General features: G+C 45.8%; 3 protein-coding genes and 1 long non-coding RNA gene across 12 annotated transcripts in view; 2 read left to right on the forward strand and 2 right to left on the reverse strand.

Moving 5' to 3' along the window:
- Positions 1–24,379: 24,379 nt before the first annotated feature.
- cbll1 (Cbl proto-oncogene-like 1, E3 ubiquitin protein ligase) lies at positions 24,380–39,791 on the reverse strand. 3 transcript variants are annotated; one of them, XM_035914676.2, is made up of 7 exons: positions 39,591–39,791; positions 31,605–31,769; positions 29,396–29,428; positions 29,092–29,198; positions 28,847–28,930; positions 28,693–28,766; positions 24,380–25,812 (listed from the first exon to the last, which is right to left on the reverse strand). In XM_035914676.2, the coding sequence occupies exons 3-7, from the start codon at positions 29,421–29,423 to the stop codon at positions 24,804–24,806; spliced, it is 1,302 nt and encodes a 433-aa protein (XP_035770569.2). In that variant the 5' UTR covers positions 29,424–29,428; positions 31,605–31,769; positions 39,591–39,791; the 3' UTR covers positions 24,380–24,803. The 3 variants fall into 3 exon arrangements, with proteins under 3 accessions (XP_035770569.2, XP_006806583.2, XP_087687026.1); XM_006806520.2 differs by lacking the exon at positions 39,591–39,791 and adding an exon at positions 33,258–33,419; XM_087830900.1 differs by lacking the exon at positions 39,591–39,791 and adding an exon at positions 32,167–33,245.
- On the forward strand, positions 34,926–36,614 carry LOC148098035 (uncharacterized). Its single transcript, XR_015716653.1, has 3 exons — positions 34,926–35,272; positions 35,436–35,616; positions 35,990–36,614. It is a non-coding gene; the product is annotated as an uncharacterized LOC148098035 (long non-coding RNA).
- Positions 38,970–55,095, forward strand: ppp6r2a (protein phosphatase 6, regulatory subunit 2a). Of its 4 annotated transcripts, none has more exons than XM_087830896.1 (24): positions 38,970–39,409; positions 42,718–42,887; positions 43,444–43,698; positions 44,270–44,456; positions 44,775–44,912; positions 44,993–45,058; positions 45,166–45,278; positions 45,634–45,747; positions 45,930–46,056; positions 46,702–46,854; positions 47,149–47,373; positions 47,467–47,531; positions 47,618–47,733; positions 47,813–47,898; positions 49,593–49,673; positions 49,774–49,871; positions 50,158–50,215; positions 50,382–50,509; positions 50,609–50,733; positions 50,814–50,958; positions 51,055–51,143; positions 51,274–51,448; positions 52,481–52,588; positions 53,727–55,095. In XM_087830896.1, exons 3-24 carry the CDS (start codon positions 43,472–43,474, stop codon positions 53,773–53,775), a joined length of 2,673 nt encoding a protein of 890 aa, XP_087687022.1. In that variant the 5' UTR covers positions 38,970–39,409; positions 42,718–42,887; positions 43,444–43,471; the 3' UTR covers positions 53,776–55,095. The 4 variants fall into 4 exon arrangements, with proteins under 4 accessions (XP_087687022.1, XP_087687025.1, XP_087687024.1 ...); XM_087830899.1 differs by having other exon boundaries at positions 51,277–51,448; XM_087830897.1 differs by lacking the exon at positions 38,970–39,409 and adding an exon at positions 39,694–39,932.
- Positions 55,096–59,987: 4,892 nt separating this feature from the next.
- sbf1 (SET binding factor 1) overlaps positions 59,988–69,547 on the reverse strand; it is a 54,656-nt gene continuing 45,096 nt past the window's right edge. For 3 of the 4 annotated variants that reach the window (XM_087830967.1, XM_087830966.1, XM_087830964.1), the window contains 18 exons: positions 69,546–69,547; positions 67,368–67,504; positions 67,011–67,218; positions 66,733–66,929; positions 66,405–66,542; positions 66,227–66,322; positions 65,923–65,997; positions 65,362–65,534; positions 64,823–64,999; positions 64,657–64,758; positions 64,391–64,576; positions 64,123–64,249; positions 63,925–64,055; positions 63,454–63,798; positions 62,929–63,134; positions 62,719–62,806; positions 62,514–62,645; positions 59,988–62,109 (listed from right to left, as the gene is read on the reverse strand). The exon at positions 69,546–69,547 is cut by the window's right edge and continues 174 nt beyond it. In XM_087830967.1, the coding sequence (XP_087687093.1) occupies positions 62,011–62,109; positions 62,514–62,645; positions 62,719–62,806; positions 62,929–63,134; positions 63,454–63,798; positions 63,925–64,055; positions 64,123–64,249; positions 64,391–64,576; positions 64,657–64,758; positions 64,823–64,999; positions 65,362–65,534; positions 65,923–65,997; positions 66,227–66,322; positions 66,405–66,542; positions 66,733–66,929; positions 67,011–67,218; positions 67,368–67,504; positions 69,546–69,547 (2,619 nt within the window). In that variant the 3' untranslated portion in view covers positions 59,988–62,010. The remainder of the gene's footprint in view (positions 62,110–62,513; positions 62,646–62,718; positions 62,807–62,928; positions 63,135–63,453; positions 63,799–63,924; positions 64,056–64,122; positions 64,250–64,390; positions 64,577–64,656; positions 64,759–64,822; positions 65,000–65,361; positions 65,535–65,922; positions 65,998–66,226; positions 66,323–66,404; positions 66,543–66,732; positions 66,930–67,010; positions 67,219–67,367; positions 67,505–69,545) is intronic. The other variant, XM_087830965.1, reaches the window with a different exon arrangement.

Here is a 69,547-nt window from a genome sequence, read left to right on the forward strand (position 1 = left end):
GTTTCTTCCTGTTTAAAGGGAGTTTTTCCTTCCCACGGTCGTCAAGGCACTTGTTCATGCGGTGTGGGTCATATGATTATTGGGCTTTCTCTGTTTGCTTTGTATTATTGTACGGCAATTGTGATTTGCAAGCAAGCAGGCAATTTATTTATATAGCACTTTCAGAACAACTCTCAGCTGAACACAAAGTGCTGTACATACTGTAGGATTATGATATTATTTTATACCATGTTAGACCCCTAATTAAAGATTGTGAATTATTATGTAGTTTTAGTTTGCATTATTCTCCTGAATTAGAAGAAGGTGATAACTATTACATTTGGTAAACTGATTTGCATTACATCAGACTGCTGATTTATTGTGAATGAATGATATTGTTTTATGATGCATTATACTGTGAGTTATAAGAAATACTGTTTGCAGAAAGTCATCGCCTTATTTGTCTGGTTAGAAGAGAACAGAGCATACTGCCCCATCTCAGCAGGAGCAGATAAACAGGGAGCCAAGGTCGTAGCTTAGGCGCTGTGTGAGAGAAAGAATGTGAATGTTTAGGCTTTTATGATTAGGTGGGGGCCACTAGAGGCTATAAGAGTTTGATCAAGGCTCCACCATTTTGAGATCTGATGCTGTCTGCTGTATGGTGTCCATCTCCCACGCGTGTGTTCATTAAATCATCGTTTGACTTGACCCGGCCGGACCAGTGTGGTTATTTTTGGTTTTCCTCTTGTATCCATCCCCAAGATTTGAATCCGTAACAATACATACATTAAATAAGTTAAAATAGATAAATAAATAAAATAAAGATAAAAATAAAAATAAATAAGATGCTAATTAAAATGACATTTAAAATAATAAATTAGCACAAATAGCAAAAAATAAAATAGTATAAAATGATAATTAGAATTACATTAAAAACAATAAAATCAGCACATTACATTAAAACATTAAAATGAGGGTCATACTGTGTCAAGGAGTAAAAATGGGTTTTTAAGACATGTTTTAAAAGTGGACAGTGAGGGGGCCTCTCTAATGTACTGGGGCAGAGAAGGCCCCGCCACCTCTGAGCTTCCTCTTGGACCTGGGTACCTCCAGGAGCAGCTTGTCAGCTGACCTGAGAAACCTGGGGGGTAGTAAGGATGCAGAAGCTCAGAGAGGTAAGGTGGGGCAAGGCCGTTTAAACATTTAAAAACAAAAACTAGAGTTTTAAAATGAACTTTTACGAGTTCTGGTTAAAAGTCGTGCAGCACTGGGGTCAGACTAAAATAAATTAATTCTCCTTAGATAATTTTTTTCCAAAGATTCTTTCTTTTGTTTTCAATAGTTCTCATCACGCTGATTGATGTTCAAGGGGTCTCCTTTCCCATAAGTTTGATTCTAATTCCTACCGCGGTGATGTTAAATTGGGGTGAAACGTCGTCATAAGAGCTTTGACTGACAGCTGCAGTCACGGAGAAACTTGCGTATCTCTGTTCGGGAATAGCAGATAGAGCGTAGGCTCTGAGAGGACGCCCAGCGTTTACGCTACAAAAACACGACCGATTTTAACCTGACAGCCTGAGGTGTTCTTCAGTAAACTGGACTACCCGACAGAAGGACCCGAGGCCCCGCTGCATTTTTTCGGTAAGTTAAACGTGTTTGTAAGCTAATCCGTAACTACCGTCCTTAGCTAGCTCCTGAGACCTAGCTAGCTAAAATGAGCAGTCGGCTGTCAGGGTTCGTTTAGCTGTGCAGGTGAATGAATTTACTAAAGAAATCAAGAGAAACGCTCCGGGCTGCTCAGTCACTAATTACTGTTACTGTACTTTTATTACAAGTATTATACTGTAAAAGCAACAGGCTGCACCCTGCTGCAGCTCCTGTGCAGAGCTGAATATTAAAGATGTGCAAACAGCATGTTTTCAGTCTCTTGCCACATCTGTAAAGACAGTAACAATTTTTTTAAAAGCTTGTACTTCAGTAACTCCTCATTAATCAGGAACTATGGATTAAAGTACTGTAGTGTACTGTAATACTGAAAAAATGTAAGAGAAGAACTTCAGATCCTGAGTGTGTGAGGACAGAAGAATCAGCTTTATTTCAATGTTGAGGGATAAAATTTATATCTGAGTTTGATGGTTCTGTTGTCTTTGTGATTACAGCTGAGCTGCCCTCAGATTCAGACCTCAGCACCACCCAGTGACAGCAGACAGATCATCCAACATGTTCACATGTTAATGTGGCACCCCTGTGAGGGAATGACCACATTAATTTTATTTTGTGTAAAACACCCATATAACGGGACATTTTCATTACTATATGTATTTATTTTCAGTTTCTTTAAAAGTCCATGTAACAGAGATTCATTTTATGTTCGAAAACAGTGAGGGCGGAACTTTGGTGGTTGCTCCGGAGTTTCGGGGTGCAGTAAGTGGAGCCCACCTTCCGCTGCTTCCTCAGACACGTTCTGGAGGAAAGCAGAGACGCATCGTGTCTTCCTTACTCCGCTCTTCACCTGCTTTTACAGGTCGGTAAATGGTGCTCGCACCAAAAATGTTGTTTATTGTTACCATGGTTACTCACGTTAATGTGAATGAGGGAGTTAAGGCGGTCCGCCCGAGTTATTTATATGTAAACACGGGAGAAACCGGAGGGGTATCCCGCGCGACCGCACCGCGAGCCCACTCGTTAGGTGGGGCGCTCGTGAAGCAGAGTCAGTGCACTCCTATGCTCTGTGTAAACGTGTTGTAATGCTCCAATCAAATCAGTTCTGTGAGATGTGAATGTTAATAGTTATGCTAAAGTGACTGAGTAGATTAGCTAGTGTAACACAAGCACTCTGAGCAACTCTGTGTAGCTAACAGAGGCATTCACGGGTTAATTAAACAAGCTGTGTTTCATGATTATGAATCATGAATTTCACTATCATGAATAGTGATTTTGCCAGTAAATTACTGAAGGCAACAAATGTGATGTATTTACCAATGCTGTTATTGAATATAACTGTTTAACCAGTAAGACACTGCAGAAGACAATGTGATGTGTTTATTGATATGATAAAGGAATGTAAATGCTATGGAAAGAAGTGTGAATTTGAGAAACTGAACCAGTTAAAGAGAGTATATTTCGCTGAGGTTGTGAAATAAGTAAATTGATTGATAAGTAATTGATGTAAAGGAGGAACCAGCTAACCAGTATATTGAAAGCTCATGTTTAGTGTTTATATAGCATTTATTTGTGTGAAATAAATCAGACTCAGACACGTTCTGGAGGAAAGCAGAGACGCATCGTGTCTTCCTTACTCCGCTCTTCACCTGCTTTTACAGGTAACATATTTGTCATCGTGGTCTTCATCCTTGGGACCCGTAACAAATCTTGGGGGCTCGTCCGGGATCGGCGCCACCTTGTGGTCGGGGCTGATCCATAAATGACATCTGGGACCAGGACGCGAGCTGATGCCGTCTGAGCGAGCTGAGAGTTGGAGCCGAGACTGATCCATTGTCGTGCTGAGTGGCCCATTGAGAGAGACAGCAAGGAGTTGCAGCCATGGCCGAGGGCGGGAGGAAGAGCCTAGTGTGGGACATTAGGAGAAGCCTACTCACCCTGTCCGCGGGAGAACTCTACAAGGTCGCTAAGAAGGTGGGTCCAGCGGGCCCGGGTCAGCCAGAGCTCGACGCGACAGACCAGGAGGACTGCTTTGACCACATCAGTTCTTTCATGCACAGTAAGCCATTGCTTGAGGCAGAAGATGGTGGGATGGTGGACTTGCTAATGTTAAAAGACTTCATTGATGAGGTGATTGAAAATCGACAAGTATGTGATGATAGTGAGGACGTAGATTCACCTGTTACACAGACATTTACACAAACTCTGCAACCAGCTCACCCCTCAAGTAGCATGGGTGATAGTCCTACACAGCCTGTTCCGGTGACCACAATAGCTAACATGGTTAACCGGCTCTCAGTTGCAGGTACAACTAGCCCGACTGGCCTAGCCAGCTCTATCCCTGATATCACTAACGCCGAGCTGCAGGAGATGTTAAATAGCTATGAGGAGCTTGGTAAAAGACTAAGACAAAGTGTAATGGTCCCCACTGAACAGTCACCTCGACAACGGGTTTGCTAGTTCAAGCTAACCTAACACAGAGCAACCCACTTCAACCCAACCCACCCGGGCAGCCAAGGGCCCAGCCCACTCATGAGGGGATGATCTCTCTGAGAGACCCCTCTTATCTCCAGAGAAGAGAATTTAGAGTACAAGGGGGTCAAGTTGGTGACCATTCATCAGACATTAGCTACAACAACATCTGCAAACAGATGGATGAGGGGATTAGAGAAGGCTTCCCTGACGCAGAGATAGTTCGTGGAGTGCTCAGGATAATAAAGCCTGGAACTTTTAAAGATATGCTAATCAATAAAGACGATTTGACTGTACTTGAACTGAAGGGGTTCCTCCAGGCCCACCTGAGAGAGAAAAATAGTACAGAACTCTTTCAGGAATTAATGTGTGCCAGACAAGATGAGAGTGAGACACCACAGCAGTTTCTCTACCGGGTGATAGGGTTGAAGCAGCGGGTCCTCTTCACATCCAAAATGTCTGATGCGGGCATAAAGTACAGTCCAGCTACTGTTCAGGATGTTTTCTTGCACTCGGTCTACCAGGGGCTTGGGTATAAGCACAGTGACATTAGGCGAGAGTTAAAACCTCTGTTGTCAAGCGGAGAGGTGAGTGATGAAACAATCTTGCGCCATATAATGAGAATCACTAGCGAAGAAAGTGAGAGGCAAAAGAGAATAGGTTCGTCCCGTCGACAGAACACAACTAGCGCACATAGTGCCCAGTCTGAGCTCAACACCATCCAGGAATGTAGTAAGCAACACCGACCAGTTGACACGACCAAGACTGACCCGATTAAAGAACTCACAGCTAAAGTTAATGAGCTCGCTGGGCTGGTGGAGGCGATGAGACAACAGACTCTAGCACGAGCCTCAGACCTAGCGAACCCATACTCACAAAACAGGTCAAGAAATAGAAAAGACAAAACCTTTGGGTGTCCAAACTGTGTCGAACAGAACCGTCCAGATTGTTGCCATTGCTTCATCTGTGGGGAAGAGGGTCACAGGGCGGTTGGCTGCTTAAAAAAATCTAAGAACCAGGGAAACGTGAACTGGTCTCTGCAGATGGGCGCCCAGTGACCGAGTCCAAAAGAGAGCCCCACAGTGAGCGCTTAAGGGAGGTGAGGACCCAACCTAGCCTTAACCATAGCAAACCCAGTTTCCCCTCACCAGTCACATCAGAAGTAGTTAACTGGCAGCAGGGTGAGGCACTCGCTACGTCTGGTGTTATGGCACCCCACACTAAACGTGGGGCAGTTGCTAAGCTAATCGGTAAGAAAGCTCTCATACAGTGTAATTTGAATGGCTTAGCAGTGAAAGCACTACTTGACACAGGTGCCCAAGTTAGCATCATAAGTCGAGATTGGAAAGACAGATACTTGCCTGACTTAGTCATGCGACCTTTGTCAGAGATCATCGAGGAAATTGATGAGTTGAAAGTGTGCGCAGTCAATGGGGAAACCATACCATTTGATGGCTGGGTACCCATCATGATCAACTTACCGGGGGGTGAAGACCCCAGCCTCTCCGTCAGTACTCCAGTCCTCGTCAGTACCTTGCCAATGGATAAACCATTGATCGGTTTCAATGTCTTGGAACAGATCATTGAGGGGCAACCAGAGCGGTTGATACCTACTCTTGTTACCTTGCTGTGTAATGCCATCTGCCTTCCCCCTGAGAAAGCTGAGGTGGTCGTAAGCTTCATCCAGACAGTAGAACCAAACATGACGCAAGGGCGCTTGAGAACAGGTGAAAGGGATGTGATTATCCCTGCTGGACAGGTCACCTGGGTAAAGTGCCGGGTTCCATCAACCATGAATCCACCTGATTGTTTGGTGCTGTTTGAGGCTGATGGGGGTAACCAGGCCCTAGAGCAGTTGGATGTCTGGACGGGGTTAGTTGAAATACAGAATCCAGCTAAGCCGTACGTCGCCATTGCTCTGAGTAACGACACCAAACATGATATCACCTTGACGAGGAAGACGGCCCTGGGCACCTTACAGCCGGTTGAACGTATTGTGGAGGCTGAGGCCCCAAACGAGTCCCCACCTACCGTAACAGTTCGAGAGGTAACGGTGGAGCCGGCTGAACCTCTCCCAACGTCATGGCATCCGCCAGTGAACCTTGAACATTTGGAGGAGGAACAAAAAGAGATTGTTGAGAGAATGTTGTTCGATGAGTGCAGGGCCTTTGCGAGGGATGGGAATGATATTGGTTGTAATCCTGATCTGAAAATGGTGATAAACCTAAAGGATGACATACCAGTGCAGAGAGCATATACTCCCATACCTAAGCCGCTGCTACGGGAGGTTAAAGAGTACGTGCAAGACCTCCTGGTGAAGGGATGGATAGTAAGATCCAAGTCCTCTTATGCTGCTCCCATCGTGTGTGTACGGAAGAAAGACGGTTCACTCCGTCTTTGCATAGACTACCGTCTATTGAACCAGAAAATGGTTCCGGACCGACACCCACTACCTCGGATACGCGACCTGCTTGACACCTTAGGGGGATACTCCTGGTTCAGCATCCTTGATCAAGGCAAGGCTTACCACCAGGGGTTTGTGGATGAAGGCTCCCACCATCTCACCGCCTTCACCACACCCTGGGGTCTATACGAATGGGTGAGAATCCCGTTTGGGCTCACTAATGCACCCGCCGCCTTCCAGAGAAGTATGGAAGAGATCTTGGGTTCGCTGAGGGATGACTGTTGCGTACCATACCTTGATGACATCCTCTGTTACTCACAGTCTTTTGAAGCCCATGTTGAGGTGGTCCGCAAAGTGCTTCAGGTCCTACAGGTCCACGGTGTGAAGCTGCGGCCTGAGAAGTGTGAGCTTTTTAAAGCAGAAGTTCGTTATGTGGGGCGCTTAGTTAGCGCTGAGGGCATCAGGATTGACCCAAAGGATCTGGAGGCTGTCTTGGCTCTGAAAACCAAGTCACCACAGACAGTAGGTGATCTTAGGCGGGTCCTGGGCTTCCTTAGCTACTATCGCTCTTTCATACAGAACTTTTCGAGGATAGCTCAGCCACTGTACAAGCTACTCCAGAGCAAGTCTTCAGAACGGCCCACTCATGGCCGTCAGAGTAAAACCAAAGGGCCCCAAATACCATCAAGGGCGCCCATAGACTGGACTCCTGAGCATCAGAGGGTACTGGAACAACTGGTCGACATGCTAGTCCATCCTCCAGTGCTAGCATATCCAGACTTTGACCAACCCTTTGTTTTGCACACTGACGCATCCGAGCAGGGACTGGGCGCTGTGCTCTACCAACAGCAGGGCGGGAAGTTGCGCGTCATTGGCTATGGGTCACGAACCCTGTCGCCTGCCGAACGGAACTACCACCTGCACAGTGGCAAGTTGGAGTTCCTGGCTCTTAAATGGGCAGTGTGCGAAAAGTTCAGAGATTATCTGTTCTACACACCACACTTCACCATTTACACAGACAATAACCCGCTTACGTATATCATGAGCACAGCTAAGCTGAACGCAGTTGGTCATCGATGGGTCGGGGAATTGTCAGATTTCCAATTTAGCATCAAATACAGGCCAGGAAAAACAAACATAGATGCCGACACGCTGTCCCGCGTTCCTCTGGATGTGAACAACCTTGCGTCAGTGTGTACCGAAGAGTTGTCACAGGAGGTGGTAAGAGCGGCTTGGGAGGGAGCAAGAGTAGCCCAGCAGAAAGAAGTTGCGTGGGCGGCTGTCCTTTTGGCTTCCTCTCAGGACGTCATACTGCAGCCAGGCGCGGCTCTCCAGGAAGTCAAACCTGATGACCTGATGCAGGCACAAAGGGATGACCCCACAATGAAGGAGGTCATCAGGCTTAAAGAGTCTAATGTCAGACTCAGTGAGAGTATCAGGAGGTCGTTAGAAGGGTCTGCTTGTAAACTCCTCCGCGAGTGGGACCGATTACACCTCGAAAATGGAATCTTGTACAGACGAACACCCGAACGGAAACAACTAGTCCTACCTCTCCTGTACCAGCCTATGGTATTGAAACATCTTCCTAACCAGATGGGTCATGTCGGTACTGAGAGGGTCCTTCATCTTGCACGAGAGAGGTTCTATTGGCCTCACATGAAGAGGTGCATAGAGGACTACGTCACTAAGAAATGCTGTTGCATTAAACAAAAGAAACCCACAGTTCATGTGCGTGCACCCATGGGCAACCTGAAGTCCAACTCACCATTTGAACTTGTCTGTATAGACTACCTACATCTTGAGAAAAGCAAAGGCGGGTATGAATACATTTTGGTGGTGGTCGACCACTTTACACGGTTCCCTCAGGCCTACCCGACCAAGAACAAATCCGGGCGGACTGCAGCCGAGCGGATCTACAAAGATTTTATACCTCGCTTCGGGTTCCCCAACAAACTCCATCACGATCAGGGACGAGAGTTCGAAAATGAGCTCTTCCGAACTCTTGGGCAGCTCTCAGGGGTTGGTCATTCTCGGACATCCCCATACCACCCCCAGGGTAATCCCGCAGAACGATTCAACCGCACCTTGCTGCAGATGTTGCGTACCCTGATAGACAAAGAAAAGGAAACATGGAAAGATCATCTCCCACAGGTTGTACATGCATATAACTGTACTCGTCATGAGTCCACTGGTTATTCCCCACATTTCTTGCTTTTTGGCTGTCACCCCCGCCTTCCGGTGGATCTTTTGTTCGGCCTGGTGGAGAAAACTGAACCAGTGTCGCACAGGGGGTATGCTGAAAAGTGGCGTAAGAGAATGACAGAGGCCTATCAGGTTGCCACCAAAAATAGCCTCTCGGCTAGTGCTAAGGGGAAGTCGTACTATGATCAGAAGGTGAGGGGAGTGGTACTGAAATCAGGGGACAGAGTGTTGGTGAGGAACTTAGGCGAGCGTGGTGGACCCGGCAAATTACGCTCCTACTGGGAGAACAGGATATATGTGGTCAAGGAACAGGTTTCGGATAACCCAGTGTATGTCGTCCATCCCGAGGGTAATGACCAGGGAAGAACTCGGACCCTGCACCGGAACTTGCTCCTATTGGTCAATGATTTGCCAGTAGAGTTCCCACCACAACCAACTAAACTAACCTTAAGATCGACACACAAACAGACCAATGCTCGAGTGAGAGGTAAAGACAGGGAAGGACGGATAGAAAATGCTGAGACCTCTGATTCAGATGATGACCCGGGTAGTGGCTACTGGCTGAGGGTACCACCAGTCCAGGCTGAGTTCAGAACAACTGTTCCTTCTGAGAAACAGGCTGTCAGCCAGGACAGATTGGAACCGGGGAGGCAGACGCAGGCTCATTTTGAAGGAGGATCTGTTCTCAGCCCGAGGGATCTTGAAGAGCCAGGACGAAGGACACCTGTGACGGATGCCGAGGATATTGTTGAGAATCTGTCAGAGATGGCTGGAGCCCACGAAGGAGGTCGATTAGGAAGAGAGAGTCCCATGACACCTGAGGATGGAGATGAAGTTGAGACTCACCAGTGTGACCGCGAGGGGAGTAACGGTTCGGCAGCCCTTAGCTTGCCTCAGTCAGAGGTAGAACCCGAGTCACCTCGACATGAGTGCTGTGATGAGCAGGTAGGAGACTCTCAGTCTAACTCACCTGCCCCACTGAGGTGATCCACCTGACAGAGGCGTCCAGGCCAAATTCTCACCTATTCATCTCTAGGTCATCCAACATACCAGTCACAGCCCACTGTAAACATGGTAGATACTTACCTCGTGCCTTCGGCCGCCCTGTGGCCCCCACAATCAAGCCTATCTTCATTCCAAGGCCCACCGGTCTTCCAGTTCCCATATATCTCTCTTCTCTACCCCATATGTAGTTATTAGGAAGGAGCCCTAAACTATGGTGGTTACCTAATCCTAGAGAATCAGACATTCCTAAGTGCTTGAAGTTTTAATTTAAGGGTTTTGATTATTCACTGTCTGAGATTTGATAAGAATACAGAGACTGTAAGTGCAAATTTGTTTCAAGTGTCAGGAGCCACTTTTGTTGTAGGGGAGTGTGTGGCACCCCTGTGAGGGAATGACCACATTAATATTATTTTGTGTAAAACACCCATGTAACGGGACATTTTCATTACTATATGTATTTATTTTCAGTTTCTTTAAAAGTCCATGTAACAGAGATTCATTTTATGTTCGAAAACAGTGAGGGCGGAACTTTGGTGGTTGCTCTGGAGTTTTGGGGTGCAGTAAGTGGAGCCCACCTTCCGCTGCTTCCTCAGACACGTTCTGGAGGAAAGCAGAGACGCATCGTGTCTTCCTTACTCCGCTCTTCACCTGCTTTTACAGGTCGGTAAATGGTGCTCGCACCGAAAATGTTGTTTATTGTTACCATGGTTACTCACGTTAATGTGAATGAGGGAGTTAAGGCGGTCCGCCCAAGTTATTTATATGTAAACACGGGAGAAACCGGAGGGGTATCCCACGCGACCGCACCGCGAGCCCGCTCGTTAGGTGGGGCGCTCATGAAGCAGAGTCAGTGCGCTCCTATGCTCTGTGTAAACGTGTTGTAATGCTCCAATCAAATCAGTTCTGTGAGATGTGAATGTTAATAGTTATGCTAAAGTGACTGAGTAGATTAGCTAGTGTAACACAAGCACTCTGAGCAACTCTGTGTAGCTAACAGAGGCATTCACGGGTTAATTAAACAAGCTGTGTTTCATGATGCACTAAATAGTGATTTTGCCAGTAAATTACTGAAGGCAACAAATGTGATGTATTTACCAATGCTGTTATTAAATATAACTGTTTAACCAGTAAGACACTGCAGAAGACAATGTGATGTGTTTATTGATATGATAAAGGAATGTAAATGCTATGGAAAGAAGTGTGAATTTGAGAAACTGAACCAGTTAAAGAGAGTATATTTCGCTGAGGTTGTGAAATAAGTAAATTGATTGATAAGTAATTGATGTAAAGGAGGAACCAGCTGAACAGTATATTGAAAGCTCATGTTTAGTGTTTATATAGCATTTATTTGTGTGAAATAAATCAGACTCAGACACGTTCTGGAGGAAAGCAGAGACGCATCGTGTCTTCCTTACTCCGCTCTTCACCTGCTTTTACAGGTAACATATTTGTCATCGTGGTCTTCATCCTTGGGACCCGTAACATTAACTGTAAAATGAACTGATGAAAACAGTACAAAGGTTAAAGTACCACATGTGCTGTAGTGAAAGCTGCAGCTGTTTTATTGATAAAGTTAAAGACAAAAACCAAAAGGATAAATCACTCATGTAACTGTGTCACTATATATCAGCATTAACGGGACCTCAGTTTGGTGTTTCACAAAGCTGCTGATCTCAGACCTGCACAGCTTCCGTTTTAAACACTTGATGTACTCAGCTGCATGAAGAGCATATGAGATTTTCTCTAACACAACTAAATAAAACCTGATGAAGGTCAAAGGTCGTCACTTGTATGTTGAACTACAAACTTGTCATCTGGAATTCTTTCACAGTTTTTTGCAGATAGTGTTATTTACCATAAAGTGATTCAGAGTTATTCATACCAGAGTAACCAGAGAGGATCACATATTTTTAAATATATAACTTTCTACAGGACTGAATATAATATCTTTATGTAAAAGTCCGGAGCCTCTGGGAGTATCCGAGTATTTATAACATTACACAAACCAAAGGTCTCATCACAGTGTTGATGAAATGCTGGGTTTATCCATCTCCTGGGGCGGGCCTACGGAGGAGCTGAAGATTTCCCTGTGAGGGAGCTGCTGGTGAAGATCATGAGTCCTGCTTGATCAATGCCATGAGCTTCAGTCTTCCTGGTGTTTCTTAAATGATGCTTCTTACAGCGGGTTAACAGAACTTATGGCACAGGACAGCTGTGATGAAAGAAAGGGAAGAAGTTTCTCCAAACCTCTGGACCCAGGAAACCCAGCTTGGTCCTGATGGTCTCCCTCACTAGTTTCTCTCCAGGGTGAATGTAGCTGTTGATATAATATGGACTCTATTATTAAATGAAAAGAACAAATTAGACTACACTACTGAAACCTGCTGATGTTTTTAAAGTCTCCATGTTACCAGGCTGTAGAGATTTAAACAGTTTTAGATCCATTACACTCAGTCTTATGTTAAAATCTCAAAGGACAGCATTATATTTTTGATATTAACAGTAACTCTGGGCCTCTGTGGAGTGTGCAGCTGATCTCATCGCTGTCTAAAAATGGATAAAAAAAACATAAGTGTTGAAGAGTATTAAGAGTAGCAGGTGTGTAGCATCGCTAACTAGCTAGCAACAAGCCTTCAACACAATGCGTATGCTAGCGGCTAAGCTAACTAACGAGTTAACAACAGAGTGATTTTAGAACTATAAGATGATGAGCTGTGTGTCTTTTTTATAACAGTGACATGGTTGTATTTACCTTAATTAAACGAGTCGTCAGTCACGGTAAACCAGCAAAAAAACTCGAGCAGCCGGGCTACGTAAAAAGTGTAGAGGGGCGTGTTTGCGGTCACGTCCAGCGGGTGTGTGGGCGGGAGCGTTACACAGTCGCTCCACCTCAAGTCACTACTGCGCAGACTCTGGCTCCAAATTTGCAAGATGGCAGGCTCCACAAGCGGGGTATTTTGGCTTCATTTTTGCACAATGGTAGGAGGCGGGATCACGTCGTCCATGTTTTCTACAGTCAATGGTCTGGACAGGTTCAGAGGGGGGAAAGGGGATGTACTGGGGAAAGAGTGTTGAACGTGGAATTGCCAGGAAGGAGGAAACAGTGCTTAACAAGTGTATTAGAGTACCACCTAATGCAGTGTCATTACTTCTGCTCCTCTAGTGTTGGACAGACCGGTGGTGGCTACACTGACTTGCTACGCCATCTTGTGGTACAACATTGTGGCACTTACTCAGTAGTTTGGCCCAGCTCTCATTTAACTAACTTCATCTCGTCATCACACTTTTTTACAGTTTATTTTAAAGATTTAGTTATGAGTCGGATTAATAATGCAAACTGTAATTTATTAAATAATATTCAAAAGTTACCCAACAGCACATAGAACATAGTTCAGTAAAGTTCAGTATTCTTGGAAAAGTGGTTGCAGGAGGTGAGCTGGCTTCAAACAAATGACGAACGCACAGAGATGTGGTGCAGAATATGCTGTTTGCCATTTGTTTGACTCCAGCTCACCTCCTGCAACCACTTTTCTGAGAATATGCACTTCTTTTGTGGTTCGGACTCCTCCTGACATTTCTTTGGAGGTGGAGGAACACCAAAGTAAAGGAGCTTCAGAAAATCTTATGTATACAAACGCGCGTTACAACTTCTTATCTGGTGCGCGTCTTTTATTTTGACAGCGAATGCGCACCTGCGGACCACTTATGTGCACCCCTGGCTCTCACACATAAAGCAGTATAAAGCAGCTGTTGTCTTTCTACACGTCTCCATCTACACATCTCCGTGATTCGGAAAACTCTCATCTTATATCCCGATGGGCAGGGCAGCATTTTCATTCCACTTTTCAGGCTAAGGCCAGAGGTGTTTCTATTCTAATTGACCAAAATGTTCCCTTTGAGAAACATAATGTAATTTCTGATACGAGTGGCCGGTATGTTTTTGTTTTGGGTAAACTTTATAATTTAAAAGTCGTGTTGGCCAACATATATGCCCCAATATTGATAATGTAGATTTCTTCCAGCGTGCTTTCTCATTGCTGCCTGATCTGAGCTCATACTCTCATACTTGGTGGTGACCTCAACTGCTGGCTGGACCCTGTGTTCGACCGATCCTCCCTGAATCCCTGCACTGTCAGTAAATCTGCTCGTTTCATTCGATCCTTTTTATCTAACTGTGGTGTCTCTGATGTTTGGCGCTGCTTACACCCCCACCGAAGAGAGCACTCTATTCCAGGATTGATTATTTTCTCGTTGATAATCAGCTGACTCCATGGGTCCAATCGTGTGAATATCAGACCATAGTAATATCAGACCAAAGCCCTGTTGTGCTATCAATGAGTTTCCCAGACGTCCCTTAATCCAGACGACACGGGTGTTTTAATTTGACTCTCCTGGCAGATGTAAACTTCCTTGAATTCATGAAAGAACAAATAACCTTGTTTCTTAAAACAAATACCACAGGAAAAAGTTCTAGCTTAATAATTTGGGTTTACACTGAAATTCTATACACTGTATTTATATGTTCTATTTCTATTGTATATATTAATCGGCATCGCAGCAGCCTGGAAAATCCCCTGGTCCTGACGGCTTTCCCATAGAATTTTTCAAAGCATTTTCCCCCTTGCTTTTATCTCAATTACATTTAACCCTCTCCCACTCATGGAAGCGTGGTAAACTCCCGCCATCCTTTTACGGGGCAAGTATCGCTCTTGTCCGAAAGAAAGGTAAGGATCCAGTGGAATGCTCATCCTACAGGCCAATCTCTCTATTAACCTCCTAGGACCTTGCGTCCACATATGTGGACAACACATTTTGGGATGTCTAGACCAAAATAGTTAATTTTTCTCTACAAGTGCCTGATATCCACTTACAAGGACATTATGCTGCCACTGTTCTATCAAAATTGAAAACGAATGTCCTCATATGTGGATCTCATTTTTCTCAGAAACAAAAATTTGGTAAAAACAAAACAAATTCATCAGGTCCCAATCAGCCCAAATAGCAAAGAAAAATTCAAAATGCGTGCCATGAAAGAGTTTGGGTCTTAGTTAAATGTCAATGCTAAAATTTTGGCCTCAAAGTTTTGGCATGCAGACTGGAAAATATTTTGCCCTCAATTATATCCGAAGATCAAACAGGCTTCATTAAGAATCGTTACTCTTATTCCAATATCCACCGACTATTGGATATATTATACACCCGTTCCGGCCAGAGTCCTGAGTGCATTCTCTCCTTAGACGCGGAGAAGGCGTTCAATCGGGTCGAGTGGAAATACTTATTCACAATTCTAGATAAATTCAATTTTGGATCGAAATTTATTTCATGGATAAGGTTATTATATACGTGTATATACGCTGTGCAGCTCGGCTGCGAAGTATGTAAACACAGAGGGACACGGCTTCAGCGTTCAAGCATACGCTGTCACCTTGGCACTGTGCAGCTCGGCTGCTAAGTGTGTTAACACAGCGGGGATACGGCTTCAGTGTTCCAGGCGTTCGCTGTTGGCCTGCTTAACACTGTGGGGAATAAACAGTGGGGAATTATGCTACGGTTCGTGCCAGCTAATCGTTAGCCGGCCTGCGAGTAGCATTCCAGCTGGTTGGCGTGTCTGGCGTGTCGCCCACAGCTTGCGGATTAACGCGACCAGCAGGGCTCCGCTCGTAGCTCGGCTACATTGGGGAAATGTGTTCCAAGCATATGCTTTTACCTGTCAGAATAAAATGTGAAGGGGAATTCAGGTTGCGGCTAGCGCCGGCTACCTGTTAGCCCTTCCTGGTTAGCGTGTGCCCACGCCCCCTTGCTTGGTAGCAGAAGTATGGCAGCCCACATGTCCCAAACATGTCTGTGTATGGCATTTTTGCCTTTTTACGATAGGCACGAGCAGTGTGGCTGTGCCTGGGTGAGAAAGGAAAGATATATGACTACATAAAAGCAGCCTAGAGCAGGCTGTGCTGGCTAAAGTAGCTGATGCTTGCATGCACTGCTTTGTTGCCAGCACGGACTAGGCAGAGTCTGCCTAGTCCGTGTCCAGTCCCTAGTTGGGGGACCCCCCCACCCCCGGTCCCTAGTTGCCTCTTCGGGCCTTCCTTTTGCAGGGCCTGACAGGGGCGTGAGGGTTACTTATGCCCTGCATGTGGCCATTTCGTCACTCCCTCTATGGATGGAGCTTGACACGACAGCTGCAGGCGGGCTGGGCATCGAGAGCCCACCCCAATCCTGTGCCTCTCAGGCTAAATGAGGATGATGGCTGCAGCGTTCCCTCCCAGGGCCCCGCCTCTGTGAGGCCCGGGCCGGTGGATGTTGCTTATCGTGCGGTGGATGTTGAAGAACTTCCATCCCCTCTGGCTACCACTGGAGTGGGGCCCGGACGGGTGAACCCAGGTCTGGGTCGCCTGATTCCGGGCCCCTCCCACAGCGTTCCCTCCCATGGCCCCGCCTCCTTGAGGCCTGGGCTGGTGGAGGTTTGATTGTCAGGAGGTTGATGTTTATGACGATTGGCTCCGGTCAGACGACCAGGGTTGCCTGATGGAACTGCCTGTCTACCCTGTGGCCACCTCGCTATGGAGGAGCTGAGGGGTCTATGCCAGCGTGCGGAGACGGCCGTGTTCAGTTGAGGTGGGGAGGACTCGGAGCCTAGGCTCAGCTGTCCTCCAGCCGCCCTCCTTCCTCCTGACACTCTTGAGTTGGGCCCGGTGGCCAGCTCTGCTGCAGGCTGTGTTCCCCTGGCCTGTTGCCCGCACTTCGCCGGTTTCATACGCCAGTCGGACCTCGCTGCATCTGACCGCTCGGTCAGCGGTTGACAGTTCTCCGGCCTGCGGCGTTGGCTCTCTGTCTGGCACATTGCCCAAATGTTGCGGGTGGCCGGCTGCTGCTGCTACTGCTGCAGCTGCAGGCTGTGTTCCCCTGGCGTATTGCCCGCGTTTCGCCGGTTTACACACCAGCTGGACCTCGCTGTGTCTGATGCTCAGCCAGCGAGTGAGTGTTCTCCAGCCTGCAGCACCAGGCTCCCTGCAGGTGGTTCACCCATTACATGTTAGCCGGGCCTCGCTGTGTCTGATAAGCCAGCCAGCGAGTGTGTTGTGCCGCTTGGCCCTGGGACGACCTGCGGGTCGCATCCCTGGCTTGGAGCTCCTCCCCAGCGGCTTCACTACAGCTGCTTGCTGTGTTCCCCTGGCGTGTTGCCCGCATTCGCCGGCTTACACGCCAGTCGGTCCTCGCTGTGTCTGATGCCTCAACCAGCGAGCAAGTTTTCCCCAGCCTGCGGCGATGGGTCCCTGTCTGGCGTTGCCCGCTTCTTGCAGACAACAAGTAAGGTCTCCTCTCAGCGGCTCAGTGAGGTACACTTCCTCTCCTCTCTCTGTTCCTGGGATTTCAGGTTTGGGTCCTGGGCACCGGAGGCTCCAGCTGGAGATCCTTGGGGAGCGTACGCACGGGCTCGTCCTAGCCGACCGCCGTGCTTCTGGCATTCCGTTGCTCCAACCGCATGCCGCGGGTTGAGCTTATCAGACCTTGCTGTGTCTGACATTTCGGCCAATGAATGAGAGGTCCCCAGCCTGCGATGCTGGCTCGCTGTTGGTGCTTTGCCTGTGTGTCACAGGCTTACACGGCCAGTAGCCGGGACCTTGTGTCTGACCTCGAGTGCCTTGTTGCGAGTTCACTCTTGAGGCTCCTCTGTCTACAGACAGGCACGTGATAACAGTGCTGGGGGTGGACCTTCGGGTCATCGCCTTGCTCTGCCCTCCACTTACGCAGGCAAGGCTGCCACCCCAAACCCCCTTCTTCCTGTCTGTCAACAGCTCGGGGCGGCTTCGGCTTTGAGGATGGACCGGTCACCTCCCTAGCTTGACCTGCGGTTGCTGGCTGTGTTCCCCTGGCGTTCTGCCCGCTTTGCCGGCTTACACGCCAGTCGGACCTCGCTGTGGCAAGTGAGAGTTCTCCAGCCTGTAGCGCCGACTCTCTGTCTGGCATTGCCCGCATGTCGTGGGCCTATGCGACCAGCGGGATGCTGCTTGGCAGCTCGGTGTGCTGCGTTCCCTGGCGGTCTGCCTCGCGGTTCCCGGGCTGACCTTGAGCGGCCGATCACTTGCGGTCCTGTGTCCTGCACGACCGGGTTAGGACAGTCTGGCATCTGCAGACTGCTGCCTCCACCTCCTGGCTCGGCCTTCGTATTGCGAAGCCCTGACCAGGGTGGTGTCTCTATTGGTGGGTTGTCACTGACTCCCGGCACCTTCACTCTCGGCGGTGCACTGTCTCCTCGCGGGGTGTCTTACAGAGTTACCCCGTACATATGGAATATGTAACGGTGTGGAGAGATGGTCTCGATATGCTAGAGAACGTACGGTTACGGTGTAACCTTGGTTCTCTTCAGAGGTGGGTAGTAACGAGTTACATTTACTCTGTTACATTTACTTGAGTAAGTTTTTGAAAGAAATGTACTTTTAAAGTACCTTTTTTGCACGATACTTTTTACTTTTACTTGAGTACATTTGTGAAGAAGAAACGGTACTTTTACTCTGCTACATTTGCAAAATTTGACTCATTACTTTTTAAAAAATAATTAGTTTAACACATTAGATAACATGCCGCCAGTGGAGTTTCCGGTAACTTTTTTACCAATCAGATGTGGCCATGCAGTCACATGACCAGTTTGAAACTGTGGCGGGCAGAGCAGCCCAAGCGTTTCAAAGTAGCGACACACGGAAAGAAGAAACATTAAAAACATGGCAGAGTGTACGTTAGAGCTGAAGAGGATGAACACCATTGGCCTTACATACAAAGGATGCTTCGCTTAAAAGCAGCACAAAAGAACTGCTATGTCTTCAGTGTCTGTGTCTTCAGTGAGAGCCAAAACAACAACTTTTCAGCGTGAAAAAACTCAGCTGTGTAACCTGAGGAAACGGTAAGTTTTCTGTAAATATCTTTTAGCTGTGGTTAGCTGGATGTCAGTCTGATGTTACAGCAGCTTTGTCGAGCTCGAGCTGCGAGTCATAATTTTGGCGCTACGTTGTAGTGAGATAAGTTTGTGGGTGTTTTGTGCAGCTTCGGCTGTCCTGTTAACTGCTTGCTGGTTAGCCTATAAGCTAACAGCTAGCATGGTTAATGACGCTAGAGTTCCACGCACATGCAAACAGCTCGTCTCTACTGCTTTAACTTAAAACAGAAGCAATACTGCGGCTGACAGGGTTTATTATGTGAAACAGCAGCTTGTTTAGTTTAAACAGTCTGCATTAAGCTGGGCAAACACTGTGCGATTTTTTTCAGTCGCGTTATTCAGCTCCTGCTCAAACTGTACAATTAAATCGCAGAGGTTAGAAGTTCATAGGTCACGATGCAGGTCTCACACTATACGGCCTGATGCTCTGATGCGACCTGAGTGCTCAAACTGTGCGTCCATAACATGAAGCTTATCATACAGAATCTGTCTCTCGCTCTCCCTCTTTGTCTTTCACTCACACAGACACACACACCATCAACTTTGCTAAATTACTAATGAAAAACATTGACCAGGCTGCTGTAATTGAGCAGCAATGTCCATCCAGCTCTTTTCATGGTTGTTGTAGTCGTGATAATTTTGTGAGGCCACATTGAAAAGCCTCGGATACGGAAGCGTAGAGCTGCCACCCAGGCAAAAGAAAAATAGAAAAGTGAAAAGTATATTATTATAGTATACTATTGTTCTAACAATATACCTTTCACGTTTGAACAATATAATATCACGTTATTAAAATATACATAATTATCACGTTCGTACAATATAAATATTATATTGTTCGAACGTGAAAGGTATATTGTTAGAACAATAAACTTTTCACGTTATAACGTGATATAACTCTATTTTTCTTTTGCCTGGGTGGCAGCTCTACGCTTCCGTACTCGGATGAGCGTGCCTCATCCTACAAGTTGTGTCTCCATCTCTTGTGTCCAGATCACACGCTGTGCTGCTCCACCTTTTCTCTTTCATTTCTGTGTTTTCGCGTGCGCAGTGTGAGAGGTGACAGGATTTCAAACAGGTTTGATTAGCTTGTGACCATACGATTGATGATTGGGAGCTGGTCATGAGGGAGGGAGTGACGAACTGCTTTTCGTTACCCCATATATACTACACGATGCACACACAATCCCCAAAATGGTTGCGCAACAAATCGTCTCAAAATGGGCCAAAAATCGCACAGTGTATGGGCAGCTTTTGGAGGTTAGCTCCAAACAAACATCTGCAGCTTGGCAGTGTATACAGCACTATAATGACCAGACCTAATTCTTCTGAAAACCTTACATCTTTCCACAGGTCTCAACTTCATCAGACATCAACTAGACACGGAGCTGGATGAGGCAGCACAAACAGCAGCCTAACCGTTGAAGATGATGGATCCATGGGGTCAGGAAAGCTAGAAGCAGGGGAGCTGGAGAGGTACCTTTCATGTCCATTCACTGGAGGTGTGGATCTATTGCATGGCGTTCCTCACATCAAGAAGCTGTCGATCAAAGTCAGTACAGCTCTTCCTGCATCTGGAGCTTGTGAAGGACTTCTCAGTCATGCAGGACTCCTGTTCACTGCTGAACAGTCACAGCTTCACAGAAAGAACCTTGAGAGCAAACTGCTGCAGAAGCTGAACCATCACCTCACTGAGTGAAGAAATGGCACATTTTTGCTAAATATGCAGAAATAGATGCACACCCATACAACTCATGGTAAACTGAGCTGCCTTGTATGAACATACGTTGAAGATGCCTCGTTCTGTTTTCTCTGAGGCTGCTGTGCCATTTGGAGCAAAAATGAATATAAAGTTTACAGCATATCTTGTCACTGGAAATTATTTGCACTGTTTATATATTTATATTATTTACTGTAGGTATTGGTGAAAAAAGCTTGTTTGAAAAATGTTGTGAAAAACTGAAATCTGAAAATTAGAATTGTTGTGCCTTATTTTGTTGATGTTTTTACATATATTCCTTTTGAAAATGGTTAAATTTGTATATTTATTTATTTTTGTTTGTCTGATATTTATTTATAAAATAAATCGGACATTTCAAACAGTTACTCGCTACTTGAGTAGTCTTTTCGCCAAGTACTTTTTTACTCTTACTTGAGTAACTTTTTTGACGACTACTTTTCACTTTTACTTGAGTAATAATATTTTAAAGTAATGCTACTCATACTTGAGTACAATTTTTGGATACTCGACCCACCTCTGGTTCTCTTAGTGAGAGACTATCTCTCCACCATCAGGCCGCTCAGCGACGCGTTCCGATGAAACGATCACCGGGGTCACGTCTGCACAGCTGTTTTATACGTGAGCTGTGGGGCGTAGCCGGGCGTGCCCGAGTGTCTTAAAGAAATATCCACACGCCACGACCAAAGGGGGTTGTACCGCGTACATATGGAATATGTAACGGTGTGGAGAGATAGTCTCTCACTAAGAGAACCAAGGTTTCACCGTAACCGTACGATCTTCAATAGATTTGATTAAAACAGGCTGGGAACAAGATTTAAATCAGTCATTGTCTATGGATACATGGTACAGTTAACTGCACATCCCTATGTTCCCGCCACTGTCTTTGGTTGTGCATAGGGTCCATCTCTCCAAAGTCAAACTATCTCGTATGTATCCGAATGTGAACCCCACTTAAGTGTGGGAGTGCGGAGGCTTCCCTATCCATATGTTCTGGACGTGCCGTAGCCTTGAAGGATTCTGGAGAGATATATTTCAAACCTTGTCCCTAATTCTTGGATATTATATGGATCCTAATCCATTATTTGCGCTTTTTGGCACCACTGGGGAGGCTGCACGCCTGACCGTTGTACGCTATCTTTCGCCTCCCTTGTAGGGGGCAATTCCTGAAATACTTTTCCAGCCTTCAGGTTGCGAACCTAACTTCCAGCATTACTCAGTAAATCCTCCCCCTTCTTTTTTTTTCTTCTTTTTTTTAGTTCTTTGTGTGTTTGTTTTATTTTGTTCTGCTTTGTCCTGTTGTATTTGCAATGGAGTTTTATTGTTTGTTTTTTCTGTTTTTGTTTGTTTATTTCTCTACCTGGCCTGAGGGAAAGGGCTACTATGTGGTATGGGTAGGGGGTAAACTGATAAAAGCAATTACAAGATATGTGAGTGTGTCATTAATCTGTATTCTATTATTTCAGTTCAAACAGTCACTGTGAAACTTACTTGTCTGTTGTTTAACAATTCTGTGTGTATCTGTTTTTCTTTGTTGTTTTAATTTAATAAAAGTATCTTTGAGAGAAAATATGCTGTCCACAGACAAGCCAATGACCTTTCAAAGTCATGCATCCATCCATCCATTCGCTTCCGCTTCTCCTTTTCAGGGTCGCGGGGGGCACTGGAGCCTATCCCAGCTGTCATAGGGTGAGAGGCGGGGTACACCGAGGACAGGTCGCCAGTCTGTCGCAGTGCCAACACACAGACAACCATTCACACTCACATTCTGGACAATTTGGATTTTCCAATTAACCTATCCCCACAAGCTGCATGTCTTTGGACTGCGGGAGGAAGCCGGAGTACCCGGAGGGAACCCACGCAAACACGGGGAGAACATGCAAACTCCACACAGAAAGACCCCGGCCTGATGGTGGAATTGAACTCAGGACCTTCTTGCTGTGCGGCAACAGTGCTAACCACCGTGCCACCGTGCTGCCACCTTTCAAAGTCATGCATCCAAAATATTAAATTAATAATGTAATTTTCACAGTTCTTCAATAGGAAATTCTTCTAACTAGTCCTTTTGATCATTTCAGCATTTCTTGCTTTATCCATCCATCCATTCGCTTCTGCTTCTCCTTTTCAGGGTCGCAGGGGGCGTGGAGCCTATCCCAGCTGTCTTAGGGCGAGAGGCGGGGTCCACCCTGGACAGGTCGCCCGTCTGTCACAGGGCCAACACATAGACACAGACAACCATTCACAACTATGGGCAATTTAGTGTTTCCAATTATCCTAGCCCCACTAGTCAGCTAACCTTTTACATGAAGTACTTTTACTTCTTTCTACACTGTGATATTGATCATGTCCATCAGTGGGAGGAGTCACTAAACAACCAAAAGCTTATGGCTGAGAATATATATCCATGTACTCATTAACCTATTGTTTACTGCTGCTTGTGTCCACAAGCACTCAAAGAGTTTATTCATATTGACCAATAGCATCTACAGTATCCTTTTAAAAAGCACGTCATGGAGGTGGACAACGGTGTCCGTATCTTCAAGTAAACTGTAAATTTGAGCTAGAAACTAAAGGCCAGTAATTGTACACAGGTTATTGAGAAGCACAAATATATATGCATCATGCTGTTTACAGCTTACATGTTGGAAAAGCTGCACAGCTGTATGTTTGCAGGGGGCAGGTGCACAGGCCCAACCCTCCATGATGCCACGCTACACGTACTTGAAAAGCACAAAGACAATACAAGCAGAGGTTGTATGGTAAGGATAATCTACTTTGTCCCAGCAGACAATTTAGCAGGCCAGAGCAGGAAAAGCAGGCGTATCAACAATATGGCTGCATTCCACTCAGGAAAGGTCCAGCTGTTTGGGATACGGGCTCCTGGGAAGGTTAAAGGAACTCAGCAGGAGAAAATAACAAATGTACATTCTGTACAATCAGTAGGTGTCAAAAGATGACTATAACTCAGCTAGTCACTCTAATTTGACCACCAGTATAGCCCCAGAGAGGGTTTGTGACAATAAGCTTGGTGATGATGCTTTAATGCTTAGGTTATTTGTTTTGCAAATACATGAAGCTTGGCTCTAGAAGACCATCTCCTGGATCCAATCAAATTACATGAAACCCTGTTTATCACGTTTGTTGTTACAGGCCTTGTTGCGCTGCTGTGGTATCCCTTTGCAAATGCAGCATAGTGAAGGACACCTTCAAAACTGTAACGACCAAACACTGCAAGAGCTTTTCCCCCAAGCAGTCAGAGCCCTCAACTCACTACCACCAAAGATAAAACACAAACACCTTTACAGTACTCACCAAAAGACTCAAAAACAACACAAACTTCCACAAATCCACCACAAACTGGACCTGGGAACAATCTGCTTATTTGCACACTCAGTCACATAGTTACTGAACACATCTCAACTGTATTTGCACATTTTGTCTCCTGCACGTCTTCATCCGTTCTCGTCTACAATATCCTGACTCATAACTTGAACCTGGTATTCAGTACCTGCTGCACAATCCACTTCATATTGACTCTGTCCTGTCTGTGTTTATTGTACATAGATAGTTAGTAAGAGTACCTTTTTATCAATCATTTGTAATTCCTAGTTTTTATCTCTTGGAGATATATCATTTATACTCTTATAAATGCACCATGGGGGGCTTGGGGTGAAACAGCATCTCGGTACGCTGTATACTGTGTATATTGTTGTATTGACAATAAAGTTCTTCAATCTGAAAAACTGCAATAAATCACACCGACCTCAAAGAGACAACAGCCAATTCTTCACCAACATGCATGGAAATAGATTTATAGAACCTCCAACTAAAAGTGCAACTCGTGCTTTTAATCACACAGCCTTCAGGGGAAATGATAGCGCTTTGCTTAAAGTAGCTTGCTGTATAGTCTTTTCATGACACTGCAGGTACATCGTTTTTCCTAAATGGGGGCCAAACCCAAACAGATCACCAGACAAAGCATAGCTTCATTTTTCCACAATATATTTTTAATGAGAAATACTGAAGACCTCGTCAGTCAGACCAAGTGATAAATGTAGTTTTCAGTAACGTCTGTTAAAGAAACCAGCTGACATTTTACTACATCACATCATGTCAAACGAAAGGATAGAAATGTGCTGTTAAAAATTTATTGACTCAACATCTTTAAATGTACATGTGTGGCATCAGCTAACATATATACAGACATGTTACCATATGTTGTTTCAAAAAGAGGACACTCTTGCTCTCTTCCAAGTTTAGCACAGTTAACTTGAGTGTGCACCACATACACATTTGCTTTGGGCAGTTTTATGGAAATCAACGTCTACAACCTGGAACCCTGAGGTTTACTATCACATTACTCAGACAAGCAGTATGAAACAGAATGACAGACTCATTTCGGTGGTAGTTTACTGATAATAGGGCCGATACCGGCCCTGATCCGGATGGTGCGGACCAGGCATTTGGCCCTGGGGAGGGGGTCCCTGCATTCGTGGAGGTGGGGGTCCTCTTGGGGCGGGCCACATCCCAGGACTGAGCCCTCCTGGCTGGGTGAAGGGGGGACTGAGGGTACCCTGGTCTTCAGGGAACTGCTGCATGGAGTTCGGGTTATAATGATGAGGTGGTGGGGCATTAACAGGAGGGCCGCTATGCTGTGGTGGAGGTCCTGGGGGTGGGTGATTCATGTAAGGGGGTATCATGTGCGTTGGTGGAGGAGTAATAGGTGGGGGCGCTGTGGACATTGGGGGAGGAGGGGCCTGGTTGTACACCATGTGTGGTGTCCCAGAGGCCTGGGGAGGATGCTGCATTGGGTGGGTAATGGGAGGCGGCGGGGGAGGCGGGGGACCAAAATGCTGTTGAGGTGGTGCCATCATGTGGTGAGAGTGCGACACTACGGGAGGCTGGCCAGGATAGTCCCCGGGGTGGTGGTGGGGTGGCTGGCCAGGGCCTGGCCCAGCAGAGAGGGGCTCGCAAGAGGAAGAGGAGTCGTCTTGAATGGGCACAGTGATGAGATTACTGTGTTTACGAGTTGTTACCGTGGCAATGCGGAATGTCTCAGGACCCAGAGAAGGAGTGGGGGGCGGGCCTTCGTGAGCGGAGGGAGGTGGCGGCTGACTGTAAGGATCGTGGCTCCCGTGCTGAAGCGGGTTGGTGAGATGGACGTGGTTCTTGGGTAAGTGAGGTGGAGGCAGGCGGAAACGCTCAGATACATCAGAAGCAGGGGGCAGGTGCACGGGCTCCTGGCGGCCCGCAGAAGACTTGGCAGCCCTCATGTGGCGGTGGTTGACGTGGGCCTGGAGGTCACGCTGAGACAGGTAGGTGCGCTTGCATCCTGCTACAATGCTGCACATGTAGAGGGAACCACGTTGGCACTGTTCAATGCGCTGAACCGGGTCTGTGCAGTTATAGAGGGTCAGGCTGAAGAAACACAAAGTCAAACAGCTCAGTTATTTTGTTTGACAAGATCGCTTTTGATCTAATCAACCTATTCTCCACACAGCCTGTTCGTGGCTTAAACCACAGCTTTTTTCATGAGGCCACAGCTCCAACCACCATACCGCCCCAACTGGTCAATGTGGCCCTTTCCACTGGTACCTACTCACCTCGACTCGGTTTTCAGGGTTTTCCATTAGGTGGTTGTACTAGGTGCTTTTTCAGTCCCTGCTCAGCCGGGGTTGCAGTGAGCGGAGTCAATGCAAAAACCTCTGTGCCCTCAACAGATTGCATGGCACTGACTGTCCAGTCTACAGCGTCACTCGCTGAGTTATAGGAGCAACTCCATCAGAAAAATCAAAACTGCCATTTTTGAAACCTGGCAACATTATGAAGGCTGCGCGAAAACCGACTTCATGGCCCTTAAGCCTGACGAGAAGCCACAGGCTGAGCAGCAGGTATACCATTGCAATTATTGAGCTGAATTTGTGTCTCATACAAACAATGTCACAGAGTTTCGGACACATTGCTACAACAACCCGTGTACACTGAGGTGTGACTCGGTTGTAACAGAAAAAGACCAAAACACAGTTGAGTGGAGCTGAGTAGATACCATCTCTATTAGCCCTGTCCAGGGTGTACTCTGTTCAGCCTATCACAGCCTGCATGGGCTCCAGCCTCCCTACAATCCTGAACTGGATGCTGTAAGTGGTGCCTTTAGTTTTCCTTGCTATCAGTTTTCCCAGGATGAAAAGAATGCTCAGTAGGCAGTATTTCTACGAGCTCAGCAATAAAATATTGGCCTAACACAAAGAACCGTCTTCAATCTGGTTGAGGAGGTAGGTGGAAAGACTTTAACTGTCAGAAAGAATGATTCAGAGTGCTTCGTGCACCTGGCAGTGTGGGTGTCAATCTACACGACTGCAGGTTTTAACAGATTATTCGGGTTCCCCTTTCACTTTTACAGGACAAAAGATTTTCTTGAGGTCCCATTCCTCACGTCACTAAGGCTATGTCCACACTAGCCTGGATAGATTTGAAAACGCTCCGCGTCCACACTAGTGTTTTCAGTCGTTCTCAGAGTTGTGCGTCCACATTGAAACATCTGAAAACGCTTACGTTCCAGTCCTACGCATGCGTGAAGATTCGACCTGCCTCATTTCTGTCTGCCGCTTATTTACTTTCCGGCTCTTTAAAACGTGGCGACAGAATGTGGAGGAAAAGCAGCGAGTTTTTTAAATGGACTAACAATGAGGTGGAGTTGTTGCTGCGAGTAACACAAAAGTACAAAGTTGCAAAAGCAAGTGAGAAGTAAAGAATTTGAAGAAAAGCTCTCTGGAGCAGGTACAGACTGATATTAATCTTTAACAGGGTTGTCAAACAAAACAACTGCTGTATAATGCCCTCTGCTATCTTAGTTTAATTGGTCACATGACTGCATCACATGACCAACACTAGAGCTGGGCGATAGAACGATAACGATATGTATCGCGAAATAACTTTTTCTCAATAGAAAAATTAAACTATTGCGATAGACCTCATCTCTCTTGTCCTCTTAAAAAAAACAGAAGAACAGCCAATCCAAATTAAGTAGCGCAGAGCCGAACCAATCACAGCCGCAGCGTCACGTCACGTGACTTGTTACGTACAGCACAAGTGCCAAGCCGCACATGTGTATTTGTTTGGGAAGCAGCCAGCCGCCGTGCCGCCCGGGTAATGGAGGAAATGAGTGTGCCGACTAGAGAAAAATCAACCGTGACCGAAGGACCGAAGAGAAAACAGATGATGGTTCCAATGCCGGAGAGATTGTCGAACGGAAGAGCCACAGAAGTTCTGTAGTGTGAAGGTATTTCGGCTATTTCAAGTCTGACAAAAACAGAGTAGCGCGCACTGTAATTGTGCCGAAAGCAAGTCTGGAAATACAATAAAGCGGTCCATGCTCAGTCTCTGACTGGAAGCGCTAATTCGTCATTCGGCTTTTGTCAGACTAAAGTAACTGTTAACACTGTTTGAAAAGCTCAGCTATACAACAAGGAGAGATGGAGAATTTCCTTTTAGTTCTCAGTTTATTTGATATTGACAAAAGTTAGTCAATTTTGTCTGTTCTTCTGTAAAACAAACTAAGATTTATTTTTAGAATTAATATTTTGTTTCTAAGTGGAATTGACAATTTAGTAGTTTTGTTTGTTCTGTTTTGAAACTTAAACGCTTTAGCGGCTGCCTTTTGTGTAGTTTGCAATATTTGCCTTTATTTATCTGAAAAAGTCTCATGTTCCTTAAGTACATCTACCCTGTTGAACAACTTATGGGAAATAAATATTTAAATCAAAACAAGCTGCTGCTTATTTCACATTTTACTCGTGAGCAACGGCACATTTAAATCTTACAAATGTAGTTATTTGGCTTATATCGTGATATATATCGTTATCGCCTGAAATGAAGAAAACATATCGTGATATGAAAAAATCTTATATCGCCCAGCTCTAACACGCATCATCGTTTTTGAAAGTCTCTGTTTTCGCTGTCCACACTGTGACACAAAAGCACCGTTTTCAAATGTATGCGCTTTCGAAAGCGTTTTGAAAACGCTGCGTTTTCCTTGAGCAAGAACGCCGTTTCAGTGTGGACGGGAGGCCAAAACGGAGAGAAAACAATGCGTTTTCAAACAAAAACGCATTGTTTTCTCTCCGTTTTGGCCTCCCGCATTAGTGTGGCCGTAGCCTAAATCAGGGACATCTTAGTGGCTTTATACTGTAGTGATTTTATGCCCCTGCTGCTCAAAGTACTTGCAGGAGTCGACTTTTCTGGCATCCAGCCATCCTTATTTTACTCTCATTGCCATGTACCAAAGTTAAATGGTCTCACCCTGGGCACATCTTCTCTCCTTTCTTCTCATGAAGTAGAGCACAGTCATAACAGAAAACATGTTTGCAGGGAATCTGAGGAGTCAAATTGGCAAGAGTTAGACAGTAACATGACTCTGAGATGTTGTGCAGAGAAACAGCAATAAGACATGTACCATCCGTCCATACAGCTGAATAGGGAGACCGCATTTGTCACAGAAGTGAATCGGAACGTCATCCTTTTCTCCAATCAAGTTTAACTGTTGAAATAAGAGGACACACAAATATGACACGCATGTAAAGCCAGATAATTGTATCCTTTTTCTTTAATTCCAATACTACACGTCTTACTGGCGTGCCAGATGCTGGTAATGATGCTACTTAATCATTAATATTGTTTCCCCTCACACAGCAGACGTACCTTATAGTCCCAGAACAACGGTTGTGGAAATCTCCTCTGACTTGCAAACACATCACCAGCTTTAGTTCCACAGTCAAACCTGTCCTCTTGCTTAAAGCCAAAGTTATCTGTAGTAGAAAGAAAAAAACAAGAGTAGCATTAATAAAACAGTATTTAAAACAAACCTGACACTTCAGCTTTTCCCAAAGAAGAGGGCAAGAACATAGCATAGTGTCACTATCCAAAGGAGCTTAAAATATTCTGTGTATAAGACAATTACATGGAAACTAAAATGAAAGGTACAAATAAAATCTAAAATGCTTACTTGATGCTGTCCTCATCATCGACTTCATGATTACTTTGTTAAAAAAGAAGAAAAAAAAGAATCAGCATCGGTATGGCAACAACAAACTTCACATTGGCACATATTGGCTACATTTAATAACATCTAAACTGAATTTATGAGGAAAATAACAAAAAGGACATCCATCTTCTTTACTGTGTGCAAGTGCCGCAGTTAATCCTTACACAGCATGATGACATATGGCAGTAGGCTGTCACAGTGCTACTGTGTGCCAACATATGATATCCAGACTGGATGACTGTAAAAGCATCAATAATACATGTGTTACACTTTCTGTTAAACTGATACTGTTGTGATGTATTGTAATTGATACGCCACGACAGGTCAGGCCAAGAATAAATGACAGTTGTGAGCGACAGAGACAGCTTTACAAAAGTACAACAACATACAAAAATGTTTGAGATCCTTTTTTTGAGTATTTTGTATCAAGTCCAAATAACAAAGATGAGCCAGCAAATATGGATAAACTGTGAGCTCTATCTGCCCAAAGAAACGTTCAAATCCAACTACCACTGCAAGTGTCACTGCACAACAACTGGTAAAGAAAGATGCCCACATGTCAAACTGTAAGTCTGTTGCTACCACTGGCACATCCTCTCCGTTCAGCCCACGAGTACGTCACTGATACCTGTGTAACACATCAAGTCTACAATGACTCCTACCACCAAAAGAAAAAAATAACGTTTTTTTCTCCACATAGATACTTAATATACTGCATGGTGGCTCCGTTGTGTAATGTTTTTTACATTTGCCTAACTTGTGAAACATTCCTGGTTCAGGGCGAGGAGGAGAGACAAAGCACACTGTGGGCAGCCAAATCAAGGGTGCAGCCCAACCCACTGGAGTGGGGATGAAAGAAACGTCTACTCCATATCCTGTACATATATCCCAGTGAAATGTGACAATCATATGAAAAAGGAATACATCCCAAAATAGGGCTGTGCGATATGACCAGAATCTCATCTCCCGATATAAGACATCTATCGTCCGATAACGATATAAATCACAAAAATGTAACATTTTCTGTAAATTCTGTGAATCTCGGGCAGCTCGACTTACGTGAAGTGTTTCCAGCTGGGCGTCGTGTAGCTGGAGTCGAGTGTTTTAACCGATGCATGAAACGATACATTTTTAGACAGAAGTTTTAACGGCCGCCGTTTTCTTTGTGAGTATTTATTACACGGCGTGCTGCGGGGAAAAGCCTGTTCTAACGTTTGAGTCTAAGCTTTATTTCTTTTTTACTTCTCATCTGTAAATAATCTGCTCTTTCACGTGATTCAGTTTATTTTGAAAAGTCTCAACAGGATCTTGAGCTTTATTGTGAAAGGTTTATGTGGAACATAAACAAGCGGACACGCGATGATTTTACCATCGTTGTTGCTAACGACAACTCATAAAAACAGGCGCTTGTCCGTCCGTAGTGTGGTTATATTAAATATAAGAGAAAGAGAGAACTTAAATTAATAATAACTACAGTGACCATCAAAACATGAAAAAATATTGCCGTAAACAGTTTATTTTACGAGACCACGAAACAAACGATAGTAAAATGAAACGATAGATGTTTTTATATTGTCATCAGATATATATCGTTATATCGAACAACCCTATCTCAAAACTTATATGGCAGAAAAGGAACTCCATTATTTTCCAAAGAGGAAAGGTTGACCTTTACAAACACCAGCTGAAAGACACCAACAACAATGCATTAGCTACTTTAAAAACTAACCAACAAAGAGTTGAATATCATTAAGCATGCTATGTTTATATACTTTACAGGCAGAAGTACTAGGCTACCTACATATTATAGCTGCTCAGCCACAAAACCCACAGTGCAGAGTTTGTGCTGGTGTTAATGGAACTCGGCATTGGCATTTTTTTACAAACCATGCACCTTGGCACTGCTTTGTAGCTTTATGTGGGCTGCAAATGTAAGAAACATTTCATGAATTGACTTGTTTCAACTGCCACAATATTTTTACAGCTCCACTCTTGAATTCAGTGAATGACCATGTTTGTAAAGGCAGCTAGCTATTCAAATTTATATACAGTGGCAATAGGATTGAAAAAGTTTTGATTAAGAGGTGTGGCCCAATACTTTTGCCTATACAGTGTGACATCATAAAAACATTAGTGCTAATGAGCATTTTGTACCACATAGTGTGCCTACCATCTTCTCCAGGCTCACTTTTACAAGTTCTGCTGACAGGTCTCTGGGGGCGCTGCTGAGGTTTGCTCCTTATTGGCTGCTTGGACAGAAGTTTGATGGGGATTCGTCTGCGAACATCCGGGCCTCCCAAACTCCCAGAGCCATCGCTTCCTTGAAGATCATTGTCTGTGGAAGAAAAAGAGTATATCAACTGAAACAGACTGCTATATGTTGTGCGCTGTACATTGGACAGTTACAGAGTTAGTGAGGGATACCTCATGTGGTGGACTCAAGAGCCACACCAAAATTTAACAGTTACACATATCCATCTACAAAGAGTTGTTTTTAAAGCCTTTAGGACGTCACTGGATTGTGACAGTGCTTGTAACAGAGTCCCTTGCCCGTTCACATTGGTTACATAGATTACAAATAATTTCATTCTGGAATTAGACTTTATGGTGAAACTCAGTGACTCATAGGTTAAACAGGATGCTTCTTTTTCTGCCGGCTTCTTTTTGGGGTTGCCACAGTAGATCATCTGCCTCCGTCTCATCCAATCCCCATCTTCTTCTATCACACCAACCTCTGCCTGGCAGCTCCATCTTCTGTCCCAGCCTTGCCTTTGTCTCCAAACTGCTCAATATGAGACATCTAATGCTGTAGGTGTTGGCCACTCCCAATGAAAATGTTAACATCTTTAGTGGACTACCATCTTGTAACTCTTCCTTTCACTCGCACCATTATTATTCAGTAACAAATCATCTTTGACACTCATCTCCACCCTGCATGGACTCTCTTTGCCATTCTTGTGTATTGCCCGTTGCTCTGGATGGCTGACCCCAAATATACAACTCATCCACCTTCATTACGTATACTCACTGCATCTTCACCTTTCCACACGCTTCATTCTCATTCACACACAACTATTCTGTCTTGATTCTACTGACTGTCATTCCTCTTCTGTCCAGCGAATACCTCCACCTTTCCAGGCTTGACACCTTCCACCTGCACCCACTCTCACAATGTCGCCTACGACACAGAAACTCGTACCTGTCCCTTAGCAAAGCCACAACAAGCGAGGAGGAGCTCAGAGCCGCAGATATTTATAGTTGGTAATGGTTTATAACTTTAGTGACACTGCAGTAGTATAAACAATTGGAAATTAGATTAAGAACGTTAGCGTTTCGCCTTTAATACTATCAGCATATGTATGTGGGTTAACAGTCAAGAGACTCGTTATAAGATATACCGTTTCTTTATACAGCTAAGTGGTTAGCATATGCTAACAATCAAGCCGCATTCGCGCCCCAACTAAATCGCAGCTAGCCGTAAACCCACTAACATGTGAGAATATATCGTTTGCAGTTGTGCTTAATAATTGAATAAACTCTGGTGGAACATTTCGTGTAACCCTCCAGACCAACTTAGGACGTAACATTAACTTTTGGCGAGAAGTACTCAAGCCTTTTTTGGCTAGCCCGCACCATTCAAGCTTTAACGTTACCCTGGGAGATTACGGGTTAGCTTAGCAAAACCACTTTCCACGAGGGGGCTTTGTAGTCACGTTAGCTCTTAGACCTGGTATGAAAACGGCTACGCAGGTTTAAAATATATATATATAGCATGAATAACAAGTTTTGCTAACGTCTCGGCCCTACTTTGCATTTTGCTTACCGCTTTGGTCCATGATCCAACGAGTGACCGCAATGCATTGTGGGATACGAGAAACTGACGAGGAGAGGAGGTGAAGTGAAAGGGAAGGAATGAGGATAGGAAAGAAGGAAGCGAAAGAAGGACGACCCAAACAGGGTTAAAAAATTAAGAGCTAAAAATAAACTGTAGTTAGTTCACGTTAAAACCAACAAAGAAAAACAACCGCGCGTTTATTATGCTCTTGTACAGTCGGCCTAAATGGCTGGGTAACAATACTGAAAGTAAAGACGGACGTCGTTGTCATTTCATCAGACAGAAACGATTGTCCATTTGTTTTCTGTATCGACGCAGTTCTTCCTTTATGTTTATGCTACTACCTGCCACAGGTCACATCCGGTCAGTCCTGAGAGTGACTGGAAAATCTGAACGCTTGGACTTTCTATCATATTTCATAAACATGTTGCTCGTAAAGTTCAGGTTGTTATTTATCCACTGTTTACATTGTTTTAGCAGAAAAAAAGTTAATTTTATCCTTAATAAAAAAAATATCTGCTGCCATAGTTTAAACACTTGTTAGATCATCCAACATGCGCTGTCCATGCATATTTACTTATAATTAAGCTTGTTTCCCAGCTGAACTAATTCACATTGTTTTATACCCAGATAGCAAGGAGACATTGAACAGATGTTGATTTTCCATCTGAACCATCAGAATCGTCATGCTTGAAATGTCAACACAAAACCAATGTTGAAACAACATTGAAATACTGATGAAACCTGACACTGACATTGAAATAACATTGATTCACTGTTGTTCTGTCATCGTTGATTGTTGATCTATTTATAGTTGACAAGGTGACAACAATCACGTTGAAAAACCATTGATTTATGGTTTCGCGGGAAATTAAAGCTGCTACCACTTGGACTATTCCATAGCCCCCCCTCTCACAGTGGTACATCCCTTCAGGTAACCATTGTCTTGTACGGTAGAGCGGGACATTAGATTTACTCTCAGCGGAATTGACCGGAGAAGGCATCAGTTCATGCACTGCACTGGCCTGCACCACGATTAATATAAGGTAAGAATGAATGACTTTTGTTCTATTCGTTATTTCCACGGTTGCATTTGAATAACAGTAAAAAACAAACAAACTTGTTAATGTAAAGTTTCGGACAAAATTTGGGAGCCCGAAATTGTGTCTACTTTCATCTTACAATCCGGCAACAAATAAACTGCACTGCGAACAAAGTCAACAAAGAAAACATTTTCATTTCATACTTTTCCGTTATATTCCCTTACAAAGCTAGCTAGCTAGCTGTAACGCTTCGAGGGTTCCTTTGTTCTTGCCGTCGCCTCGGCGCTTGACCCAGACTTTCGCTCTACAGTTGCTTTTTAGCATAGTACTACAAAAAATTGTAAATCTGTGATATATGATTGATAAACGTAAAGGTAACTGTATAAATGTGTTCAATGACTTTGTTACTTTTAATGATTGGAGAGCACTCGCTTCGATTCGCACTCAATTCAAACTTTACGTTGCACGCTCACCTAACTTTACGTTGCACGCTCACCTAACTTTACGTTGCACGCTCACCTAACTTTACGTTGCACGCTCACCTAACTTTACGTTGCACGCTCACCTAACTTTACGTTGCACGCTCACCTAACTTTACGTTGCACGCTCACCTAACTTTACGATGCACGCTCACCTACCTTGCGTTTGCACCTTTTGTCCACACGTAAACTGCGTTTTATTATTTATTTATTAGTTTTTCGCCTCTCACTGCTTAAGCCATTAATCTTTCTGGAATTGTTTTTTTAAACAGATGCGACCTCACAAAAGATATTAGCTATGCAGTCAGACCTGACGACAGCTGTTAACGAACTCCGTGAGGAGGTCAGAGCCATCCGCCATCCCTGCTGAAATGAATCGGTAGATGCTGGGGTACTGCCTCTGGATTTGCCCTTGCACAACATTGAGGAGCTAAACAATGCAGAGGCAGCTCTTCAATCATAAGAGGCAAATAAGGCAATGGTAAGTATATAAAAGTTATGTACACTTTGTAACTATAAAGTGTAATAGCTGTCAGATGTGATTTAAATACATAACAACGGCCTGTTGATTAAACACACAAGCACTTGCATACACATTTAAGACATGAGACACGCTAATTCCATCTCTTAAAATGTGTCTATAGGTGAGACGCTTTGCCTTGATTGGAGGGACCACACTGGAGGTGCGAGTCCGCCGTGTAATGGCTTATGCCATTACAAACGAGCTGGCCTCGGTACTCAACTGGGCAGGGAAAAAAACCAAGGACCAGACAAAGCAAAAAATGGCATTTAAAGATACAGCGCTCTGCAAATGCATATATGGTGGTAAGTTTTACAGTTTTTTTGCTATATTACTTTGTCTTTCTTAATAACAAGACTTTCATGTCCGGTTAATCTGGAGATGGAGTCTTTGGTCTTTGGCTTGTTTAGTCCTCGGGTTGTAGTTGTACAGCCCGAGGACCCCATGTTTATTTTGTTTTAAAGGATACACGGCACACTATGCTAAGACTTATCACTTTTTCCGCTCATAGCTCTTTGGGAATCAAATGCGGCAGTTTGCAGATTTACACCTGGTGACTTTCATGTTTATCAGCCTAGGAGTTTACATACTTTCTCCCCGCTGAAGACAGTTAACAAGAGCTATATATTCATGTGCTCTAATTCACTTTTTGTGTTTGTGTGTGTATTTTTTTCCTAGATGGCCTGACGCAGCAGTTAGGGGCAAACTCTATGTCCGAGTTTGTCTTTGCACAAGCAGTGCAGAAATGGCTCCGATACGCCCCAGATCGTATGGGTATGGGTGGTGCAGGACGCACATCATGCATCCCCATCCCAGAGTAAAAAATTACAAACTTCTGTGAAACATATAAATGTAAATAGGAAACTGTCTTTTAATAAAGTATTTAGCAAACGAAACATGCCTATTGACCTTTTTTTTGTTTATTTTTTTTCTCTGTTACATCACATGCAATGCTTTCTTATTTTAGGATATTAATATTGACATGATACATTGTGAGACATTTGTTGTTGTTTTTTTTATAAAGGGTGTCCAATTTGAGGAATAAGTACAATTATGTGTTTAGGTGGTTTAAGTATTGATGGAAACATGCAGTAGTTTAGTATTGGTTAAAATACTTATAAAGAAAGGTAGATTTCCAGTCATGATTTAACTGTTGTTTTAATAAAAAGCAACTGTGCGAAAGAGGTGGAAAATCAACACCATAGCTCAACAGTGTTTCAATATCAGAATCTGACATTGTTTCAATGTCAGGTTTCAACATTGATTCAACATCAAAACCTGACGTTGTTTCAACATTAAAAAAGGGTGCAAGAGTGACGTTAGGTCAACGTCACACTTCAACGTTGGTTCAATGACGTCGCCTGATATTGACTCAGCGTTGTTTCAATGTTTCCTTGCTATCTGGGTAGAGTTTCTAATACATACTTCGAGGAGAATATTTGTCTAAAATGAATGTCATCAAACACAGAAAGAAGGTTGCATTTGACTTTCATTGTAAACTGCTGCACACTCAGGAAAAAGTCCTGAGTGTGCCCATATGGGTTTTATTTTGCTAGTAAGTAAAGTAAATTTTATTTATATAGCACCTTTCAAGATAAAATCACAAAGTGTTTCACAGAAGCTAGAACATAAAACAACATCAGCCAAAGGCAAGTTTAAAAAGAAGGGTTTTAACTGTTTTTTAAAAGAACTGACACAGATCTGAGTGAGAGAGTTCCAGAGTCTGGGAGCCACAGAAACAAAAGCTCTGTCACCTTTTGTTTTAATCTAGTGTGCTGGACAACCAGCAAGACCTCAGGGACCTGCTGGGAATATCAGGATGAGGAAGATCACTGATGTAAATTGGAGCCAGTCCGTGCAGTCCTGAGGGTCAGGATTATAATCTTGAAATGGATCCTGAATTTAATGGGGGAGAACCTGGAAGCCTTGGTCAACAGCCTTGCAGCAGGATTTTGAACACCCTGCACACGTTAACATGAATATCCGAGGACAGAGCTGAGTCAGATGTAACACCAAGATTCCTAATAGAAGATTTAACAAACGCGAGGGGGCCTAAATGTTTTAATACCAAAGGTACAAATTTATCAGGAGCAAAGACAAGGACTTCAGTTTTCTCAGCATTAAGTTGAAGATAATCATCAGCATTCCAACCTCTGATAGAATCTAAGCATCTCTGCAAGATTAGAAGTTTAGAAACATCATGTGGCTTAAAGCAGATATATAGCTGAATATCATCTGCATCTGATACGAAATGTCCTTAAAAGTGCTGAGAAGTTCCTGAAGAGGGAGTAAATATAACAAAAACAGTACAGGTCCCAGGACACAACCTGTGGCACACCAAGAGAGGTGAGAGAGGACCTGAGCTTGGAGGTAGTCACAGAGGAGGATCACATAGATTTAAACCACTCCAAGGCCGTTCCTGATATATCCACCCAGTGTTTTAGTCTATCTAACAGAATATGATGTTCGACAGTATCGAAGGCAGAGGTCAGGTGCAACAACAGAGCAGTGCACTTAGCATCATAATTCATCAGTATATCACTGGACACTCTAAGAAGTGCAGTTTCAGTGGAATGAGCTCTACGAAAACCAGATTGGAAATGATCAAGAATGTTATGTTGATCAAGAACCGCTGTGAGTTTCTTGGCCACAACATTCTCTAAAATCTTGGCGATAAATGGTAATTCTGAGATGGGTCTATAGTTGATAAACAGAGAAGCATCAAGTTCGGGTTTTTTAACAGCACTTTTACAAAAAACAGGCACCTGACCAGAAAGCAGAGAGGCATTGATGAGTGTAAGCACACTAGGACCAATGGACTGAAAGACCTTTCTAAACAAAGGTCCAGATAAAACATCAAGAGGGCAGGAGGACGAGTTCATTGAATCAACTAATTTGACCAGCTCAGGTAAGGACACTCAGAACTAATAAAGTCAATGGTTAAGCCTAAAGAACAAACGAGGTGTGTGTCCTTTGGCATGTGTGGGGCCAGACACATGCGGTGTAAAATGAAAGTAGTAGTAGAGAGTACAGATTGTACAATTCTGAAAACCCTGCAAGTCAGTATCAGGTATGAGCACCTTTAATCTTCAGCACAGACGGTTGCTCTTTTAAGCAGTTTTCTTGTCCAGGAAGATCATTGATCTTATTTTATTTCAGACATAATTAGTCCATATCATTAAAATAAAAGAAAAGCACTCTTCTTTGAATGTTGGCCACTTTTTGTTCCATTTTCTAACAAGATAGTCTCAGGCTGCTTCGATAATGTTGAATTCTTCGGAGGTAAATCTAATAGTGCCATTGTGCATGTCTCAAGTGCACTGGAAGCAAAACGTAAATAAACGAAGTGAGACTCCGAACTGCAGCCAGGATACACTACAAAGCAGAAAACCCGACTGGTGTCAAGTCTTTATTGTGCATTTTCCACCGATTGTTTTAAAATTGCAGAATGATCTTGCCTGTAAATGTTTATTAGTTAAAATGCAATTAAATATAAACGGCACTCTTCAGACAGCAGGTTTACAGCTGCAAGTTTTGAAATAATATGTATCTCATGTGAAAACGAGGACAGTTTGATGTGTGATAGCAGTGTTGCATCACTCAGCGCTTTAAGATGTTTTGGAGAGCTCGGTGCACTGTCTCAAGTCGAGGCACGTCCCCGACGCGCGCGCCCGTAGCCATGTCGCCATTTTGATTCGAAAAATATGACTGAGTTTTTCCTGCTTTGCGTGCTAAACTTAGCCCCGCGTTTGAATTACTTTGTGTGCGAGTACGTATCATACACTTTTAATTTGAAATAACTCGGATTGTTATTAACACCACGTAGTCATTCACGCGGGGGAACAGTTTATTTTGTAGTCTTCTTAGCCACATTTGACTATCGTTAGCTAAGTTGAGCTAGCTAACGGCGGTCTGTGCTGTCGCAGACTGACCCCTTCTTCAAAACAAATCACTATTCGCTCACAGGCTAACGTATGTTAGCTCATACGGCTAGCTAACAGTAGCTGGACAGCTAGTGATTTAGTAGCTGGCTGCTTAACGAAAAACAGCAACAACTCGGATCACACGGAATTACTCGCAACGGACATTCAACCAAAGGTACGTTTTAACCGGGAATTCTTATCGTGAGTTTGAGCGTAGAGCTAATCTTAACCCTGCTGCTGCAGCAGCGACAAAGTTAAACCCAAGTTAGAGAGCTATTTAAGTTGGCCGCTCAGTACACGTTAACCGTTGGTAGCTAATTAGCTTATGTGCTAATCAGAGAAAAGGAGGAACTAACCTTAGCTGAGTTGTTCCCCAACTTTAGAAGTTGGTGTCTAAATATCGTGAATTAACACTGATCGAGATACCAGTGCTGGTCTATCGGCTAACTTCGCACAAGGACTCAGTAATGGCTGTTGGATTACTTAATCGATGTTAATGTAACATAGTCGTTAACTGTTAATGTTTAGTCCCGTCGACGTTAACAGAACTCATTTTCTAACCGATACGTGTCTTTAAATGCTGCATGTGTTTTTTATAGCTCGGTAACTAAAGAGCCAACGTTACTTTAGGGGTGTTCGGAGTCGGCTGAGGCCAGCAGCAACGCAGACTTACTGAGTTGGAAGTAACTACACACTCTGTAGGTGAAGTTGTAGTTTAATCTTTCATGTTGGAGTTACTGGTGACTTCAGCAGTGTATGTGCTGTAGCATCGATCCCATATTAGTCTGGTATCATTTGGGCATTTGTGCCCTCCTCTGGAGTTGAAGTAAACAGAAATCTGAGCCCCCACCGTCAGTCAGTTGATGTGCATTTCATGCCAGTGCTGTGGAAGCTCAGCTTACATGTCTTCAGTTACACACGAGTGTCTCTTATTGTCAAACAATCTTAAGAAATCACTTCAGTTACAACAGTTTATAAAATGTGGCGCGTTACCAAATCCCCATCATGTGATCAAAGTCTGAAGCCATATCATGGTTGATGGCTGACAAAGGTACTCCATAATGTCAACTGTTAACTTAAAATATTTTGGGACCATCGCCTGTATTAGATATGTCTGGTCAACTTAAAACGTTTTTTACAGCTTCAGTGCTTTAAAATGCAATTAAGCAGCAAATTGCAAAAACTGCAGCTTCTGTTTGCCCTCTGAAGTGTGCGGATTGGTTAATCATTTGGTAGCTGGTGTCACAAGGTTTCTAGTACAACCCAGTGAACACTGGTTCGCTATCAGCTGGACTTTTATTTACATTCACAGTGAGTAAAAGGGGAGTTCATGGCAACAGACAGGTGGGATTCCCTTTCGCTTGATTGTACAGCTTTTTTTTAACTCTCCTAATTACAGGCTGCAGTTGGCTCGCATTATCCACATGTGTGCCCTTTGTGTGCCATTGTTCCTTTTTTTCCATCATCTCTTACATGTGCCAGGAGACTGTTTTTGTTGAGGTTGCCTCTGGTTTGTTCTATTTTGGATGTAAAGTCAAGCATTTGCTTTCTGCTCGGTGTCCACAGGGAGCATTCAGCGGGTTATTATTGCGCTTGTGTACTCTGTAAATGCATGCCAGATGGACGCTGCTGCTGCATGTGCAAAGATCCTCCTCAGGAAAATGGGAAAAGAAAAAAGGGGAAGCACTTTGATTTCCTCCTGTAGTTTTACTTCCATGGTCAACAGTTAGATCAGTTGCACTGCCCGCTGAGACACTTTGGCTTTGACAAAGTCAGCAGATGTAGCTGTTTTGTGTCTCTGCTGGTGTGTTAGGTTGTCTAGATTAGCTACCACAGTAACTGCATGGGGGAAAAACAAAACAAACAGCCTGGTCACAAAAGCATTTTGTACTTTATTTATTTATTCTCTTTTTTTAATGGATTCTAACAATATGTTACATTGAGCTGTCACACCAGAGAAGAGGGGGGAGTTGACCTAAGCAGTCAACGTGTAGAGTAATGAGCATGCACACAGCATTTGTACAAGGTGTTACTCTGTCATATATAGAAAGTCAAAGTGGTGGATTGCCAGATAGCCACGGAGAAGTCTTCAAATAACGAGGTCAACTTTGGTACAAGTAGAGCTGGGCGACATGAAAAATAATCTTATAACAATATCTCGCGCTGTTCCCTGTCAGTTGGTATTGATATAAATCACTATTTATGCTCAACTTAAAGCTTAAAGCCTTCTTTTTACTCTTGGTGATAATATAGGATTCATTTTAGTTTAAATATTAGTCATTTTCTCTCAGAAGTTGAACGTAATAACAACTTTATACAACAATATTTTATCTAACATAAGTATCTAATAAACTTAATTGTAATTCTCACAAAAGCAAAAGAGATAACTCACTTCTTCAGTTCAAATAAATAATGTCTCGTATTTATATTGAGAAACGTCTTTACTTGGAAAAAGCTAACTTTGTAGCTGCTGCCAGACGCCACAATTTGTTTTACACAGTCAAAATAAAATATGCAGATGAACCTTTAAATTAGTCTGATATGATGTTTAATTCAGGCAGCTTGTTACCAACCGCCCTGCTTTATATGGCAGTGATACCTGTAACAAGAAGGAGTGAGTATAAAGGGGGACAAGGGGTGTAGTAGACCATATTTATGTCAAGGCTTCAATGAAAAATATTGTATTACATATATATTTGTTTTTTTGTAAGACAGTAAAAGTACACATGGGTGACTGACCTGGGTCTTTTAGGCAGGACACTGAAGTATTAATATGTTCTATGATGTGTTAACATCAGTCATTAACATATTTACTGTTCAGTTCAGTTGTATTTTATTTATATAGAGCCAACAACAGTTGCTCAAGGTGCGAAAACGCCATCAGAACGTCTGTTTGTTAGAGCAGGAAATGTTGCATCCGACGTCGGGGCAAACCTCGGAGAATCCTGATAAGCTTGCTTTTCTTCATTGCACGTGTTTCTTTAAAGACTTTCACACAATGAAAAGACTTTCATTGTGTGAAAGTGGGCTTTCATCACAAGCCCACTTACACAAAATGCCCTCCAAGAAGAGTAGATGCAGTTTTACTTTGTGTCCTAGGTTTCAGTAGTTTGTGTGACTTATTTACTGTACTTTTGATTGTTTATTCTGAGACGTTTTTCTTTAAAAACAATACGTTTTTTATGGCAGGTGCGTGCAGTGCGAGCGCTTACCTGCCTGCGCAGACGTTGTGTGCAGTCAGAATATTAAAAACTTTGGTTTCCATTATAAAAAACTACAGTGAAAGACCTGTGGGTTTGTTTTTTTTTGTCTTTTGAACACAATACATGATGTAAATTATTATTATGTATTATTTCTCATTAATAAGACAAAAGTATTTCTTATCCAGTTAATGGATGTAATAAGCACTAGGTTACCTGATTACTAAAATAATTGACTCCTGGTACCTTTTGTCAGTTAATAATCAACCTTCATGTTGTGCAGGGTATGGTGAGCCTCTCAGCGACCCGTCTCCTAAAGAGGCCCGCGTTTTAAAAGGAGACCCATGCTGATAAATGCCAGGCCTCGCCACACTCTCTGTCGTCTGCACAAACACAAATGCCTGCCTGCCCGTGGGGGAGGTCTGATTAAAGATATCCACATTTCATCCACTGGTATGTGTGAACACTTTACTGTCAGGCATTTGTGTCTTTTTCTAGTTACACTATGTCTGTGTTTACTTGGACCAATGTGCGTTTAAATCATCACAACGTTTTCTGTCTTAACTGAGATCGCCTCCATGTTACGTTAGAGCGTCAGTTACGGTCCAGTTTTGAACTTCTACAGCCATCGAAACTGCCTGATGTCTTACAGCTTAGCACGAACACTGACAAGACCATATGTTTCTGTCTCATAAACCTATGAAAAGTTCAGTGCAGGCTGTATGATGTGCTCGACATTAATGCAACATTGTGACTACAGTTGGCCAGATCTTACTTTGATCACCCGAGTCACATTAGGCCCGTGAGAGAATGCTGTTTACAGGACAGATTAAAGTTAATCCCAGAATATTACCGTTCCTGTGAACATTGTCTTTGGTATAAAAGGATAGAAGTACTAGTGCTGTACTAATCCTCTTGTTTGTTTACGTCAGCTTGGAGCCCCTGCTTCCTCATCCCAACCTTTCACTCTTAACTTTCCTACTCCTCTCTCCTCGCTCTGTCGGCCCAGGGCTGTGTCCCCCCTCCCAGCGGCCACCATGTTTTGGAAGTTTGACCTGCACACCACCTCCCACATTGACCAGCTGCTGGACAGGGAGGACGTGACGCTGAGAGAGCTGATGGAGGAGGATGACGTCCTGCAGGAGTGCAAGGCCCAAAACCGTCGGCTGCTCCTCTTCCTTTCCCAGGACCACTGCATGCAGGAGCTGGTCAGCCTCATCACCACAGAGCCACCTGCTGATCTGGAGGAGCGAAGCCGCTTTAAGTGAGAGCCCACACTGATGCTTAGACTGCTGGGAGAGTGGAGACATTACTTAAGAGTTAGATTAGAAGACTGGGAGCAAGACGAACACGAAGTGGAACATGCACCTATTTCCAAAGACAGATGTTGAGCCTATGAGTTGGACAATTAATTTGCCTTGATGTCAATTAGATACAAGCACCACAGTTAACTCACTTGTTCAGTTAATAATTCAGCTCATGGGTCACATGATAAAGAAATCTAACTCTCTCCACATACACAGGATTTATTTAGGATTTATGAACTTTATCAGGAAAATGCTGTTGTTGTTTGATATGCACGTGCTGGTATTTTATGATTAAATGCTCAAGTTTATATGTCCTGTTGTTTGAAAGGAACGCAGCAAAAAGAAACTTCCAGCTTTTTGCGTATATCCACTTTTTGCTGCTGTGATTAAATCCTCACACAGGTTGAAACTGTAACCCCATCACCTTCATTTTTCCTTCACTCATACTTGCAGTGATACTTTGAAATCTTTAGTTTGACACAGAGATCTGATCTTAACATCAGTCTGTTGTGTTTTTCCCTCTGCAAGGTTTCCCAATGTTGCTTGTGAGCTTCTGACCTCAGATGTTTCCATTATAAACGATAAGCTGGGTGGAGACGAGTCTCTCCTCGAGATGCTCTACCACTTCCTGGAACAGGACCCACCTCTCAATCCTCTACTAGCCAGCTTCTTCAGCAAAACCATCGGCAATCTCATTGCCAGGAAAACCGAACAGGTAACTAGTAAATGAGATATGAATTCCTCTCAGATTAAGCGAATCATTTAGGAACATTTGCACACACCAAAGTTTCAGAGAGTAATAGCAACTGGAGCAGGGGTGTTTTGTGGGGTCTGCTGAGTTTCCTGGGACTCAATAGAAATGCTCGTCCCCACTTTGGAAAGTCAGTCTGTTCCTCCAAAGGTTCCCTGTCCCGGAGGAAGATTCCAGTGAAAACATGCCTAGAGAGCATAAAAACCCTCAAATGTGAAAATCAAAGATTGACATTAGCTGTCTGTTAAAATCCACAGTCTTTCACATCGTGTCATTTTCCAGGTTATTACCTTTTTAAAGAAAAAAGAAGGCTTTATTGGTCTGGTGCTGAAACACATTGACGCCTCTGCCATGATGGACCTGCTGCTTCGCCTCATCAGTTGTGTGGAGCCTGCCCCTTTGAGACAGGATGTTCTGCATGTAAGCTACTGAAATAGCTCCTCTGAGTAAGCTCGAACCCGTCGAATGCTTTTAAGTGATCCGTTTCTTTTGAATCCTAGTGGTTAAACGAGGAAACGTTGGTTCAGAGACTCACAGAGCTCATCCATGCTGGCAAAGATGAGGAGGTGAGTGGGCGCAGAGCTCGCTGTGCTGGCCGAGTGTCGTCTCGATGTTGTCCTAATCATTTATATTGATGGGTTCCAATAATTCAATTGGATTATTTATTTTGCAGAGACAATCAAATGCGTCCCAAACGCTGTGTGACATCATCCGCCTTAGCCGAGATCAGGCCAGTCAGATGCAGGAGAACGTAGAAGCCGACCCACTATTGGCTGTGCTAGAATCGTAAGTCTGTGGAGCGCTTGTGTGTTTGTAGTAACGTACAACTCTCTGTAGGAACTGTGGGGGATAGCTTTCCCACATCACACATGCCTGCTCTTCCTGCTCTGTCCACACCACACACGGAAACACACCAGCGTCATTGTTGACTGTTGTTTGCTTAGTTCTTGACCTGAAATGGCATTAAAAGCCACAGGTTGTAGCATGTGTGCACACAGACCTGCTGGCAGAGCCTGTTTGACTACAGCTTTGATTTTGTGTGGGTGTGTGTCAGTTTGACTTTTGAAAATGCTTCCTTTTGCATCAGGAGCTAAAACATTGTTGCTAGCTGGTCTGTTAATGGTGCATAAATGTGTTGCAGGCAGGAGAGCGTGGCGGGGCTTCTCAAGAACATGTTTGAGGGGGAGAGGAGCGAGGCCTCCATCGTTAATGGAACTCAAGTGCTACTTACCTTACTGGAGACCAGGAGGTCTGGGTGAGTCCCTGCAGCTCTTAATCATTCAGGATGTAAATTGTGCTCATTTTGGTGTCTTCCTGACTCTTAAGTGACGTCATGTAGTAAATTTGTATTTTACTCGCCTCTCAGTCGAGACAGTAGAAAAAACCTGTCACAGTCACTGAGCTGATATGCTGATTGTCTCTGCTTGTGTCTGTCAGGTTGGAAGGGCTGATGGATCTGTATTCTCAGGGTTATGAAAGGTCTTACACTGTCAACAGCAGTATTTTAAATGCCATTGAGCCCCATTTAAAGGACTTCCAGCAGCTTCTTCAGGATCCCCCCAAGGTAAAGACTGCAGTGTAGTCAGAGTGTAAGCATGGTGCAGCCTGGCAGGTGGAGCCTTTGCACACTGTAGTCACTCAGCTGCATGTCCTGTAATGGTACTGCACTTTTCAGCGCTGGTCTCCTTTTCCAGTATTGTACAGCTGACGCTGCTGTTTTTTTAAATGTCATGTTATAGCTTTGACTTGATTTGGGGGCAGGGATAGCTCAGTAGGTAGAGTGGTCGCCCCATGATCGGAAGGTCGGGGGTTCGAATCTACCGAACGGCTACCCTCTGGTACCCCTGAGCAAGGTACCGTCCCTACACACTGCTTCCCTGTGCGCCTGCTCAGTGGCTGCCCACTGCTTCACTGAGTGAATGGGTCAAATGCAGAGAGAGTAATTCCCCACGGGGATCAATAAAGTATACATTATTATTATTATTATTATTACATTATTATTATTATTACATTATTATTATTATATTATATTATTATTACTATTATTATATTATTATTATTATTACATTATTATTATTATTATATTATATTATTATTACTATTATTACATTATTATTATTATATTATTATCATTATTATTACATTATTATTATTATTATTATTATTATTAAAAAACAATGTCCATATGCTACTTTCACTCTTTCCTCAGAAAAGTGCAATATTGACGACCTTTGGCCTTCTAGATCAGCCACTGGGGAATGCTCGCCTTCATGTGGCCCGGCTGGTGGCTGCCCTGCTCCAGACCAATGCACCCAATATCTGCCAGGAGCTCTGTAACCTGGCCACCATGGACCTGCTACTGGTAAGGCTAACTTTTCTAGAAGATGCCGTTTGTATATTGTACACTGTTTTGGGAAATTGCATGGGATTAGTACGACGTTAGTCAAAAGGTTGGGAAGGACTCTTTACCCATCTGTGAAAGCAGGTTCAAATAACCCTGCCCTGCTGTACTGGGTCACGGTCACTGGTAAGGCTCCAGTATTACCAGCACGTGTTAAAGGGCACAGAATCAGCTGTTCGTGTTTTTTCTCAGTAATTTGCTAAAATGTTTAAAATGAAATGTACGTACTGGAAATCCTGTGTCTGCTTCCTGTAGGATCTGTTCTTCAAATACTCCTGGAATAACTTTTTGCACTTCCAAGTGGAGCTGTGTGTGGCCTCTATCCTGAACCATCCTTCCTCGGAGGAGCGGCCAGGCCTAGGCCTGCAGAACCACGAAGAGAGTGCCACAGCGTCCAGCCCTCAGGCGCAAGAGGAGGATGCGACAACAGAAGGGCCGAGCGACCCACAGACCTCCATCCACGGTGCGCTCGTGGCACATGTAAGTGGTTACGCACGTCCTGCCCTCATCACACGACACTGAAACATTTCCACAGAATCACAGCGCTCACATGTTGCTGTTTTAAACTCTTAGCTCTTCCAGAAGTGTCGACTGCTTCAAAGGATCCTTGATGCCTGGGAGGAGAACGATAGAATACAGTAAGTCTTCCTTCTGTAGGTTCCTGTGTTTTTCCTTACAATCAGTGCTTTGAGTTGAAGGTAATAAGGGTGTCTGTGAATGTCAGGGCTGATGGTGGTACCAGGAGAGGCAACATGGGTCACCTGACTAGAATAGCCAACATGGTGGTCCAGAACCTGGAGAAAGGACCAGTACAGACCCAGATCTCTGACCTCATCAGAGGTATTTATACAGTTGTTCAGTGTGGCTATTAAATCTTCCATTTTAACTGAAAATCATTGACCAGTCATTGCTTTTGCAGAGCTGCCAGAAGACTGCAGAGGTCGCTGGGAGAGCTTTGTGGACGAGACCCTGAGAGAAACTAACAGGAGGAATACCGTAGAACTGGTGAGTCCCTCCCACCAAATACCTGGCAGGTACAGCACTGTGCAGAAGTCTGAGGCAGGTGAGAAAATGCTGTAAACAAGGGATGCTTTCAAAACTGTGAGTGTTAATCATTTATTCTCATCAGTCAACAAAATGCAGTGAATGAACAAAAGAGAAATCTAAATCACATCAACGTTTGGTGTGAGTAGGGATGGGTATCGTTTAGGTTTTATCCGATACCAGTACCAAACCGGTGCTTTTGAAACGGTGCTTAAAGAATGGAAAACACAAACTTTGTCCAAAAACGTCTCATGTTTAACTGTTTTCCACTTTTTCTTTGGTCATTTTAGCCTTTTTGTCCAGGGTGAAGGGAGTATCTGCCATCAAACAAGAAGACAGCTGCATGTAGCTATGATGATGTTTGCTAGTTCACCTTACATGCATTAATGTAATAACGTGGTTAGCCTACTCAACGTAAATTACACACGAACAACATTAAGCTACTCACGCAGAGAAGAACGGCTGCTGCTGCATCATCATCATCATCATTTCTGCTACACTGGCAGGGCTAGGGGCCAGGACTCTCCTCTTCGGGTTTTTGGGGGATGTTGCTAACTCCGGGTCGATAACAGGCACCACACCCGCAGTAGATGTGCTCGGTGTGAGGTCTCACAGCAAGCTATCAAATACGGCGCATTTCTCGGCTTTTAAAAAAACGCTATGCGTCGCCAGGTGTTTCATCAGATTCGAGGTGTTACCTCCTTTGACAGTATCACAGTATCAGCTTGAAGCACTTGTTGCAGCTGCTGAGTTTGCATCTTTTGCTGTGAAGTACAGCCAGACTTTGACCGCTTCGCCTTGGGCATTTTTAATCTGTAGCTCTGCTCTAAAAGAACGTACGTACCTGGACCCGCCCACTATCCTCGGAAACGTAAAATGATTGGCTAGAATCCAAAGTGTATCACAGCTCAGGAAAAAAAAGCACCGAAATGTGCGCTGCTTTTTGGTCTGGTTACTACCGTTTATGTCAGAACCGCTGCCATCATGGCACCGGATACCGGTACCCATCCCTAGGTGTGAGCACCTTCTGCTACGTACACGTGCACACAGTTTTTGAAGGGACTCGGCTGGTGGCTCGTTCCAAACATCTCAGAGACCTAAGCACAGATCTCCCTCACATCCTTCTGTCTCTTCATGTAATCTCAGACACACTCGATGTTGATCAGGGCTCTGTGGGGACCGGACCATCACTTCAGTACTTGTTCTTTATGCTGAGGATAGTTCTGCATGACTTTGGCTGTCTGGTCTGGTTGTCCTGCTGCAGAATACATTAGGGGCCAATAAACAGTCATTTATATTTCTGAAACTTTCTTTGTTTGCAGCATTTTGTCACACCTGCCTAAAACTTTTGCACAGTGCTGTAAGTCTCATTTGCTCTTCTTCCTCTTCTTCCCCCACGTTAAGTCCAGCTCTGCGTCCTGCAGCAGCAGGTAATCAGGACAGGAGCATGCAGCCCACAGCAAAGCAGCCAACCTTTTCAGCAAATTTGGGCTTTGAGATGATTTATCGAATAAATAAAAAATATCAGCAGCAACAACTCTGAAGTGTCTTGACCTACATGACCTATGTACACCAATACGCTGACACACCTCACACTCTAACGCTGCGGTGACATGTGCTGTTGCACTGAGCTTGTTCTGCACTCTGTCCTGCAGGTAAGCACTCACAATATGCACTCGTCCAGTGAGGACGATGACATGGAGAGCCCCTTCCCCAACGACCTGTCGCTCCAACAGGTATCGCAGCCGCGCTGAGAAGCAAATCTTGACACGCTGCCGCTCACGATGACACCAGGAACAAAAGTATGAGCTCACCAGTTGTGCTTGAACTTCACAGGCTTTCTCAGACTATCAGATCCAACAGATGACTGCCAGCTTCGTGGATCAGTTTGGCTTCAATGACGAGGAGTTTAGCGAACATGATGAAAATATCAAGTAAGTCTTCTAAGGAAAGGAGTTCAGAGTTTTCATCCTGATTTGTAGTTTCCAGGGATTCTTCTGGCATCATTTGAAACTTCACATTTGTATAATGCAGCAGCGGCCAGCATGTTTGTGACTGCTGGCTTACAGCGACATAGGATAGCTTTGGTGTCTTTGTTCAGATAGTTTAGGCCTCCAGGTGTCACAGGAGGAGAGTTTATCGAAATGTCCCAAACACACAGTTGAGTTTCTAAGCTTTATGTAACGTGTTGTTGCTTCTGTGTGTGTTCTCCCTCCTCAGCGCTACGTTTGACAGAATCGCCGAAATAAACTTCAATCTAGATGCTGATGATAACAGTGTAAGTGATTCTTTAAAACTCGTCCAACGATGGGAGTGAGCTGCGTGTTTCTGCTGTGCAGTGAAAGCACCGCATCAATGCTAATTAGTCACAACACGCTCCTCCATAAATATGTTGAACCCATGCAGCGCAGTCCCACTGAAAGCTCTCCTTTCATTGTTCACAGGCCAACGCAGCTGCATTTGAAGCCTGCTGCAAAGAGAGGATACGCCAGTTTGATGATGCTGAGGAGGAGGAGGACATCTGGGACGATAAGGAGATCAACTATGCAACACAAGCTAAATCCAGAACAAGGTCAAGCTGATGCCGTGTTTCATCCTCGCTGCACTTTGTTGCATGCCGTGGATTTGTTTCATAAGCCTTTAACTTAATGAGCTTCTCCCTTTCTTCCAGGTTCGGGGTCTCTCAAACCTCAGAGGGAAGCTCCAGGAGCAGCATGGAAAACGGAGGTCGGGAGCGGGACCGTGGATCTGAATCGGATGAGGACGAAGACTCTGAGCAGAACACGTCAGATTCGGGTAGATGGGAATGCAGCCAAGTGTCACACTGACCTGTAAACAGCCTCTCAGGTCTTAAAAGTGTTTGGTGTCATCTCCAGGTCCTGGCTGGACAGCAAATTTCAGGGATTCTGGAGAGAGCGCAGCATCCCAAACCTCCCCCGGGTGGGAGAGCTCAGCAGGGAGCGCGACCGAGACACAGCAGACCGGCTGGGCTAACTTCACTGAGTTCCAGCCTTTCTCTGGGTGAGCAGTCGCATTGCTGAGCGCTTCTTACAGACCGCACTGGTGACTGTTTTCATAGGAACGCCATGCTCAGTGCTCTCTTCCTGGTTCCCACAGTACAAAGACAGATCCCAGGTGCAGCTCTCCTGTGGAAACGGCCAGCAGTGATGTCGATAAACAAGCCAAACAAAACCACGAGAAGAGCGGTGAGTCGCACGTCACCGCTCCGGTCGGCAGATCCTAAACTCATGTCGAACTCACAAACACCGGTTCTTAATTGGAGTTGGCAAATGAAGAGAAGTGTAATAACAGTATTTTTCTGCACGTGTCTGTCAGCAGATGTTAGTAGCTCCCCTGGTCCAGCAGGAGAAGGGAGAAAGGCTCCACTCGTGGCCTCAGACAGCAGCTCCTCCGGAGGCTCTGACAGCGAGGAGGACGACAAAAACGCTGGTGCTCCTCCCACCTTAGAAACAGCCAGTGCCCCGGGCAACAAGACGGCCGACCTCAAAAGGTGTGCGTCGCCACGTCTTTCAGAATGTGTCATATCAGTGAAAGCAGTTGGGCGTTTAAAGCTCAGTGAAACGTATACGGCGAGTAAAGCATGAGCGCCGAGCGGCGAAAAACAAAGAAAAACAAACGTCACTTTGGGGTGAAGTCCTGAGACTGTCCACGCTGCACACACACAAAACCTCTGTGTGTGTGCAAACATCTATATTTGAAACATAATTACCACATTGATGTAATTATAGAGCGCGCTGGAATTTGAAATTGCTGCATCCAGTTGAGCTTCGCCTTTCTAAGTAAAGTTCACCCCGGGAGCTGAAGTTGTTAACACAGAGCCAGCTGAGCTCCACGCACATGTTTCTGTTTGGTGCCTTTGTGTGCCACTAGTGCAGGGGTCGCCAACCCGCGGCGCTTTAGTCTTTATTTTGCGGCTCCCACTGGTTATTTTTTTTCATCGCTCAGAATAAGCGTCACACTCGCGGAAGCCGGTATGCTCGTCGAAACGCCGTGCATTTATCGAGACTTTCAACCCCAAGTAGGCCAATTTGATCTTTTACATTGTGTATAATGTCTGTTGATTGTATTGTTTGTTTTAATATTTGTGTACAGCGCTTTGTGACTGCCTGTCTGTGAAAAGCGCTTAATAAATAAACTTTACTTACTTTAGTTGTTCACACAAAGCATAAAGGTAAAAACAAACAAACAATATATACAGTGTTATCTTCATTTTAGATGTCAAAAAGTATTTGCAGCTCCCAGCGTTTTCTTTTGTGTGGAAACTGGGTCCAAGTGGCTCTTTGGGTGTTAAAGGTTGCAGACCCCTGCACTAGTGGATCTGACCACTCAGCCTTCACATGCTCAAAACTAAATGGACAGCCGGCTGTCTTCACGTTAAAAATGATGCATTCTGCACGAGTGTCCATGAGTGTAGCTGTTCTCTGAGCTTGTTTCCCTCTGCTGGTTGGTTTTACAACTAAAAGCACTTTTCCCTGTACTGCAACCATAATAAATGTTACATTTATATGTGTGTGTTCTGCAGTGAGGAGTGTCCGGTGTCTCTGGAGAAGCTCTCCCTGTCAGATCCTCCTACAGCTTCAGAGCAGCAGCCTGCTGAGGATTTACCTGTAAACACGCAGACTGACAGGAAGTAAGTAGCCAGGAAGTGAAGCACCTCGAGCTGCTTTATGTTGTAAGGTAGACCCTACAATAATACATGCAGACAACAATCATATGACCCCCTATGAGCAGCACTTTAGCAACAGTGGGAAGGAAAAACTCCCTTTTAACAGGAAGAAACCTCCAGCAGAACCAGGCTCAGGGAGGGGCGAGGCCATCTGCTGTGATTGGTTGGGGTGAGAGAAGGAAGACAGGATACAGACATGCTGTGGAAGAGAGACAGATTAAGAAGCATGTCAGTGCGCGAGCTCAGCTGGGGAGACATGAGTATTTCTCTCCTTCCTGCTGCCTCGAGCATCAGCCTCTCATCACAGTGTTGGCAGATGTAGTTTGGTAGAAAGACGAAACGGCTCCTAGTGCATTTCTTTGCATGTAAAACTGCACAGTTATCCTGCATTTGCAGCGCAATGCATCATGGGTTTGCTAAGAAAATGTGATGCTGCACAACAGTAGTGACGAAGTAAAGCAGGTCAGTAAATATGGGGCTATATGTAATAGTACATAATGCTTTAGCACACAGCAGGATTGTATATGTGAAAGTGAAGTCGCTCGTACACGCTCACAGACGAGCCAACGCCGTTCAGCAGTGGGCTGCACATTTTGAATGTAGACTCCAGCAGGAGTCTGCTGAGTGCCTGCAGAGGCCACTGCTGGAGTACTTGTAACATGTTGTTGTGTAAAACAGACACATGGCCTCCATGAAATCATGAAATCAGTTAACTCGATCACACTTTCTGATTAAAAACACATCTTTGTGGTTAAGTACGTTTAGTTAAAGTATGTTTGTATCCCAGGAGTATATTTAGTTGGTGCATTCACACTAAATGTAGAGCACTGCATTCATGTTAGTGGAGGTGAATGTGTCAACGTTTGTGCATTTGGGGAATAATCGGAGACGCCACTCTCAGAAGTGGAGCTCAGGGTTATCAGTGCTGGTTCAGCTTTGTGGTTGAAATGGGAAACAAAGAAATGTTACTTACTCACACGCTTGACAGCAGCAGCCTGTTCCTTACAGAGGCAGACAGACTGCAGGCTAACAGCATGTAGTGCTGGACGTGCATCGTGTGTCTCCTGCACGCAGCTGACTGTTTCTTTTGTCGTCCCAACAGAGAGGAAACGCCACCGCCCCAGGAAGTGTCGGTCAACGGGCCCGTGTGAGCGCGAGTGGGCGCAGAAGCCCCTGAGAGACGCAGACTGTCAGCCTCCTCCAGAGTGACTCCCCTAAATAACCTCACTGCAACTACGGTGTTTTACTGAATCACTCTGCCATGTTATTGGACCTGGACACTGCCAATCGACACCAATAACGAGGCGGCAAACATGTAAAAAAAACAACCCCCCCCAAATAAAACAAAGAAAAAAGCGAGACGGAGCAGAGTGCAGAGGAATCTTCTTCAAAGCCTTTTCCTGATGTTGCACATGATGCAGTTTTAATGTAGCAGCGATCTTTGAAACGACAGAGTCCGAGGGGTAACATCGTCACCGCTATTTTTTTATGTCCTCAAACATTACTCTCCCGCTTCCCACCCTTTGGGATTTTACATGGGCACCCCGAATGGATAGCACAGGCCAACTTTAAATGATGCCTCAACAATAAATACGTTGTTTGTTTTTCCTTCAAGCTTAAGAAAAAGCACTTATGCAGCCATTTACTGTACATTATAGCACAATGATGTAAGTGTTGTACCTTCATCTCTGCTGGTTGTCTCCTCTGTCCTCACATCAAGGTTTTTATCCAGTGCTTGGGTTTTTTTTTTCGTTTTGGTCGCTGTTGATGAAACATCCTTACCATCGTACGTCACCAGGTTTCTGAATGTTTTGAAGTGCTTCAGGACGCTCTGTTGAAGAGGAGAAGCGGGTCAATGAACAGAGCTCTAATAGTATTACTGTCTTTTGCTCATGTGCAATAATGTCAATTAGCCATTTTATTTAAAAAGAAAAAATCAATCTGGCATCAGAGACTCATTGGGTAGTTTCAGATTTGGATATGATCTCAATTCTCTCTTCTTTTACTTTAGTGCATGTATAACCGGTTCTCTGTTGACCTAGCTAGTGAGCTAAGACCTTCTGATTGTATTGACCTTTAAGTTCTTGCTATCCCCCTTAAATCAACCAAACTTTATCTACCTATATACAAATATTATCTACATTTATAAGTAATTTTACAAGCAATCTTGAGATTACTATTTTTGTCTGTTCCTTTTCTCTCTTTCCACCAAGCACTTACTCACAGGGGGAGAGTGACATTTGGTAAGAGTGACGCTGTATGCCCCCCCCCCCCCATTTTATTATTATTATTATTAATTTTTTTTAAGGTTAATTTTATTTTGTTTCTGAGCAGCAGAATTGGAGGGAGTGCAGGTCTGCAGAGCTACAGACCTCTTTGGTGTACTTAAATCATTTGACAGCGATCAGGTTCTATGATTATTGTTAAAAAATTCAAATTAAAAGTGTCTGGCTGACCACATTAATACCAAAGGCTCTGCTTTGCTGGTCTGGTGTCATCTTTGCACTGGTGCAGTATGTTTTGTTTTCAGAGACCTCGTCCACACGCAGTTCGACACGACACCTCATGATGTTCTATAGTGCAGGTTAACACCCCACAAAAAGACCAACCTCTATCAGCAGCACGTTGGTGACAGTGGGACGGAAAAACTCTTTTACCAGGAAGTAACCTCCGGCAGAACCAGGCTCAGGGAGGGGCGGGGCCATCTGCTGCGACCGGTTGGGTTTGAAGGGAGGGACGCGGGACAAAAGACACGCTGTGGGAGAGAGCCGGAGATTGATAACTAATGCCGAGTGGTGTAGAAACACCAGCGTGACTTTATGAGCACAAACTCCCTCCAATGAGGAGATGTTCAGAAATCATGTGATCAGCTCATCAATGTGGCCAAAATGGCTTCGGAGTCAGCAGCCACTCAGAGCCCGAACACGTTCGGTTTTCCCTCCGACATGTCTGTGCAAACACCGCTGCTGCACATGTGGCGTGCACACTTTGCTCCTCCCCCTCTGCTTGGTTTTGTTGGTCTTTTCCTTCCTAAATAACCTGGTCATGAGAGGCTTTTGTGTGTTCGTTTAAGATTTTCATTCATTCTTTTCAGCATGTAAAGTGCAGTGTAGCCCCACTGGGACAGATCCACTCTGAGGGTTCTAATGTGCAGCTGTGATGTTAGAAATCAACAGCAGCACTGAGGTTACTCTGCATTAAAATGATTCTCCAAACATTGCATTTTACCTTTTTTTGTTAGAGTTGTAGCACCATCATCTCTGTTTGGAGTAGGCAACGTTGATCTGTGTTGTTTGGGGCAGAATAGTTTTGTGTTGGTGAGCAGAGGGGGCGTCTCTCTGGGGGCCGCAGGTTTAGTCCAACCAGCTAATGCTTAGAAAGCCCGGCTGTGCTTTCAAAATGTCAAGAACTATCCATCCATCTTCTTCAGCTTTATCCGGGGCCGGGTCGCGGGGGCAGCAGCCCAAGCAGAGAAGCCCAGACCTCCCTCACCCAGGGGGCGCCTCCTGGGTGAGGCTCCTTTCGATGTGAAGGGGCAGTGGCTCTACTCTGAGCCCCTCCTGGATGGCCGAACTTCTCACCCTATCTCTAAAGGAAAGAGGCCAGCCACCCTTTGGAGGAAGTTAATTTCCGCCGCTTGTATTCGCGATCTCGTTCTTTCGGTCACTACCCACAGCTCGTGGCCATAGGTGAGGGCAGGGACGTAGAACGTCTGTCGATCTCCGGCTCCCTTCTCCCATCACTCGCGAACAAGACCCCAAGATACTTGAACTCTTCCACTTGGGACAGGGTCTCGTCCCTGACCCGGAGTGGGCACTCTACCCTTTTCCGGTTGAGGGCCATGGCCTCAGATTTGGAGGTGCTGATCCTCATTCCCGCTGCTTCACACTCTGCTGCGAACCGTTCCAGTGCGAGCTGGAGGCCCCCACCCGATGAAGCCAACAGAACCACATCATCCGCAAAAAGCAGAGATGAGATTCTGAGGCCACCGAAGCGAAAGCCCTCCGCCACTTGGCTGCGCCTAGAAATCCTGTCCATAAAAATGACAAGTGACAAAGGGCAGCCCTGCCGGAGCCCATCACCCACCGGGAACGAGTCCGACTCATTGCCGGCTATGAGAACCAAGCTCTTGCAACGGTTGTACAGGGATCGAATGGCCCGTAGCTATGGGCCAGACACCCCATACTCCCACAACACCTCCCACAGGACACCCCGAGGGACACGGCCTTCTCCAAGTCCACAAAACACATGTAGACTGGTTGGGCAAACTTCCATGCACCCTCAAGTATCCTTGAGAGGATGAAGAGCTGGTCCAGTGTTCCGCGACCAGGACAAAAACCACATTGTTCCTCCTGTATCCGAGATTTGACTAGCGGACCAATTCTCCTTTCCAGCACCCTGGCATAGACTTTCCCAGGGAGGCTGAGGAGTGTGATCCCCCTGTAGTTGGAACACACCTGTTGGTCCCCCTTCTTAAAGATGGGGACCACCACCCCGATCTGCCAGTCCACGGGTGCTGCCCCTGATCTCCACGCAACATTGCAGAGACGCGTCAACCAACACAGCCCTGTCAAGAACTAAAATGTTGGTTATGTTCGGTTAACCTTCAGTGGAAATCAACCATCACAGGTGGTCATGAAAATGGATTGTGATTTAGTGAATCCACGTTCACCTCAGACCGCGGCACACGGCAGCATCTGGTTTGAATGATACTTAATATTTTCCCCACTTTTAATTAAAACTTAATTCAAACATTTGACACTATTTCTTTATTCCATTTCAAATGTAAGTCTGATAAAACCTCATAAAAATGAATTTTTTCTTTGTTTTTGGGTAAAAAATAAATTAAATCATCAGTTATTGTGATTATTGTTTCACAACCAGAGTCGGCTGCTTTAACAGATGATCACAGACGGGTTTATGTCAAAGTTAATTTAGGAAGCTGTTTTTAAACTACTTCAAGTTTTTTACTGGCAGCAAATAATCACATCTGTTGTCCTCTGGGCTCAAAAATGACCCCGTTTGCTTCGACTGTTTATAAAGCCATAAGTATAAAATATCATCATCTCTGTGTTTCAAGGTTTTATTCATCTTTATTCCAACTCATTACCTGACAGTTTTCTATATTTTGGCATGGTAGGAACACCAGGGCATGGGCCTGAGAGAAGGCAAACTTTCATGAGGACAAAGGCGTGTCCATATTTGACACAAGTGCAGGAGGAAGCTCAGGTTTATTCCTCTGCACTGGTCCCATCATGGACAGCTTTCTTTCTGCAGTTGCAGGCCAAGGGTCATATACAGTAAACAAGTTGTTACAGGTGATTGTTTTCTTTTGGAAACTTGCGATGTTAGGGACAACTCGCGTGTCCTGACTGCAGGACAGACGGTTTGCCATCGTACACTAGCATGTTCCATGTACAGCTGGACCTGCATCACATGCTGCCCATGTTTTTACCTCATAGCTCCCTGGTTTACTTGGATGTTCTGTTGGACAGAGTCCTCTGAAGGGGACTTGGTGCTCATACAGTCACATCAGTACCAGGATCTGACATCACAGCAGGAGACACGCCCACTTGTTCCATACACCTCAAATGGGAGCACGTTTGTGTCATGAACGACGATCATCTATTGTGTCTTTATCAAGAAATTATATCCTTTTTGTGCTTCTATGATTAATCTTGTGTCACCTTTAAAACTTCTCTACCAGACTCAGGATGTCATAAACTGGCCGTAGCGACTCTACTGGATGCACGGCAGTAAGAATCAACACACCCACATATGTGTGCATTCGGTCCATTTTTCTTCCTCTCTCGTTGTCCCTCCTTTTTTGTCATTGAGTTGGCTGTAGAGCAGCTCATCTGCTGATTGGATGGTTGTTGGTTCAATCTCTGTGTGCTCTAGTCTGGAGTTCTTACCAAGGTGTCCTTGGGCAAGTTACTGAACCCCAACTTGGTCTCTGATGCATCCGTTGGCATGTGAACGTTAAAAAGCATAAAACAAGCAGAATACACTGTGTGTAATGCTTTCAGTACTCGAGTAGAAAAGCAACTGAAGGAGTATGGGACCTGGCACATGTGCTTGGACTCTGGTAGATGGTCTTTCTCTGAGGCACATGAGAGAGTCATGCACCGTCTGACACTGGGAAGATAGAAGACCAGATCAATGTTTCCTCACATTACTGCAAATATTCCTCTGTCTCAGCTGACTCCTCTTTCCTGCTTGATTCTTTGTCTGAGAACCTGCTTGAACATAGTTCAGATTCTTCATCACTTTCCTTCACTTCATAACCTTCTTCCACTTCTGCAGGTGGGTGATGTGCTTTTTCAGAGAAAGGGTAGCATGTGATCTAAATATTGACAATATTTTCTTTATCTTCTAACCCTGGATCTTCCTGAACATTGATTCTTCCTCCTCGTTAGACTAGAGCAGCGGTCCCCAATCCCCGGGCCTCGGACCGGTCCGTGAGTCGTTTGGTACCGGGAGAGTTGAGGCTCAGGTGTGAAATGTAAAGTTTTCAGGGTTTTTATCAGTTTTCAGCGTTATTTTGTTATCGTTTTTATCGTTTACTCAGTTTTCCTGGGTCTTTTCACGTGTGTTATGAATAAATCTTATTTTTTTCAGTACTGGTACTAGTTTTATTTTGTTGTATTTATCCGCGACACCTTAAAGGCCGGTCCGTGGTGCAAAAAAGGTTGGAGACCGCTGTGCTAGAGGACAATATATGCTTTGATCTACTGCTCATTGCTTTGCACAACATGGTAAAAAGAAATTAGCTCACAAGCCTCCAGTGCAGTGGAGGCTTGTGAGCTAATTTGTGTGTACGTATTATTGTAGGGTCCACCTTACAATATGAAGATGTGACTGTTGTGATTTGGCGCTGTGTAAATACAGTTGAATTGAATATAGAGCACCGGCCTGTTGTTGTGGTTGTTATGACCTTTGCTTGACCCCACACATCAGTGATCCAGGATGTTTGAAAGCAGTGTGTGAAAATGTGGCCCTTTGCAACACTTTGTGGACGTTTTTGTCCTCGAGGACAACAGATGTTATAAAATCCAATAAAAACCCCATAAATACATCAAATTACTTAAAACTTATTCCAATCATGCAAAGCAGAGTACTGAACAATTCCTGTTATTTTCAGACCATTTGATTAATAAAAAAAAGATTTCTTTAGAGGACAAAAATGTCCCAAGGACAACACAAGGGTGATAGCAGGTATTTGGTTTACTCTTCTTACAGGAAGTGGAAAACAGGTGATCTGCAGGTGATGCAGGTTGAGCGCTGCAGAGTAGCGGCTTCATGCACAAAGGGCTGTTGACTGTGGTGCAGCTGTTTGCAGACAGACACGGACACGTGAACGTTTAAACCCACAGTTTTTTATTGGGATTCTAAAAACTCGACATGATTGACAACATAACCCGGCTCAGAAGGTCATTTCTAATTTAATAAAAAACAACAAATAAATAAACTGATGATGTCATATTCTTGGGGCGATGCAGCCGCTTGTTGAGAGATGAGTAAACGAGAGTGAGAAAGGTGAGCTGGGGCCGACACGAGGACGCAGCGAGCGTCTCCCACGGGTATCTGTTCCTCACCCAAACCATCGAAGAGACTGTTTGACCTTTGACCGTGAGGCGCAGGAGCCTGCAGACTTTTATAGGTAGCTGATAACATCATGCTCGCACCGCTAACACCAGCAAATCCTACTGAGATAAACTGAGGAGCATCAGAATATTAGCCAAACAGACTGGATACTAAAAAAAAAAAGGATTTTATTAGAATAATTTATTCACAGGATCAGCGTCAATCAGTATGAATCTTTCTGTGTTATCTTCAATCTCACAACGATGCACCAGGAACACCTGACCTCTGACCTTTGTTAGTCCACGTCGTCCCGTCGCTGCGGGCGAGCAGCGCGGTGAAGAGGCTTCCTCTGCCGCTAACACGCCCCTTCCACTCTAATGTTAATGTTTAAGGACAACCGTGTTTACACAAAGAAAAAAGACACTAAGGGTTTACATTTCCAAAAAGCATTAGTCACATTAATACAGAAACAAATGGCACGTTGAATTCCTAATTTCAAAATAAAGTGGTGCTTGAGGAACTTTACTGAGGAGACAAGTTAAATAAATTACTAGCATAAACATACAAATCTGGAGTAGTATATACAAAAGAGTTATTAGCACAAAAACCTGTTCAAAGACAGCAGTAGGACATTTTTACAGAGCGGGGTTTGGGGTGCTCGATGCTCGTGGAGGGACAGACACAGATGTTTGAAACCTCCGACCGCGCTCCCAGGGCCACGCCGCTCGTGCTGCATTGTTCATGTCTAAACACAACAGCGTGGAAACTCGTGACACGCCTCGTGACACGCCTGTGTGACCGTCACCACCCCGCCGTCATTGCAGGAAACGACAGTATTTCACTTACAGCTCTTACGGTCTCGTGTCTGGACTGATGGCTGAGGCGCGTTTTAAATTTGGAACTTCTGCCGACAACAACATCGAGAAAAAGTTCTGGTGTTTTAAAAATGTTCAGTTGAATCGGTCCTCGCGTACGCCACACGAGTCCCCTGCAGGCAGCGATGTCACCACGTCTGCATTTACCTGCTTCGCTCGTAGAGGAGGAAGCTCGATACGTAAACCACGATGGGAATCAGAGAACAAAGCGATTCATGGCAGAGAGTCGAAACGAGACAATTTGAGCGGTTAAAGAAATACGGGAGTTTTCCTCTCCCACTCGGTGTCTCTACACACCTGGGTCTCCTTCTACCTGTTTCATAAAGCAGTCCCTCCTTCAGCTTCCCTTCAGAGTGTGAACGTTGGCGCACAGCGTAGTGAGGGTCCTCTGTAAACACTGACGGTGACGAGTCCACCGACACTCTCAACACCTGCTGGGCTCTTTGATCGAGCGGTTCATGGCGTTCACAGTGTGTCGTTGCCACGCGTGGAGGAGCGCTGACCTCCTCCTGGAACAAATTTGAGATTTTTAAAAAGCAAAAAAAACTGAAAGGAAATCCTTCATGAACCGCTGACGAGCCCCCTCATTGCAGCCGCTTCCTCTTGAACTTCCTTTGAATGCGCCGTGAGAGCGCCGCGTCAGGCAGTGGAAGAGGAAGAAGCCGTCGGGCCCTGGAAGTCCGTACGAGGCCGGGCCGACTGCAGTCCTCCGTCATTCCTCCCCAAAGTGTGCGGCAGGGCAGTGAGGTTAGTAGGAGGGGAGGAGGGCGGTTTACTGGAAGGATCTTCATGCTGCAGCTACGACAGCGAGTGGTTCTTTGTGTTTTTTCTTTTTATAACAAAAACACTGAAACATTGTGACGCAAAGTCATTAGTTCAACACAGAGCACGGTGGTCACAGGCTCCTCCCCTCGCCGCTCGCCTCTATGCGTCTGACAGGCAGCTCTGAACACTGTCCATCCACAGCTGTGCGTTCAGGCTGTCCTGGGCGCAGAAGTTGTACACTCGTTTGGTCGTCTTGAGCTGAAAGAAGCAGAGAGACGAATCAGCATCGTTAAACACACAGACTGATAACAGCAGGGTCTCCCGGACGTTTCTCCATGGCAACGCTGCAGGAGCAGGGGGAGGGGCTCCACCGTAACTATGGGGCTCTCTGCAGTCGGCCTGTTGCCTCGCTCAGCTCACTGCTACAACCTCCAGAGTTTCACGTAATGCTGAAACTAATCATCTTTGACTCTGTAGCCTTGGAAGCCTCATGGGAGGAGTGTGTGTCTGTTGTGTGTCTGTTTAAACAACTGTGTGTGCACCAGCGCTTAGGGAGGGCGGTCTCCGCCTCCCCATGAACGCTACGGGGGAGCTTCAGCCAATCCAGGCTCACTTCCTGTCAGAAATGAGCCCGGAGTGACGCGCAGAGGGAGCTCACTCACATCAAAGAAGGCTTTCTCATCAATGTTTTTTGGCGCTCCCATGGTGGGCGTTCCCGCGGTGACAGACTCCACCTCAGCCAGATCGATCACTCCTTTGCACTCCTTGTCCTGCCTGCTCTCGTAGTATCTGAGCTGCAGAGGGAGGGAGAGAGGCGCCATTAGACCAGCAACAGGTCTCCTCGAGATGAATCGGGAACCGTCTTACCTGGTGTTTGGTCTTATCCAGCACAAACCACCGCGGTTTCCATGGTTTCAACAACGCCCCTCTCTTGAAGAGAATGCCTTCAAAGCTCCTGGAGGCCAAACACAAGTAAAGACATGCGTGAGCTGCTCTGACACCACTGCGCTGCAGTTTATCTACAGGCCTGTGACGCGGCGGCAGAGCTGGGTGGAGTCACTGCTGGCAGGTACAGACCTGTTCTCGCTCTCGCTGCTCTGGAACTGGCTGTAGAGGGTGCTGGTGCTCGGCCGACCGGGGACGGGCGTAGACGTGGCGCTGGCTTCGCAGTCCAGAGCCAGGTTGATGGAGGATCCCACACCGGTCTCCTGCAGGTAAACGCCCTGAGAACGCCGCTGATGGCTCAGGTTGGATGACATCAGCAGCGAGCTGGAGAAGGAAGGCTGCAGAGGCAGAAAACATCAGTGCACACACACTGAGCTGCCACTGTGTGTGTGTGTGTGTGTGCGTGCGTGTGAGGGTGTGTGCGTGTGGCTCAAAAACACACAACAACCGCATGCAGCAGCATTAAAGCTTAATGTGTCAGCACCCTGCAGGTGTGAGTGTCAGCACCCTGCAGGTGTGAGTGTCAGCACCCTGCAGGTGTGAGTGTCAGCACCCTGCAGGTGTGAGTGTCAGCACCCTGCAGGTGTGAGTGTCAGCACCCTGCAGGGTCGACGCCGACCTCGCCTGTTGGGCTTTGAAATGAAACCGTGGGCCCACCTTGCTCTCCAGCTTGGTCTCCGTCCTCTGCGTGGTCTTGATTTTATCCCACGTGTCCTTCCACTTATCCGTCGCCTGGCCGAGCTCGGCCTCCAGACTCTGCAGGTCCTGCAGCAGCTTGGTGATGGCGTCGGGCACCACCTTGGTCAGGTTGTCGTAGCACGGCCACACAATGTGGCGTTGAGATTTAGGCCCGCTGGTGTCGGGTTTCTCCGGCGTGTCTTCGGCCGCGCGCTCCTGCCGGCCCCTCAGCTCCCAGTCGTAGGACGGCCCCTCGGACAGCGTCTCCTCCGTGTAGAAGTCCCACACCTTCAGGTTGGAGATGAAGGTGTACGGCCTCAGCACCTGGAACACACGGCGCTTTCATTAAGCACGAGTTTGTGTTTCGGGCGCCGCAGGCTGAGTTTGTGTTTCAGGCGCCGCAGGCTGAGATTGTGTTTCGGGCGCCGCAGGCTGTGCTCGTGTTCTCACCTCGTCGTCTTCAGGAGAGAACATGTAGTTGTAGAAGACGGGCGTCTTCTTGTTCAGCCTGTCGATGTAGTCCCACACAGACTTGCACACCTGAGGGTTTTTCCTCTCGCCTTTCTCCTCGTACAGCACGCCTACACACACACATCGGTTACACCAACCTTCGAGCGTGGAATCAACGCGGGCTCGGTGTGTACTCACCCAGCTCGATGCGCTCGTAGTCCGAGTCGAGCAGGAAGGTGCGGAAGCGGTTGGAGACGTAGTGGTAGGCCAGGAACTTCAGGTAGTACTGACTGAACTCAAACTCCATGGGGAACTGGAGGTGGATCTGAGGGTGGAGGCACACAAACACATGCTGTGTGTTAATTAAAGGTTAAAGGTCTGCTCTGAATCGTGTTGCAGCGCAGCGGCTGTGAGAGCATCTGGAGACAAAGCGCCTTGATGGTGGATAAACAATCAGCTGTTGTACCTGGTGCACACAGTCGAGGAACTGCAGGAAGATGGGGGTGAAGCCGCTGCTCTGGCTGCCCAGCGTCTGAGCTCCTCTGTGGCTGAAGCGGTGGCCAAACGACAGCCACTCCTTCTCCACCAGGAGCCGGAAACCATCGAATGTCCTGTAGTAGGGATCAGAGAGCAGCTGCACCAGGGACACCACCTGCAGAGAGACGCAGCATCACACACTCTGCACCCTCGCAGCTCGCTCTAGCAAAACCAAGCAGCCAGCGTCTGTCAGACCTGCGTGGTGACGTCCCAGCCGTCCTCCAGGCTGACCATGACTGACGAGCCCGTGTCCAGCAGCTCCACCACCAGCACAGACACCTGCAGCACCCTGTGGAGCTGAACACACGCAGTCAGCACAAATAAGACAACAATCGGCTGAGAAACACAAAGCGCGACGTACCAGCGCCATCCACTCGGACTCCTCCAGGCAGCGCAGGAAGCTCATGTTGGGGTCGGAGGTCGAGGAGCTCGGCACGCAGGCTTTCATCAGCTTCTTGAAGCTGTTCTTCACCTGCCGCACGTCGCACACCTCGATGGGGACCACCTCCCACTGCTGGAACGAGTCCTGCTTCCCTCCCTGAGGACAACACGGTTATTGTTGAAGACACCAAACACATTTGTTTTCTGCCCTCTTCCCCCTCGAGCAACACGTTAACGTAGCGCCCAACACGTGTGTCAGTCGCAGGATTTATGTCCTACGTGTACGAACTGACTGTCAGTGTGACAGAATGAAGAGGACCGCTCTGCTCAGAGGTTTCTGACTTCAGTTTAGTCCCAGAGTGGATCTGCAGAGTTCGTTTGAAGCTTGCTGAGTACTGTTGACACCCAGAGTCTCAACTAAAGTTAGGTTGTAATCCAGCGCTTTGTATTTGTATTTATGTGAGTTGTCAGAGTTGTGTCAGTCAGCTTTAGCTCTGAGTTTAGAGAGTTTTCGGTTACCTTGAGCTGAGCTTTGTCCCCGATGATGTAGAGGTACGCCTTCTGCTGGCGGAGGAACATGGCCTCGCTCGGCCCCCCGTTGGGCTGTGGAGACTCTTTCCCAGCCAGACGTGTCCCCACATCTGGGTTGTAGGCACTTAGACGCCCGCTGCCTCGGATGCTGCCCCATTTACCTGCAGTTTTAGCACAAACACACACCTTTAAAGCCTGTCGATGTTAGACGCCATTAAAGCATCGTTCCACTCTATAACAACCTGAGCTGTACAGAAGTGGAAGCTTTAATGTGTCTACAGTGTCCACGGCTACAGACGGCCATGCTGGTGATGAAGGTCTAACTGTTGCTGACATTCAGCAGCCAGAAGAATCAAACAGTAAACAAACAGGACGTCAGACAGCAGAGCTGCAGCAGCAGCATGCACGCTGAAGAACAAGCAACAACAGCTCATTAGTCCTCAGAGACAGCACGCCACCAGGAGGACGCCAGACACAGACGCTACTGTTAGACATCTGATTGGTTAGAAAGGAGTGGTAGAGGGGAGTCAGGGGCGTGGCCTACTGTACCTCTAGGAGGGTTCCTGGCCTTGCCAGACACTTTGGGCTGAGAGAGGGAGATGACTTTGGCCCTTTGACCCAGAGCTGAGGTCAAACAACAAAGACGGCCAATTAACCAACAATGGAGGACACACACACACATACACACACTCTCTCTCTCTTTCTCTCTCACACACACACATACACACTCTCTCTCTTTCTCTCTCACACACACACACACACACACACACACACACACTGAACATCAGGATGATCTGCTGTAGCCTCGTCCACCTGCAGCTACACAGTGAGCAGTGCAGGAGGAGCGTCTCACCTCCTCTGCTGAAGGTTCCAGGAGCGTCCTCCTTGGCGCCCATCACCTGCTTCATCAGCGCTCCGATCTTGGGCTGCCTCAGCTTGTCTGATGAGTCTGTGAACAAAGGAAACATCAGCTCTGTGACCCCGCGGTCACGTGGCAGTAAATGGTCACGTCTGTGAGTCACTCCACCTACCGGAGGTGTTCATGTGTGTGGATGTGAAGCCGCTCAGCGTGTTTCTGCCACTATTCTCGCTGTAAGAAGGCATGGAGCTGATGATGGCGTGGAGATACTTCTCCTGCTCCAGACTGGTGGAGTCGGCCTGAGAGGGCACTGCACAGAGAGGAGACGCTCAGTGTGCCTTTCCTTTCACACCACAGCACATGTTAGCGTGGTTACAGGGCGCACAGAGGATGAGACGAAAGCATCTCTGTACGTCTGCAAAGATCAGCCAGGCTGGCCTCAGGTTTGACAAACTAAAAGCTACCATCTGCATCAACTTTGAACACGTGAATCAGGTTACCTGCAGTGGGGGCATTGGGAGACTTGAAGAAGCCCACCACCCCCTTGGCGTGAAGCCCCGCCGAGCGCAGCAGGACGGCCTTGGTCCGTGAATTCCTCCAGCACACCACGGGGAAGCGGTTCTGCCGGTAGCAGCGACAGATTCTGTTGATAGTTGAGTCTGGGATGCTCTGAGGGACGATCAGCAGGCCGGGGTAGCTGCGGCACACACGACACGCGGTGAGTCACATGACACAAACTATACGTGGACCTCCTGCTGTACGATCCACTGCGCCCTACCTCCTGCACACGGTGTACATGCGGTTAGCGGTGGAGATCCTGAAGGGCTCGTTCTTAGACCGCGTCAGGCTGTTACTAAGCGTCCCCAGACCCAGACGCTGGTAGTCACGACAACAGGCTCGCTCTACAACGTTGCTCATGGTCTGCCTGTCCGACGAGCGGATGGTGGAGGACAGGGTCAGGGAGCTCTGGTCCACTTCCTCTGAGACTGTGGAGATAAACAGCAGCGCTCACAGAGTCATCGGCACTACACAACCATTCACGTCTGGAAAACGTTAACGTTTGGGGAAGTCTGTGAGTCCAGGAAATCTGCCAACATAAAGGCTGGCGTGGTGAAAGTGCGGTGGTGTAAGCTACCTGAGATCTCATCTTCATCCAGCTCTGACTGGAGGCTGCTCCTGTTCTCCCAGGTGGGAGGAGAGTACTTCTTCCTGGTCACATATTGGCGGCCGATGGTTCTCTTGGCACTCTTCACCAGGTTTTTGGAAAGAGTCCTGAAACAAACAAAGGTACACGACGTTGAAATGAGCCACAGTCCTCGGCGTTGGATCCTGATTAATCGACTCGCACTTGTGCGTCATGTTGTGTCACAGAGACGAGTCAGAGTGAAGGGAGGGTTTGTAGCAGAGAGCAGAGATGGAAGCAGCTGTTTATTCAAAAGCCTTTTTCCTACAGTCCTCATATTCTCTTTACTGTGTGTGTGCGTGTGTATGTCTGTGCGTGTGTGTCTGTGCGTGTGTGCGTCTGTGCGTGTGTGAGTGTGTCTGTGAGTGTGTGTGCGCCCGTTTGTGTGTGTGTCTGTGTGTGTCTGTGTGTGTGTGTCTGTCTGTGTGTGTCTGTCTGTGAGTGTGTGTGCGCCCGTTTGTGTGTGTGTCTGTGTGTGTGTCTGTGTGTGTGTGTGTCTGTGTGTGCGTGTGTCTGTGTGTGCGCGTGTGTCTGTGTGTGCGTGACTGTCTGTGTGTGTCTGTGTCTGTGACTGAGTGTGTGAGTGTGTGAGTGTGTGTGTGTCTGTGTGTGTCTGTGTGTGTGTGTCTGTGTGTGTGTCTGTGAGTGTGAGTGTGCCCGTGTGTGTGTGTGTGTGTCTGTGCGTGTGTGTCTGTGTGTGTGTGTCTGTGTGTGTGTGTGTCTGTGTGTGTGTGTGCGCCTGTGTGTGTCTGTGTGTGTGTGTCTGTGTGTGTGTGTGTCTGTGTGTGTGTGTGTCTGTGTGTGTGTGTGCGCCTGTGTGTGTCTGTGTGTGTGTGTCTGTGTGTGTGTGTGTCTGTGTGTGTGTGTGTCTGTGTGTGTGTGTGCGCCTGTGTGTGTCTGTGTGTGTGTGTCTGTGTGTGTGTGTGTCTGTGTGTGTGTGTGCGCCTGTGTGTGTCTGTGTGTGTGTGTCTGTGTGTGTGTGTGTCTGTGTGTGTGTGTGTCTGTGTGTGTGTGTGCGCCTGTGTGTGTCTGTGTGTGTGTGTCTGTGTGTGTGTGTGTCTGTGTGTGTGTGTGCGCCTGTGTGTGTCTGTGTGTGTGTGTCTGTGTGTGTCTGTGTGTGTGTGTGTCTGTGTGTGTGTGTGCGCCTGTGTGTGTCTGTGTGTGTGTGTCTGTGAGTGTGTGTGTCTGTGTGTGTGTGTGTCTGTGTGTGTGTGTGTCTGTGTGTGTGTGTGCGCCTGTGTGTGTCTGTGTGTGTGTGTCTGTGAGTGTGTCTGTGTGTGTGCGCCCGTGTGTGTGTGTCTGTATGTGTGTGCGTGTCTGTGTGTGTGCGTGTCTGTGAGTGTGTGTGTCTGTGTGTGTGTGTGCGTCTGTGTGAGTGTGTGTCTGTATGTGTGTGTGTGTCTGCCTGTATGTGTGTGTGTCTGTGAGTGTGTGTGTGTGTGTCTGTGAGTGTGAGTGTGTCTGCCTGTATGTGTGTGTGTCTGTGAGTGTATGTGTGTGTGTCTGTGTGTGTGCGCCCGTGTGTGTGCGTGTCTGTGTGTGCGTGTCTGTGTGTGTGTGTCTGTATGTGTGTGCGTGTCTGTGTGTGTGTGTGTCTGTGTGTGTGTCTGTGAGGTTGTGTGCGCCCGTGTGTGTGTGCGCCCGTGTGTGTGTGCGCCCGTGTGCGTGTGCGCCCGTGTGTGTGTGTGTCTGTGTGTGTGTGCGTGTCTGTGTGTGTGTGTGTCTGTGTGTGTGTCTGTGTGTGTGTCTGTGTGTGTGTGTGTGTCTGTGTGTATCACTGAAAGCTTGCTGAGAGTTTAAATAAGTAGAGACCAATGAAAGTTGGGGGATGTACCCACAGAGAAAGTTTTCTAAACCCAGTGTGGACTGTGATGTCAGGGTGGGCGGGGCTGAGGAGGCGTTCCTGGAACGCATCAACTGTATCTGAGATCCTGCATGAAAATTCAGGAGCTCGAGGTGAACCTGAACGCCTCAGCACTGACGTTCCTGATGTTACAGCTGTGTCACCTGCTGGCCCGCCCACAGGAAGTGACGGGGCAGTGATCTAACATCCTGACGTGACTCTCGCGGTGCTGACTGATGGCGCTCTTCTTCTATTCACAGCGTCAGCTTCGGTCCCTCCACACTTACTT

This window comes from Neolamprologus brichardi, chromosome 17 (assembly GCF_056152115.1).
Source record: "Neolamprologus brichardi isolate AB-2024 chromosome 17, ASM5615211v1, whole genome shotgun sequence".
In the NCBI taxonomy this organism is placed as follows: domain Eukaryota; kingdom Metazoa; phylum Chordata; class Actinopteri; order Cichliformes; family Cichlidae; genus Neolamprologus; species Neolamprologus brichardi.

Bases quoted from the DNA above. Each gene is read 5' to 3' on its own strand.
- cbll1 (XM_087830900.1), bottom strand. From the start codon at position 32,278: ATGTTAACATTTTCATTGGGAGTGGCCAACACCTACAGCATTAGATGT. The intron at 29,429-31,604 runs GTAGGCACACTA...TTTTTAACAAAG, and splicing joins AAGTGAGCCTGGAGAAGATG to TAATCATGAAGTCGATGATG. The intron at 28,767-28,846 runs GTACATGTCTTA...TTGACTCCTCAG, and splicing joins TTCAGCTGTATGGACGGATG to ATTCCCTGCAAACATGTTTT.
- ppp6r2a (XM_087830896.1), top strand. From the start codon at position 43,472: ATGTTTTGGAAGTTTGACCTGCACACCACCTCCCACATTGACCAGCTG. The intron at 47,734-47,812 runs GTATTTATACAG...TTGCTTTTGCAG, and splicing joins GATCTCTGACCTCATCAGAG to AGCTGCCAGAAGACTGCAGA. The intron at 51,449-52,480 runs GTGTGCGTCGCC...TGTGTTCTGCAG, and splicing joins AAGACGGCCGACCTCAAAAG to TGAGGAGTGTCCGGTGTCTC.